Source organism: Oncorhynchus nerka, linkage group LG27, assembly GCF_034236695.1.
Source record: "Oncorhynchus nerka isolate Pitt River linkage group LG27, Oner_Uvic_2.0, whole genome shotgun sequence".
In the NCBI taxonomy this organism is placed as follows: domain Eukaryota; kingdom Metazoa; phylum Chordata; class Actinopteri; order Salmoniformes; family Salmonidae; genus Oncorhynchus; species Oncorhynchus nerka.
In genome coordinates, this window is record NC_088422.1 from 30,595,203 (window position 1) to 30,647,292 (window position 52,090).

Consider the following 52,090-nt stretch of genomic DNA (forward strand, 5'->3'; position numbering starts at 1 on the left):
CAAAGGAAGAATTGGCTTTGGGGGTGACTAAGTGAGATATACCTGCTGGAGCGCGTGCTACAGGTGGGTGCTGCTAGATGCTTTAATTTTGTTGTGTATATACTGTATACTAGCCTCCTGAAAAACAGCTTCAGACCATATATTTTCAGTGTCTGCTGCCAAAATATGTGTGTTTATTTTTTTCAATGTTTTTATGTGAAATGGGAAGCACATTGTGTCTGAAATGTGCTGTATAAATAAAGCTTGATTTTATTTTATTACGGTGTCTCAAGATGGACAAACTATTGCCACTTTTTCTCGTTTTTCAAGCTGTCTTTTAAAGGAGTATAGGCTTTGCGGTCTTGTTCGGTTCTCCTTGCAGAGATCAGCTAGGCGCCAGCCGAACCAAACCTGTTGGAAGGCTTATGTGCACAATTTTACATCTAGCTAACTGGGTGCAGTATTTCTCAAGTGAAAGAATGTGCATGCAAACTAGTCATCTATTGTTGAATGACGTCAAACACCTCATTGAAGAATCCAGTATATATGCCGCGTTCATGTGCTAGTCGGAACTAGGAAACTCAGGAATTCCCAATTTGATAATTTGTTCGGCTCCGGAGTGGCCCAGCGGTCAATGGCTCTGTATCACAACCGGCCGAGATTGGGAATCCCATACTGTAGTGCGGCGCACAATTGGCCCAGCGTCATCCAGTTTAGGATTTAGCCAGGGTAGGCGGTCATTGTAAATACGAATTTGTTCTTAACTGGTATCCCTAGTTCAATAAAAACACGGCAGATGTATAAATACAACCAATTAGCAAGTCGTACATTTCCGAGTTCTGACTAGCACATGAAACTAGCAATAGTTTCACTTCTACTAGAAGTACTGTTGAGCAATCATCGAGAGGGAAGCATGCTCCAGGCTTTATGCTTGTGGGACATTTTCGATTGTAGTTAATCAAGCTGCCTCATTCAACGATTTAGCAAATCAAAAAAGTCAGAGTTTTCTAGTTCCGACTACTATTTGAACGCAGCAATAGACTTCGGCTGCTGAACTTTGACTGGCTTCAAGAAGAAAACGAACAAAAACGTCACAAAATGTTGTTATATGCCCGAACTGTTTCGAGAGGGAAGCATGCTACAGGTTTTATGCTTGATGACGACAAGCCACCTCCTACCTCCCTGTGCATGCTTGATAAAATCTCTTCTGTGGAGATTTGGTTCCAAATATTGATTCCTCCAGCAGACCTGACCTTTAGTGTGAAGTTCGGAAAAGGGTGAGAAAATAACGGCAAACGTAGAATATAGGCAATGAATTATACATTTATTTTCATAGCATTGTAATTGTGTAATAATGAATAATTAAACGAAGGGATGGGCAAAGTAAGGGACCTTTAATTGGGGATTCAGATGGTATTCTCCAGCTGTGGGCAGCAGATGTGTAGTTGAAGGAATAAGCGCATTTATCATGGGATAGGCTACGCTAGCTATTATAGGCTATATGATGTTGAAGCCCTTTGTTGCATTTAATTGGTTGCTAAATTAGGCAATAGCCCATTTATTTTTCCCCTATTCAGATTCCACTTGAATTGGTATGATGATTTATTATACTGTCACAATGTTTGTGGCTTCAATGTTCAAAACGGGAACTTGTTGATCTCAATAAGTTGTGGCTTAATAATTAATTTAATGACCGGAGTAGGCTACTAGAGAGGAAACGTTGTTTTAGCCTCATTACTCATGTGGTTGTTCGCTTGAACGGAAGACCTGTATGACCACCGCGGCTCGAACTACCGGCGGGAGCTCTCATCGTTTCAGGCGGGGGAAGAGCGTTCCTCGTGCGTCTGCATCATTTGGTAGATGAGACGGAACCTTAGCTCTCGAATAGTCAATGGAAATGTAGTGAAATGTAGAAAAACGTTGAGCGAAGCGGGTAAGAATCCATCTTTTATTTTATTCTCACATTCGGTCTAATTTTTAGGTATAATTAAAAAATCATCTGCTTAGGCTATACAGACAGGATTTTTTTGTTTGTTTTTGTTGCCATAATACCATTTAGAATATAGCCTATTATATTTGTTGGGCTATATTACATTAGGAAACATTGTGACAACGATCATTAATTTCTGAACTACTGCTTTTTAACTAATGCTTCAAAAACAATATTCACTATTGATGTTCAATGAGAAGATAAACTCTGTATATTTATGCTAACTCACTCTGCATACATGTTAAGATAAACTTAATTTGTATCATGACGCCCCTCATTACCCCTTGTCTATATTTGCTTTAGTTCAATGAGATCTCTTTGGGTACCTATAGCCAGGATATAATAACAGAGTTGAGAGAATGCCAATTTCAATCTTCAACACACATTTAAGGGACTGTATGTATGGCTTCATGTGGTGGCAAATTCAATACATTGTTGCTGGAAGTGTCTCAATATGTCCATATAATACATTTTATAGTGTCTTAACTGTCTTGAATATTGCCAATTGCTTAACGTTTTGGAAGCCTTGTGTTTCACATACTAAAGAGGACTAAGTAGGCTAATAAGTAGTTAATGATGTAGATAAACATGTGTGAAACAGTTCAGTTGTTTTGTACAGTATAGGCCTAATGGGTTTAAATCTGATTCTGGGGCATTAACAGCATGCTATGTTATAGTCTAGCACATCATTGAATTGATTCCAGTCATATTGATTCTTGTAGCACATTTTGTGACCAGATGTACTGTATGCCTAACTTTTATTAGCCCATTCAATTGCATTGTTTGTTTATTTGATAAACTGTTCCCTCTAGATCACAAGCTCTACATTAGATCATCTGTACCATTGATGTAATGAGCCTTGGGGTTTTGTACATAAAGTTCAGACACATAAAGAATCCGACATTAACCACCATCCATTTGGTAATTATGTTTTGATTAGGGCTATATCATCACAGAATCTGCAGTGTGACTGTCAACATAATCATTAGAAACAACCCTGGTTAAGCCCCAGGCAGAAGTGGTTTATTCAAGTTTGATTAGACAGAGACCTGTCTCTATCTAGCTTATAATCACATAGGGCCTTGAACTAAGTGATAATAATCATCCCAAGAACCTGGAGGCTACTTCATTTAGAAGAAAATATCACTTCATTACTCACTGAATATAAATATGTTGTGGTCCATCAAAGGTAGATGCAAAAATAACATGAGAAATATTGAATTTATCATCTCAAAGGTGCATTTATGCACAATGGGTGAATGGGAAATTACACCCTATAACAATAGTGTCAATGATGATGGGGATAATAATAATGACCATGTGTTATTTCATCTCAACTCAAGAGTTTGCTGTGCTTTGACTGTGATTGATATTGGTGCAGTTAAAGAACATGGGTTGTCTTTGGAATGGAATGCTGATCTTATCCTGAATTGCTAGTTCCCAAGACATTAATTTAATCCTATCCAATTGCTCTCAGGAGCGATGTTGTAGCCTTGGGCTAAACATCCTAGTAATCAGTGCTGCTTCCTTCTCTTGACGTCCGCTCCCCCTTTCCCCCTTCCTATTTCCTGCACCTCAAGTCTTTCTTCATCCTTGGAATTGGAGTCCAGTCGTATTGCACATCACATATTAGTCAGGTGGTGGCAGTGGGTTAAATACATATGTCAATGGATACTGTACTAGTACCTATGCGGCAGGGTAGCCTAGTGGTTAGAGCGTTGGACTAGTAACCGAAAGGTTGCAAGTTCAAATTCCCGACCTGACAAGGTACACATCTGTCGTTCTGCCCCTGAACAGGCAGTTAACCCACTGTTCCTAGGCCGTCATTGAAAATAAGAAATTGTTCTTAACTTGCCTAGTAAAATCAAGGTAAAATAAATAAAATAAAAATATGCTGTAGGACAGCTGACCCTTTGACAGATGACTCCTCAAGCTATCACAATCTTTGTGGTACGCTTGAGGTCATAGTCAGACACAGAGTAAAGAAGGGGAGTAATTTTCCTCACAGGAGACATCTAGCTCTTGGATTGTGAGAGAGGAAGAAATATATCCATTGTGTATGCTACCCAGTTGAGGCGGCCCAGCAGGATTCTGTCCTTGACATTAAGTACCTTCTCATGTTTCATTCGGATGGCATGTCATTGTCATGGAAATGTGCTGGAACGGGTTGTCTTTGGTATGGGGAGTCAAAATGATATCACGAGGCCTTTTGATGGTAACACATTTCATGGTTCATCCATGCTGTTTGCTTGATGATATGGTGTTAATACATCGTTAGTTATGAATGCTAGTACTCAAGTAGACAGGCGGATACATTTGCATGTTTTTCAGTCACCGCCTCTTGAAGCTCTCTCATCATTCATTCTCCTCTGGTTTGCAATAGTCTACTCTAATAAATCGAATTTCAGTGCTTACACAAGCGTCTCAAGATCCTAAACAAAGATTAATGAATACTGCAGTGATAGCCAAGGCTAAGTTTTGTTTTGACCAATTTAAAATGTATAGGCATATCTAGTCACTTACTATCTTATTTTTAAATTTATTTCAGAGTATATTGTGTGTGCACCAAAGTGGAACCCATTGAACCTATGTTATAGAAAGCAAGGATTAAATTACATTTCAAGATTGTTTTACATCAAAAAACACATTGATGGTTTTATTTCAAAAACACACTACCTAAAGTAGAGTATTTTCCTGCTTCCAGCTATTTTCAGAGCAGGAGTTAACATGGTTGCAAAGACGAGTCCTTTATTTATCCTGGGTTTATTAAATAACTGCATTCACATTTGGGAAATCAGCTCCGTGAAAGATGTCATCTTATAAGTGTTGTTTTCTCTTTCAGACAGCAAACAAAGACTGCAATCAATGTTCCAGCCTTTAATATGAATACTGGTATGATGAAAACCCCAGCAAACTCAAACATACAATAAAGACACATTAGATAGTATATCATATTGAAGTGGAAGGAAACACCATACTAATACTTCTGGATCCCAGTCTACAAAATAAGTTCTGACTTCTATCATGGAGGTGTCCCATATGAACAATAGTAGTCATCACGCCTGGTGGAAAGAGATGCCATGGGGCGACACAGACGAGTGCCCCACCTCCATGAGTGGCACAACCTTCCTGATAGTTGCCTACAGCGCACTGATTGGGGTGGGCCTTATCGGTAACATCTGCCTGGTGTTTGTCATCACACGGCAGAAGGAGATGAGGAATGTCACCAACATATTCATCGCCAACCTGTCAATTTCTGACATCCTCATGTGCATCGTGTGCCTGCCGGTCACCATCATCTACACCCTAATGGATCGCTGGATCTTGGGGGAGGCACTCTGTAAGGTCACACCCTTTGTCCAGTGCATCTCTGTCACAGTCTCTGTCTTCTCCCTGGTCCTCATAGCCATGGAGCGCCACCAACTCATCATCCACCCCACTGGATGGAAGCCTGTTGTGGGCCACTCCTACCTGGCTGTAGCCATCACCTGGATGGTGGCCTGCTTCATCTCTCTGCCTTTCCTCTCCTTCAACGTTCTCACCAACAGTCCTTTCCAGAACATTAGCCTCCCCTTCAATCCCTTCACTGACCACTTCATCTGTATGGAGCGGTGGCCCTCAGAGCACAAACGACTGGCCTACACCACCTCCCTGCTGCTCTTCCAGTACTGCCTTCCCCTCATCCTCATCCTGGTCTGCTACTTGCGCATCTTCCTGCGTCTCAGACGGAGAAAATACATGGTGGAGCGAACCAGGGACAACCGCCAGAAGAAGGCCAAGGGGTCAAAGAGGATCAATGCCATGTTGGCCTCCATCGTGGCAGTGTTTGCCCTCTGCTGGCTCCCGCTCAACATCTTCAACACCGTGTTTGACTGGAATCACCAGGCCATCCCATCCTGCCAGCATGACATCATCTTCTCTGCCTGCCACCTCACAGCCATGGCCTCTACTTGTGTCAACCCCATCATCTATGGCTTTCTCAACAGTAACTTCCAGAAAGAGCTCAAATCTACCCTATACCGCTGCCGCTGCTGGGGGGCACCAGAGAGTTATGAGAGCTTCCCTCTTTCTATTGTCAGCACAGAAGTCACTAAGGGGTCGATCTTGAGCAAAGGATCGATCAGCATGAATGTATAGTCCCAACCCATTCAGATAGGGAGAGCGAAAGTATAGAACTTGTCATTGTCTTGACCATGCATTGAAGGTTGTCTTGTTGAGATTTTTGCTGGAGCAAGGGTTGACAGGGGTTGTTCAAATGATTCACATGTCAATGTTTTTTGTTTCTTAGCAATCAATGGTTGACCTCTTCAGTGGGAATGGAGAGAAACGTGAAAGTAAGAACACTGTGCCCCAACAGTCATTTTACAGTGTTTTCAATTAGGTATGTGTTTTTACACCTTAGAGGAAGTCGATGATTTTATGACGGTGCAAAGGTCTTCTTCACTGCAAGCACTGGAGTAAAAGGTGTGCTTAACACCAACATAATATTGCAATGTATTATTTGGGTCTCTACAGAGCAGTAATATTCAAAGTTGGGGTGGGGTCGCGGGATTAAAAAAAAAAATGCAACAAATGTACAATTAATTTATAGGACAAAATGTATGCACGCATGAATGTAAGTCGCTTTGGATAAAAGCACCTGCTAAATGGAATATATAATAATATATATTTTTATTTTTTGAGAAAGATAATTTGAAAAATAATATTGAATTGAGTTAATGTATTTATTGATTCTCTTAATTTTGATAAGAGAGATGGAAGTTAATTTAAAGTTATTTGTTGATGTAAAAATAGAAATTAACCGATTTAAAGGCTGTCATTAGATATGAGGTGTGGGGTCGCAGAAATTCTGGCCAAAAAAAAGAGTGTTCCTGCTTGAAATGTTTGAGTACCACTGCTATAGAGTGTAGCCAAATGTGTTGTCATGATAGTCAAACTTGCATGGCAGCACAAAAGTCTTTAAAATTGACTATAATTGAAGGACTTTTAAATTGACCTTCAACTCCTCTTGGGTTCCACTCACAAAGTCATGTTTGAATAATGTGAGATTTTCAGATGGTCCTTTTCTCACATTTTACTCCTGTTAATCCTGGATCATGGATAGCTACTGCTATAATTGTGTTTTTATAGAATTCGCTATCCTTTCAACACTCCTTTGTGCAATTCCTTCCCTCATGCAGAGACTCATGGAATATGCATGTTAAGGGATGCCAAGTGCTAACCACTTCCAATGGTTCATTCATGATATTGATGTGGGTTTAAAGGGATAGTTCTCCAAAAGCATGTGTTAATGATTTCCTTCATAGATAGGAATCATGTGATCTTTACACCGGCAAATGACTTGGCTAAGATCACACCATGTCAATAAAATCCTCATAACTGGTTTGTTTGTAAACAGACCCATGACCGAATAACGTTATGGAATTTGTATTGAAACAAAACTTTGACAAGGACTGACATTGAAAACTAGTGATTTAAGGCACAGTACCTGTCACAGACATGTTTTGTACCCACCAATGTTTACTGCCAAATATATTACTGTGCTAGTGGCTGACTTTGATAATAAAATGTGCCATGCAGCAGCTATACATCTAGGGCCATATAACAAAAGAAAAGGGGCAGTAAATGAATACACTCTGTACTCTGACAGCAGCACATGGAATAATATCCTACTGTATATCCTTGCTCTCTCACTGGGGTCCACTGAGTCTTTGTATGTACAGTAATAGATCTGGTGTGTAGTTTAGCCCTGTGTGGTGTGTATGGTACCTGATATGCCTCTTGTATTGCAATGTGGGATAATTGGTTTATAATATAAATGGGAATAAATCATTCCATCTGTTTACCCTCTAATCTACTCTTGTAAACACATTTTCAGCCATTCCATTTGGCAGTTACAAGAATGATTATCCAATATGACCAAACTGTAACTCATTCATGAATGTGTGCAATATTTCCTTTTGCGGGTAAAATAAAGTTCAGTATGCCATATACAGTAAGTATTTGCAAATATCATGCCATGTTTTCTCTAAACATTTGTAAGCTGGCTGCCTTTTCTTAAAAATATATAATTCTCAGAACATTTCTAGGATGTTTTAATAATTTGAGGTCATAAATTTGGACAATTCAAATTTTGTCAGATACATATATTTAAATGTATGGCTCTGCTTAATTTTTATCCAATGTCTGAAGAACGTTCTCTGTTTACTGGGTAGTTAGCGATGAGCTTTTATAAGCCAGATAAAGTTTTGTACATTCTATGTATTCCTTTCTGCAGGGTTAATCTTTATCAACAAAAAAGTTAGAATGCCAAAAGATGTTACAGTAGCTTTACAGAAGATAAATAAAAAAGTTGTATTTTATTGCATTTCATGTTTTTCTTTCTTCTTTTCTGTAGGTGCCCTTAGATATATCAAAGCAATGTCTGTCAGCATTTTCTCCTTTTCCCCAATCTATTTCATTATGATTTAGAGTGAATCTTTCACAAAATAATACATTTGATTTTGTAGTGCACTCACATTTTCTACTACCTTAAATGCTATCCACACCCCAAAGGGAAAGTGTTTATGTTCTTAAACATGAGCAGACAATGTTGATGTAAGACTGTGTGACCCATACCTGTAAATCAATATCACTACCAATGGGAAATGGTTGAGATCTGTATGTGGAAATATTTATGTTAAAGGTTGACTCTAATGAAACTGAAAGATCCACCCAAACTTATTGTTTTCACTTTTTGCAGGGTGATATAGATATGTGTCTTCCAAATAGATGAAAATAAACATGTATAGTGTGTTAATGACCATTTGTAGCCAAGCAGTAAAACTGTCACAACTATACTGTATCCATTTCTAATTTGTTTATCGATTCTTATTTGGTATCTTTTTCTATTCTGTTTCCACTCCGTCACTCACTCACTCACCAAATACAGTCAAGAATAAAAATGTCAGATTCTCAAGCATTCTATTCCTCCCCCTTACTCCTCTCACTATCAATCCCTCACTTATACAATACTTATGAGACAACATATGCTGTAAAAAAGCTAATAAGTTGTTCATTATTCACAGATGAGAAAGCGGTCACATTATGTGTTCTTCAGCGAGATATGATTACAGGGTTGAGTTTGACATTGTTTTTCAAGAGTCACATATTTTCTCCCAGAAACAGAAGTCTGTATCAATTCATGGGTTTACTTTTCTTATCACTTATCCTGTTGGGGCCAATATAGGTACTTCCAAATAAGCCAAATCTGCATTTGCCCTGTAAACAGTTTGCTCAGATGATGATGTTTTCTGTGGACTGTCAAGAATAGTTATGGCAAGTGTGTGTATGTTAAATTATAGGGTTATGTGGGTATTTTGAACCCAAGTAAAGTGATGAAACAAAACCACACTGTCCCTTTTCCTTATTGGAGCAGGTACACAACACATGAGGAATGGGATGTAGGAAGTCTGCACTAGTCCACCCATCCTTAGTCTGAAACAGCAGGGATCACCCAGTCAAATGCCATTGGTTCAAATGTTAATGAATTCCCACCAATAGCTCCTGTGGTCACAGAACAAAGTCACATTGGCCTGTGTGTAACCTCACTTCTGTGGAAGAAAAATAGAGGGATTTGTAGTGGATTCTTTTTTTGTTCTTGGCAGTTGAATAGGTCATATAAAGCAGCTCTGCCTCTTGAATTCTAACCCAGGTATTAGACATGCAAGAACGTGTACCTGCATTGAAACAGTCACCTGGGGCCATACTCACATATTGGCTCAGTCCATATTTACCAGTTCCTCCATGTTGCTTTTGAATTGTCCTTAATGCCATATTTTTTATTAGGCATTTCCTGATGCCCTTATGCCCTGGTTGCTCTGATAGCTTTAGTTGCTTGGGGAAAAGTGTGGCCAATAGATCTGCATTGTCAATGTTTGCCTTTATATTTAATCTGTGGCCTCTCCATCTGACCTTTCCCTCTTTAATCATGAGAGTAGGACTGAGAGGTAGACCTTGAAATGCTGCTGTGGTTGCCTATTTATTGCTTCCACACGGCTTCCAGTGGGTTGCCTTTTTGCTGAAGAGCACTGTCTATCTCCTCTCTCATTGGACCCTCTCTGACAGAGAAGCCAGTCCAAGCTGCTGCACTTTTAAGATCAACTGGCTCCAGTGATGATAGTGATCTTCATACCTCTACTGTTCTTCCACATATCTCTCTGTTGAGCTTGAAGACTTGACAAAGGTATCAGAGGGCAGAAGATCATCCTCCTGTAATGTTATCAATTTGTAGGATAAAACATTTAGAAGATAGCATGTTTTACTAGTGATTAATTGAAAGTTGTTAGATCTGGCCACCGGTACCCTTTCATAAATCATTAGGGGCATGCCATCTCTAACGGTGGGTGGTAAGTCAAATTGTGGTTGGTAAGTCAAATTGTTACAAAGCGTTCTGGGGGAAAACAATTATCTCTAGGCCAAGGTTAATTTACACATTGTTGGTAGTGTCATCGAGACGAGGTTACATTCACCCACTGTAGATGGTGTTAAAACACCATAACATGAAGAAAGAAGTTTCAGACAAGGACATTTCTGTCTGTGTGAAAGTCTTGAGCTTGGTTTAGCAGACATCTCATTAGTGATAGGGTGCCCACCAAAGGATACAGATACTCTCTCTTACTGTACTAACTGCTCTGGTGGCTGGCTGTATAATCACAGAGAAAATTAGATCCATCTCATTACTTTTTACATTAAGTGGTTGAAAGGAAAAGCAGGTCGAGTGCATTGGTCCATGCAAAATGTGGAGAGTAGAAATAATAACTTATGTAAAGTAAATTGAATCTGTCAGTCAGACTAAAAGAGCATAACCAATGCCATTTAGACTCTTAATATAGCCTGTTTTAGCAAATGTTTCTTACAGGTCTTAATACTATCCTCTAAATTCTCAAAGTAGGCTTATATTGTTTGACAACATAGTGGCCTGAATGATACATCTGCAAGTAAGAAAAGTAAAACATCCCATTTGTAGTCTTGCTTATGTTGTCAGAAGAAAGAATGGCACTCTACAGTAACTGTGGGAAGACACTATCCTAATTGTAAAGTCCCACATTCCACGTTATTTCAGTGCCATCTGGTGGTGCTGTAGCCTAATCGAAACAGGTTTTTGCAGATTTGTATGGAGATATCAGATAAAATAAAAATGTTAGTGTCAGTCATAACTGGTAATTGCATGGTTTGAACACATTTAAATTTTGAGTTAGGCCTAACTAATCTATTAACATAAATTCTAGTAACATGATATACAAAGAGCTGACCTTCCTTTAATATTTTGAAGTGTATAATAATAAGAACGTCTGGTCACAGTCTATCTAACAGAAGTTACTCAGACCAAAATGTTTTTCAACATTGTGGCCGTACGTTCCTTTGTAGCGTCAACGTCAACGTTTTTTCACTTGCAATGGCTTGCGATTGGCTTATGGGGCTGTACGTAGTCTTCGACTGTAGGTCGATTAGCTATTATAGTTGAGAAGCTCTATACGTACATGTTCTTTCTTCAGCGTTGCATTTTTCCACCAACAGATGATATTACGTTCTAGCTAGGAAAACAGGATTCAATAGAGTGGATAGCTCGTATCACCATGGAGTCCTACGATATAATAGCAAATCAGCCTGTGGTGATTGATAATGTAAGTGGTTAACGTTAGCTAGCTCGCAAACATGATTTGTAGCTGACCTTAGTAAAAAATAAATGCATCACTCGCTAACGTTAGTCTGCGGTTCAATGTGGTTGCTGTCTTGTTTATACCCGTTAACTAGCTAGCTAACACTAGGTTGCTAGCAAGCTGTTTAACGTACACTAGCTAACGTTACATTGACATTTTAGTAATTTAGCAGATGCTCTTATCAAATGGCTAGTTATATTATCCGTACTCTTAATCCCGAACGATGTAGCCATCGCTACAATTAGTCCACTAATTAGATAACTAAAGCTAGCCAGGTGGGTTTCAGTGGATGGGTGGGACAACCACATATTTCAGTCATATAGCTATTGTAGTACTATAATTTAGCTAAGTAGCTACATTTACCTCAATAAACTTGCGAGCTAACGTTAGTATCAGCCAAGTCAGTGTTAGTAGGGGAAAACACGGTTATCATTTGCAAACAATTTCATTTGCTAGTTACATAAATATAAACGTAACATGCAACAATTTCAAAGATTTTACTGAGTTAGTTCATATAAGAAAATCAGTCAATTGAAATAAACTCATTAGACCCTAATCTATGGATTTCACATGACTTGGAATACAGATTTGCATCTGTTAGTCACAGATACCTTAATTAAACAAAAAAAAAAATAGGGGTGTGGATTAGAATACCTGTCAGTATCTGGTGTGACCACCGTTTGCCTAAGCAACACATCTCCTTCGCAGAGTTGATCAGGCTGATTGTGGCCTGTGGAATGTTGTCCCACTCCTCTACAATGGCTGAATGAAGTTTCTGGATATTGGCGGGAACTGGAGCAAGCTGTTGTATATATCGATCCAGAGCATGCCAAACTTGCTCAATGGGTGACATGTTTGGTGAGTATGCAGGCCATGGAAGAACTGGGACATTTTCAGCTTCCAGCAATTGTGTACAGATCCTTGCGACATGGGACCAAGCATTATCAGGCTGAAACATGAGGTAATGGCGGCAGATGAATGGCACAACAATGGGCCTCAGGATCTCGTCACGGTATATTGCTGTCGAGAAAATGCAATAGTGTTCATTGTCCGTAGTTTATGTCTGCCCATACCATAACCCCAACGCCACCACGGGGCACTCTGTTCACAACGTTGACATCCGCAAACCGCTCGCCCACACGATGCCATACACTCTGCCATCTGCCCGGTACAGTTGAAACCACGATTAATCCGCAAAGCGCACACTTCTCCAGCATACCAGTGACAGTCGAAGGTGAGCATTTGCCCACCGAAGTGAGTCACAACGACAAACTGCATTCAGGACAAGACCCTTGTGAGGACGATGAGCTTCCCTTAGGTTGTGCAAACCCACAGTTTCATCGGGTGGCTGGTCTCAGACGATCTCGCAGTTTAAGAAGCTGGATGTGGAGGCCCTGGGTTGGCGTGGTTACACGTGGTTGTGAGGCCGGTTGGACATACGGAAAAATTCTCTAAAATTATGTTAGAGGAAGCTTGTGGTAAAGAAATTAACGTTAAATTATCTGGCAACCGCTCTGGTGGACATTCCTGCAGTCAGCATGCCAATTGCATCCTCACTCAAACCTTGAAACATTTGTAACATTGTGTTGTGTGACTACTCTACATTTTAGTGGCCTTTTATTGTCCCCAGCACAAGGTGCACCCACATATGCAATGCTCATTCTGTTTAATCAGCTTCTTGATAGGCCACACATGTCAGGTGGATGAATTATCTTGGCAAATGAGAAAATCTCACTGACAGGGATGTAAACAAATTTGTTGCAATTGTAAGCAAAATTATTTTTTTGTGCTTATGGAACATTTCTGGGGTCTTTTATTTCAGCTCATGAAACATGGGACCAACAATTGTTGCGTTTATATTTTTGTTCTGTGTAGATGAGGTAAATTAGCTAAAGCCAGTGCGAGAAATATTTGCTGAAGCCTCAGACTAGTTTTGCTCATCAGTCAGTAATTTAGTCTCACTAGCTAAAATCTACTATAGCAGTTGGGAATGTGGGTGGTAACCAAGCTAACCTATAACTGTTAAATAACGGACGGTTGCATCCCCGACCCGGTTGCATCCCTATGCTAACTAGGGAAAGCTCACAGTCAAACATTAGCTATTATCTTGCTTGTCAGGGTGAGCTAGCTAGCTATCTAGCCAGCTATAATTAAGACGTGAGCAATGAAAGAGAGGACATGAATGAGGAAATTAGTTAATCTTGGGTGGATAATTAGCTCATCTAGGTAAGATGATCAGTTTCCGCTTCAGGCTACTTGAAATCAGCATCATTGGGAAATTAAAGAACGCTTAATTTACTTGTGCATCATTGTGTTACTGACTGTAGTCAAGCATTAGAGTACAATAATTGTGAAGAACAACAATGGAAATTATATTTTTTACTTCTGATACAGTAGTTTATAGGATTCCTGCGTGCTGGTGTTTCCCCCTCAGCACTGTCTCATGACATCACTATACAAACAAGATGAACAGATGGTGTCAGAGCCACCCTCGGCCTCTATAATAAATTAGTTAATTTATGTAGCTAGCTTGCAAGGGGCCACATTTGGATTTTCTTACTTTCTCTTTCAGGGCTCTGGTGTTGTTAAAGCTGGTTTTGCAGGAGACCAGATCCCCAAATACTGCTTTCCAAACTAGTAAGATCACACACCTTCAGCCATCTCAACGCTATAATATTAAATACCTACAGTGCCTTCAGAAAGTATTCACATCTGACTTTTTCCACATTTTGTTACAGCCTGAATTTGAAATGGATTAAATTTAGATTTTTTTGTCTTTTGGGCTTACCTACAATAAATTCACCCTAATGTCAAATTGGAATGATGTTTTTAGACATTTTTACAAATTAATTTTAAAATGAAAGCTGAAATATCTTGAGTCAAGTATTCAACCCCTTTGTTATGTCAAGCCTAAGTAAGTTCAGGGGTAAAATTGTTTTAACAAGTCCCATAATACACGAAGTTGCATGGACTCTGTGTGCAATAATAGTGTTTAACATGATTTTTGAATGACTACCTCATCTCTGTACCACACATACAATTATCTGTAATGTCCCCCAGTCGAGTAGTGAATTTCAAACACAGATTCAACCACAGGGAGGTTTCCCTGTGCCTTGCAAAGAAGGCCACCTATTGGTAAAATTTAAATAAAACGGACGTTGAATGTCTTTGAAGCATGGTGAAGTTATAAATTACACTTTAGATGGTGTATCAATACACCCAGTCACCGACAAAGATACAGGCGTCCTTCCCAACTCAGTTGCCAGACATCTCACCATGAGGCCAATGGTGACTTTTTAAAACAGTAAATTTCATAGCTGTGGTAGAACTGAAGATGGCTCAACAACATTGTAGTTACTCCACAAAACTAACCTAATTGGAAGAAAAGGAAGCCTGTACAGAATAAAAATAATTAAAAACATGCATCCTGTTTGCAACAAGACACTAAAGTTTTACTGCAAAGAATGTGGCAGTGTTATGTTTGGGGCAAATCCAATACAACATTTTCAAGCATAGTGATGGCTGCCTCATATTATGGTTATGCTTGTAATCGTTAAAGACTGGGGAGTTTTTCAGGATAAAAAACGGAATGCCAAAATCCTAGAGGAAAACCTGGTCTGCTTTCCACCAGACACTAGGACATGAATCACCATACAGCAGCACAATAACCTCAAACACAAGGCCACATCCCCACTGGAGTTGCTTACCAAGAAGACAGTGAATTAAATCTGATTGAAAATCTATGGCAAGACTTGAGAATAAGTCAAGGGGTTTTCATATTTTCTCAAGGCCCTGTAATGTATTTTACTGAAATGCTTTGATTAAATTAAAGTATGTAATATAATCCATGTCTTTACCTTTTAGTGTGGGTCGTCCAAAGCATGTTCGGGTGATGGCAGGTGCGCTGGAGGGAGATCTCTTCATTGGCCCAAAAGCAGAGGTATGTACAGTGTTTTCTAAGACCGATGCCCATGGCCCTATTGTGTAACTCATAATATAGGCTAATGGGCTTCATGGTGTATGCTTATATTTAGGCTGTTATGACACTGAAGCGGTATTTTTAAACAATAATATAGTTATGGCCATTATTCCCAACACCTGTTGATCTCCATGTGGTTGTAGGAACACAGGGGACTTCTGTCTGTGCGGTACCCTATGGAGCATGGTATTGTTAAGGACTGGAATGACATGGAGCGCATCTGGCAATATGTGTACTCTAAGGAGCAACTACAGACCTTCTCTGAAGAGGTATTTTTCGCTGGTTTCTGTGACACACATTCTGGGTACTTTTAATTAGATCATGAGATGTAAGTAAGCATTTCACTGTATGGTCTACACCTGTTGTATTTGGCGTACGTAACAAATAACATTTGATTTTAGATGATTTTTTCTCTCAGGGTTTCTTGAAAGGTGAATATGAATGTGGGGTTTTGTTTTTAACTGTTTAACTGCATTGACTTTCTTTTCCATCTCTCCTAATGTTCTTTAGCATCCTGTGCTTTTAACAGAGGCCCCCTTAAACCCAAGTAAAAACCGTGAGCGTGCAGCAGAGGTGTTCTTTGAGACCTTCAATGTACCAGCGCTCTTCATCTCCATGCAGGCAGTATTAAGCTTGTAAGTTTGTCTGTCCTCTGTAGCTAGCTATCTTGCCTCTTGTTTGCCAGGGTAATGTTGGACATACCAGAACATTACAGAATGAATTCTCCAGAGGTTGAAAATCCAGGCTAATATGGCATGTATAATGCATTAATAACTGTAGAGAAATGAAAATTATGTAATAATCATTAGCATAAAAAGTGGAACAGTTTTGAATATCTCTTTGGATATTGCAGATATGCCACAGGGCGGACAACAGGAGTGGTGCTGGATGCTGGTGATGGGGTAACCCATGCTGTGCCTATCTATGAAGGCTTTGCCATCCCTCACTCTATCATGCGGGTGGACATTGCTGGGCGGGATGTCTCACGCTACCTACGCCTGCTACTGCGCAAGGAAGGCTATGACTTCCACACTTCAGCTGAGTTTGAGGTTGTGCGGACTATCAAAGAGGTATGGATGGGGAGATTGTGTTAAGTTTTTGATGGGGTAAAATGTGACAATTCTAGTCAAATAGTTTTCATCTTCTGGGCTGTCAAAGTGGATGTGTTAATAACGCGTGACATGTTTTATCGGCGTATATTTTTTTATTCCATTCATTGCGAGTCCATTTCGTTTACCACGCTAGAAGTTAAGTGCATCTGTTTCCACACAGATCTTTTTAAGGGGAAACACGGCTACAGCAAAGATGGTACAGTTGATGCTTGCTCCTTTATGTTGCTATGCCTCTAACCAAAATCTTGTAAAAGTTACTCCCAATATTACCGGAGCTATTTTATTTATTTTTTCTGCCCCAGATTCATGTGCATATCATGGGCCGTTTTAAACTACTCCTGAGCTGCTATTTTTTTGGTTTGATAACAGACATTGTTTAGCTAGCTAGTCATGTTACCTTGCTAGCTAGCAACCTGATAACTTGACCAATGCACATATGTGGATGGCACAGGAAGAACTGAAGAGGAATATGCTACTCAAAAAGATGCTTCAAAGGTAGGCTGCATATGCAAGAGTGGTGTGAGTGAGAGGGCTGAATCTCAAACCGAACACTTGGCCCTTAACCCCTTTATCGAGAACCACTTGCTGTTGTGTTCGATAGTCAACACTTGAGTCTGCAAGTGTTTTGGCCAAAATGAGCATGTTGACAATGCGCACTCAACGTCCCAACTGCCACTTGTCAATATTTAAAATCCATTTCCGAGCATTGTCTCCCACGACCTGTCTTGTAGTATGACTCGCTATGAAACACAGACCTGGGGCAGACACACTCCCTCCTGTTCTCCCTGTTCACCCATGTCTGCGTGGCAACACTTGTCTCATACTGAATGATCAACTCAACGACACAACCGTGGTAGGCTTGATTACCAACAATGACGAGACAGCCTACAGGGAGGAGGTGAGAGCCGTGGTGGAGTTGTGCCAGGAAATAACCTCTCCCTCAACGTCAATGAAATGAAGGAACTGATTGTGGATGACAGGAAACAGCAGAGAGAGCACGTCCCCTTCCACATTGACTGGGCCGCAATGGAGAAGGTCAAAAGCTTAAAAGTTTTTCGGTGTGCACACAACCTCGAATGGTCCCTTGAGTTCAGCACCTTTTCAATATCAGGAGGCTGAAGAAATTTGGCCTGACCTTTAAGACCCTCAAACCTCTACAGCTGCACCATTGAGGGCATCCTGTCGGGCTGTATCACGGCCTGGTACTGCAATTGCACCGTCCTCAACCACAGGGCTCTCCAGAGGGTGGTGAGGTCAGCCCAACTCATCACTGGGGGCACACTGCCTGCCCTACAGGACATCTACAGCTCCCGGTGTCACAGGAAGATCAAGGAACTTAACCACCTAAGCCACGGCCTGTTCACCCCGCTACAATCTAGAATAGGGTTCCCTAACTGCTGGCCGAATTTGGCCCTTGGGTGGTTTTATTTGGATCCTCAAGTTTTCTGAGCAAATCATATATACTACATACACTACCGGTCAAATGTTTTAGTACACCTACTCATTCCAGGGTTTTTCACTATTATTCTACAATGTAGACCATAGTGAAAATAAAGAAAAACCCTTGAATGCATAGGTGTATACCAACTTTTGACTGGTACTCTACATGTAGGTTGAGGTAAAGAGACTATGCATAGATATTAAACAGAGTAGCAGCTGTAAAAAGTGGGGGGGGAGGGGGTCAATTCAAATAATCCGGGTAGCCATTTGATTTACTGTTCAGGAGTCTTATGGCTTGGGGGTAGAAGCTGTTAAGAAGCCTTTTGGATCTAGACTTGACGCTCCGGTACCGCTTGTCGTGCGGTAGCAGAGAATGATCGGCTATGACTAGGGTGGCTAGAGTCTTTGGCAATTGTTTTGGGCCTTCCTCTGACACCAAATCAAATGGACTTATATAGCCCTTCGTACATCAGCTGATATCTCAAAGTGCTGTTCAGAAACGCAGCCTAAAACCCCACATTTTTGGACAAAGTTTTGGATTTTTGTTACGTAGATTTAAAAAAAAGCTGTCCTTGAAACAGTCTTGATATGTTTGTCAAATGAGAGATCAGGGTCCAGAGTAACGCCGAGGTCCTTCAGTTTTATTTGAGATGACTGTACAACCATTAAGATTAATTGTCAAATTCAACAGAAGATCTCTTTGTTTCTTGGGACCTAGAACAAGCATCTCTGTTTTGTCCGAGTTTAAAAGTAGAAAGTTTGCAGCCATCCACTTCCTTGTGTCTGAAACACCGGCTTCTAGCGAGGGCAATTTTGGGGCTTCACCATGTTTCATTGAAATGTACAGCTGTGTGTCATCCGCATAGCAGTGAAAGTTAACATTATGTTTTCGAATGACATCCCCAAGAGGTAAAATATATAGTAAAAACAATAGTGGTCCTAAAACGGAACCTTGAGGAACACCGAAATTTACAGTTGATTTGTCAGAGGACAAGCAATTCACAGAGACAAATTGATATCTTTCCGACAGATACGATCTAAACCAGGCCAGAACTTGTCCGTGTAGACCAATTTGGGTTTCCAATCTCTCCAAAAGAATGTGGTGATTGATGGTATCAAAAGCAGCACTAAGGTCTACAGATGCAAACCTGATATATAGGTTCTGGATGGCAGGAAGCTTGGCCCCAGTGATGTACAAGGACGTACGCACTACCCTCTAGTGCCTTGTGGTCGGAGGCCGAGCAGTTACCATACCAGACAGTGATGCAACCATTCAGGATGCTCTCAATGGTGCAGCTGTAAAACTTTTTGAGGATCTGAGGACCCATGCCAAATCTCCTGATGGGAAATAGGTTTTGTCGTACCCTCTTCATGACTGTCTTGGTATGTTTGGACCATGCTAGTTCATTGGTGATGTGGACTCCAAGGATCTTGAAGCTCTCAACCTGTTCGACAAAGGCCCCGTCGATGAGACGGGGCCTTTTCCTGTAGTCCACGATCATCTCCTTTGCCTTGATCACGTTGAGGGAGAGGTTGTTTTCCTGACACCACACTGCCAGGTCTCTGACTTCCTCCCTATAGGCTGTCTCATCGTTGTCGGTGATCAGGCCTACCACTGTTGTCATCGGCAAACTTAATGATGGTGTTGTAGTTGTGCTTGGCCAGGCAGTTATAGGTGAACAGAGCGTACCGGAGGGGACTGAGCAAGCACCCCTGAGGGGCCCCTGTGTCGAGGATCAGTGTGCGGATGTGTTGTTACCTACCCTTACCACCTGGGTGCGACCTGTCAGGAATTCCAGGATCCAGTTGCAGAGGGAGATGCTTAGTCCCAGGGTCCCTAGGTTAGTGATGAGCTTTGAGGGCACTATGGTGTTGAACGCTAAGCTGTAGTCAATGAATAGCATTCTCATGTAGGTGTTCCTTTTGTCCAGGTGTGGAGTGCAATAGAGATTGCGTCATCTCAGGATCTGTTGTGGTGGTATGCAAATTGGAGAGGGTCTAGCGTTACTGGGATAATGGTGTTGTGAGCCATGACAAGTCTTTCAAAGCACTTCATGGCTACAGAAGTGAGTGCTACGGGTCGGTAGTCATTTAGGCAGGTTACCTTAGTGTTCTTGGGCACAGGGACTATGGTGGTCTGCTTTAAACATTTTGGTGTCACAGACTCTGATAGGGAGAGGTTGAAAATGTCAGTGAAGACACTAGCCAGTTGGTCTGCGCATGCTCGGAGTACACATCCTGGTAATCCGTCTGACCATGTGGCCTTGTGGATGTCGACCTGTTTTAAAGGTCTTACTCACGTTGGCTACGGAGAGCGTGATCACACTGTCGTCCGGAACATCTGGTGCTCGCATGCGTGGTTCAGTGTTACTTGCTTCGAAGCGAGAGTTGAAATTATTTAGCTCGTCTGGTTGGCTCGTGTCACTGGGCAGCTCATGGCTATGGTTTCCTTTTGTAGTCCGTAATAGTTTGCAAGCCCTGCCACATCCGACCTACGTCTGAGCCGGTGTAGTACGATTCAATCTTAGTCCTGTTGTCGTGTCTTTGGCTATGCCGGATTAAGTGATATGACATGCTATTCTATAAAATCCTTTCTCCGTAATTAATATGACCTTATTGATCTAATCATGTAAATGTATTTAACTAGTGTCGGGGCACCACAAAATAATATTTATAAAGCTGTTATCTTCAGAATAAACTCTTAAAGACCTAGTAATATTTTACATCAATAGCAGTCTATTAATCGTCACCTTAATTCGGTCTCATCTGAAAGTTGTAAATTCTTGGTTGTCTTCACGAACTCTGGCTAACAAGTTGAATCAGCAATACAAAATTGGGTTTAATTATTTATTTACTAAATACCTAACTAATCACACATACACAGAATGAATTATACCTTGATTACAAATTACGTCATAAAGGAAAACGTCCCTAGCGGGCGGAACAGATATTACAGCTGGTTACACAAAAGAAAATGGGCTGGGTTTGAGTGAAAGAGCGGGAAGACTAAGGGACAAAGGGAGAAGCTGTGCTATCGTAAATACAGTATCTTATGCATTCTAAATGACCGCCCATTTGGAAAAGGAAAATGCAATAAATATTTCCTCTGAGCTGCGCTTTGGTAGGTTGGTGGTAGATGGAAGGCCATGTTGCCAAACCGAGTTCTTTGTCCTTTGAAGAATGGTGGTCAATTGCATACGTTGTAGTAACGTCGTTGTGTGGTAGACGGGATACTGTGTCTGTTCTTTCCTAGCCCGCGTTTGCAGCTGCTGTTACTAACTCAACGGCTAGGAGGTATCACTTCTGCAGTGAATAAGAGTTCAAAGTTCATACCATTCGCAACCAAAGCTCACGCTGAGGTTGGCTTAGTTCTGTAGTTGACATGTTAGTCCTTTTAACGCAGAGGCTGCAGACCTCACATACTTGGAACAGGAGGTTACATTTTCGTCAAGGCTTTATATAGTGGAGCGAGAAGGGTGTGTCTGAAAAGTTTTAGAACCCATGTCTCTTCACAGGAGCGGGCCACTGATTGAACAGAGCCCTAACCTTATGAAAACCCAAATCTCTCATTTGGAAGCTAAAATTACATTTCATCTCTTCACCAATCATTTTATATTCAAACATTTAAATTGAACAACAATTCCATGTGAATCCGATAACTCTGTGTAGACTTTCCACTGTAGAGTTTGTCATCCTATCATCGATGAGAATGTCTCAGATGACAACCGAACTGACATATTCATTAAGTACCACCACATATGTTCAATTGGTCGGATTACCAGATTACCCCCCCCCACCCACCGGGTTTTCAAATGTCACATCAGTAGGGTAGAGAGAGGAAAAAGGGGGGAAGAGGTATTTATGACTGTCATAAACCTACCCCCAGGCCAACGTCATGACACTGTATTGACGCTTTGCCTGTTTTGATGGTTCGTCAGAGGGCATAGCGGGATTTCTTATAAACGTCCGGGTTAGAGTCCCGCTCCTTGAAAGTGGCAGCTCTACCCTTTAGCTCAGTGCAGATGTTGCCTGTGATCCATGGTTTCTGGTTGGGGTATGGTCACTGGGGACGACGTCATCGATGCACTTATTGATGTGGTGTGCTCCTCAATGCCTTCGGAAGAATGCACAAGGTACTCCTTTGTAACGATCATGCTGTTTACTCAGCTTGTTGATATGCCACACCTGTCAGGTGGATGGATTGTCTTGGCAAAAGAGAAATTATCACTAAAAGAGAAGTTAACATATTTGTGCACAATATTTTAGAGAAATAAGCTTTTTGTGTGTTGAACATTTCTGGGATCTTTAGTTTCAGATCATGAAACATGGGACCAACACTTTCCATGTTCCACTTATATTTTTGTTCCGTGTATATTTATATTCCTCACTCTATTTTATCATTTATTTATATTTTGGATTGTTTTGTATTGCTTGGTACAAAACAATTACTGCACTTTGAGCTAGAAACAAAAGTATTTCGCTGCACCTGTCATAACATCGGCATATCTGTGTATGTGACCAATAAACTTGATTTTATTTGATTGAGAATACCTGAAGTTTTAACAGTACTTAAAGGTGTGTGTGTGTGAGGCGGTTTGTGCAGTTTAAGATGCAGTTAATTATTATTTTTTCTCGTAACCATGGCCTTATTTCTATTACAGCATATTGGATGATTGTCATTCATATTCCATTTACCCGTTCAATTTAACATTTATAGGTTTAGTCTACTACATGATACTGTCATTTTTCCTATACCCATCATGAGAGTTTCTACAATCTAGCCTATGAATTAAAGTTTACAACTTAATTGCACACAGGTCGAGAGAAATTTGAGGTGACACATGGACAGACAGTGACACATTCAATACCGCCTTCTACACTTTTGCCTGCATCTAGCTGATCTAGGGTGTAATGATTAGTCCAACATTTGCAAACAAGTTACTATTGGAGAAATCCAGGTATGTTTATCTTGATTTTGTTTAGTTTGCATCACTCTTTTTGAGACTGGTGTTTTAGTAGGGAAAACCAGCTAGCTAGCTACATTTGCTAGCTAAGTAAGTGGGGGAAAAATACGAAACAGTTCTCTCTCTCTTTTGCTTTATTTTTTAATAAATTAATTTGTTCAAAACTGTTCAGCTATTATCTATCTCTCTTTGAGTCAACTCCTCACCACATTTTATGTTCTGCAGTGCTAGCTGCAGCTTATGTTTTCAGTACTTTCATTGGGTGGACATGTCAGTTCATACTGCAAGAGCTCTGATAGGTTGGAGGACGTTCTGCCGGAAATTGTCAATATTACTGTGGAAGTCTGTGGAAGGTGGTGAGAACCATCAGCCTCCTGTGTTTTGTATTGAAGTCCATGTACCCAGAGGAGGACGGAAGCTAGCTGTCCTTTGGCTACACGATAGTGCTACTCTACAGAGTGCTGTTGTGGCTACTGTAGACATTCAATACAAAACAGTAAGCTTAAATCAGTTAATTGGTAGCGTGTGTGTATGTACAGTGGGGCAAAAAAGTATTTAGTCAGCCACCAATTGTGCAAGTTCTCCCACTTAAAAAGATGAGAGGCCTGTAATTTATCATAGGTACACTTCAACTATGACAGATAAAATGAGAAGAAAAATCCAGAAAATCACATCGTAGGATTTTTAATGAATTAATTTGCAAATTATGGTGGAAAATAAGTATTTGGTCAATAACAAAAGTTTCTCTACTTTGTTATATACCCTTTGTTGGCAATGACGGAGGTCAAACGTTTTCTGTAAGTCTTCACAAGGTTTTCACACACTGTTGCTGGTATTTTGGCCCATTCCTCTATGCAGATCTCCTCTAGAGCAGTGATGTTTTGGGGCTGTTGCTGGGCAACACGGACATTCAACTCCCTCCAAAGATTTTCTATGGGGTTGAGATCTGGAGACTGGCTAGGCCACTCCAGGACCTTGAAATGCTTCTTACAAAGCCACTCCTTCTTTGCCCAGGCGGTGTGTTTGGGATCATTGTCATGCTGAAAGACCCAGCCACGTTTAATCTTCAATGCCCTTGCTGGTAGAAGGAGGTTTCACTCAAAATCTCACGATACATGGCCCCATTCATTCTTTACTTTACACGGATCAGTCGTCCTGGTCCCTTTGTAGAAAAACAGCCCAAAAGCATGATGTTTCCACCCCCATGCTTTACAGTAGGTATGGTGTTCTTTGGATGCAACTCAGCACTCTTTGTCCTCCAAACACTGGCTTAAGCAGGGGGACACGTCTGGCACTGCAGGATTTGAGTCCCTGGCGGCGTAGTGTTACTGATGGTAGGCTTTGTTACTTTGGTCCCAGCTCTCTGCAGGTCATTCACTAGGTCCCCCCGTGTGGTTCTGGGATTTTTGCTCACCGTTCTTGTGATCATTTTGACCCCACGGGGTGAGATCTTGTGTGGAGCCCCAGATCAAGGGAGATTATCAGTGGTCTTGTATGTCTTCCATTTCCTAATAACTGCTCCCACAGTTGATTTGCAGGTCTACAATTTTGTTTCTGGTGTCCTTTGACAGCTCTTTGGTCTTGGCCATAGTGGAGTTTGGAGTGTGACTGTTTGAGGTTGTGGACAGGTGTCTTTTATACTGATAAGTTCAAACAGGTGCCATTGATACAGGTAACGAGTGGAGGACAGAGGAGCCTCTTAAAGAAGAAGTTACAGGTCTGTGAGAGCCAGAAATCTTGCTTGTTTGTAGGTGACCAAATATTTATTTTCCACCATAATTTGCAAATAAATTCATTAAAAATCCTACAATGTGATTTTCTGGATTTTTTTTCTCATTTTGTCTGTCATAGTTGAAGTGTACCTATTATGAAAATTACAGGCCTCATCTTTTTAAGTGGGAGAACTTGCCCAATTGGTGGCTGACTAAATACTTTTTTGCCCCACGTATGTATGTATGTATGCATGCATGTATGCAAGTGAGTACACCCCCAAATTTGGAAAATGTCCAAATTGGGCCCAATTAGCCATTTTCCCTCCCCGGTGTCATGTGACTCAGGTGTGAATGGGGAGCAGGTGTGTTACATTTGGTGTCATCGCTCTCACACTCCCTCATACTGACTGGTCACTGGAAGTTCAGCATGGCACCTCATGGCAAAGAACTCTCTGAAGATCTGAAAAAAATAATTGTTGCTCTACATAAAGATGGCCTGGGCTATAAGAAAATTGCCAAGACGTTAAAACTGAGCTGCAATACGTTGGCCAAGACCATACAGCGGTTTAACTGGACAGGTTCCACTCAGAACAGGCCTCGCCATATTCAACCAAAGAAGTTGAGTCCACGTGTTCAGCATCATATCCAGAGGTTGTCTTTGGGAAATAGACGTTTGAGTGCTGCCAGCATTGCTGTGGAGATTGAAGGGGTGGGGGGTCAGCCTGACAGTGCTCAGACCATACGCCGTACACTGCATCAAATTGGTCTGCATGGCCGTCGTCCCAGAAGGAAGCCTTTTCTAATGCACAAGAAAGCCCGCAAACAGTTTGCTAAAGACAAGCAGACTAAGGACATGGATTACTGGAACCATGTCCTGTGGTCTGATGAGACCAAGATAAACGTATTTGGTTCAGATGGTGTCAAGCGTGTGTGGCGGCAACCAGGTGAGGAGTACAGACAAGTGTGTCTTGCCTACAGTCATGATTGGTGGTAGGAGTGTCATGGTCTGGCGCTGCATGAGTGCTGCCGGCACTCTGCACACATCAACAACTGACACCCACGAAGCATCGTTACCCATCGCTCCACAAAAGCCGCGGCCCTTGCAGAGCAAGGGGAACAACTTCTTCAGGTCTCAGAGCGAGTGAAACACTATTAGCGCGCACCACCGCTAACTAGCTAGCCATTTCACATCGGTTACACTCACCCCCCTTTTGACCTCCTTTTCCGCAGCAACCAGTGATCCGGGTCACGGCATCAATGTAACAGTATAACTTTCGTCCGTCCCCTCGCCCCGACCCGAGCTCGAACCAGGGACCCTCAGCACACATCAACAACAGCCACCCCCGAAGCATCATTACCCATCGCGCCACACGCAGAGCAAGGGCAACAACTACTTCAGGTCTTCAGGTCCCACCGCTAACTAGGTAGCCATTTCACATCGGTTACATGTATATCTGTATTATATATGTGTGTGTATCTCTTATTAATTTAACTTAATATTATTATTATTTTAACTTAATATAATACACAATCTATTTAGTCTCAAATAAATATTGAAACATGTTAAATTTGGTTTAAATAATGCAAAAACACAGTGTTGGAGAAGAAAGTAAAAGTGCAGTATGTGCCATCTAAAAAAAAAGCTAACATTTTAAGTTCCTGGCTCAGAACATGAGAACATATGAAAGCTGGTGGTTCAATATTCCCAGTTAACCATACGGTTAACATACGGTGATCGCTACATAAATAGTCATATTAAACATTCATGAAAATACAAGTGTCTCACATGGGTCGAAAGCCTAGAATCTTGCTAATCCAACTGCGTTGTCAGATTTAAAAAAGGATTTACTGCGAAAGAATACGATGCGATTATCTGAGAACAAAGCCCCATTAAAAAAAGCTATTTCAACCAGCACAGGCGTAACATCACAAATTGCAATAAAATAAATTCTTTATCTTTGATCTTCCTCTGTTTGCAATCCCAATGCTTATTGTTACACAATGAATGGTCTTTTGTTTGATAAAATCCATTTTTATAGCCCAACACGAAACATTTTGTGAACCGCTTGTCGTGAATTCCGTCTCATTCCATTTTCGACGACACATTCGATGTAAATACACACACTAAACGTGACTTTTCCAGTCATGTTTGGTTTCATTGCAATCAACTGGTTTGTTTGTAACACAACCAAACCTGATGGGTCATTTCGCGGGATGTATTGACTGAAAGAAACCGATTTGAAGACAAGTAATGACATCATTGTGCACCAATGATATGACCGCTGTTTCGTTGATTGACTGTATTTTAACCCAATGACTACTGATCGTCTTGAAATCTAGCTGGGTAGATAGCCAATGAGCTGAGGTAAACAGAAATATGTAATGTTTATGTGTTGGAAAACCAACCCATGTAGTAAACTCCGGCGTAAGGAGGTTCATTCGCCATTGAAGATTCATACCGGAAGGAGCCACATGTTACGTACAACGTTGTTTTGGTAAAGCGCATCTTCAGCTGTTTATATATCAATCAGTATGGCGACTAAGTCAGGGAAAGCTAAATCTAAGTCTAGATATACAGATGTACACACAATTTTGGAAGAAATTGATCAGGTAAGTGAGACAGATTGTTGGAGGACGATTCATTTAGCGATTCCCAAATGGAGGAATATTTTTTGAACAGAAAGGACATTGTTTTGGACTGGTAAGTTTTTCTCATGCCAATGCCATTGTTTGAAATTAATAATAGAAAATATTATTTGTGAAATGAAATAGCCTATTTGAGGCTGTTGAGGGGAGGGCAGGCCCACAACAATGGCCAAAGTGAAATGGAGACAGTAGATACAGCTGGTCTGTTGTAATATAATAAAGACAGATCTAGCTGGTCTGTCATAATATAAATGAGACAGATCTAGCAGGTCTATAATAATATATTCAACCTTATGTTCCCTGTACTATATATAATGTGTGTTTATTATACCTGTTGATACAGGGCTCATATGTGAAACTATTTTGAACATCTTGGCCATGTTCTGTTATCTCCACCCGGCACAGCCAGAAGAGGACTGGCCACCCCACATATGCTCTCTCTAATTCTCTCTTTCTTTCTCTCTCTCGGAGGACCTGAGCCCTAGGACCGTGCCCCAGGACTACCTGACATGATGACTCCTTGCTGTCCCCAGTCCACCTGACTGTGCTGCTGCTCCAGTTTAAACTGTTCTGCCTTATTATTATTCGACCATGCTGGTCATTTATGAACATTTGAATATCTTGGCCATGTTCTGTTACAATCTCCACCCGGCACAGCCAGAAGAGGACTGGCCACCCCACATAGCCTGGTTCCTCTCTAGGTTTTGGCCTTTCTAGGGAGTTTTTCCTAGCCACCGTGCTTTTACACCTGCATTGCTTGCTGTTTGGGGTTTTAGGCTGGGTTTCTGTACAGCACTTTGAGATATCAGCTGATGTACGAAGGGCTATATAAATAAATTTGATTTAACTGAACATTTTCTCTCACAGTAACACTGACTCCGAATGGGAGCCCCCAGTGCCAAGGTGTCCATCCCCCACTGAAGCTGGTTCATCCAGCTCCTGCCACAAGTGGTGTTCATCTGCCCAAATGTATTTCTGCAGGCATGGATGTGCCTCAGGGTCTAAAGGGCACAGCATGGAGGCGTCGCTGTGTTCTTTGCAAAATGAAGTCCCCCATCACCTGCACCACCTGGCATCAGCAGCACAATATTGTGTAGAGGACTGAAGGTCTTCCAAATATTGAAAGTGTTATTTTGTAAATGTGGGGGGGTGGTGTTAAAATACCATTTTGGTATTTTGTGTATAGTTATTCCATTCAAAATGTATAACTTCACCAATTTGGCCACTTGGGTACATTTGGTCTACTTGTGTGGGACACCTGGGTGACTTCATGATACATTTTATGTAGCACACTCATTTTGGAAGTTATCATTCTGAAACTTTGCACAAGTACTGTTGCCCTCTTATGTTTTTCACTGAAATGGTCCCCATCATCCTATCTGAATGTTTGTTTTGTCTTGTTCATTTTAGGAGGACAAAAACATATGTTTTTTTCATTGTATTATCTAAACCAGATCTATTGTGTTATTCTCCTACATTCAATTCACATTTACACAAACTTCAGAGTGTTTTCTTTCAAATGAAACCAAGAATATGCATATCCTTGGTCCTGGGCCTGCGCTACAGGCGGAAATTGAAAAAAGTAGGGGTGTAGCTGGAAGCGGTTAAGAAGTTTTAGGTTGTAGTTATAGGAATTATGACATGTCAACTATTTCTCTCTACCATTTGTATTTCCTATTCCTTTGACTATTGGATGTTCTTATAGGCACTTTAGTATTGCCAGCCTAATCTCTGGAGTTGATAGGCTTGAAGTCATCAACAGCGATGTGCCTCAAGCATTGCTAAGAGCTGCTGGCAAAGTCAGTAAAGTGCTGTTTGAATTAATACTTACGAGCCTGCTGCTGCCTACCACCGCTCAGTCAGACTGCTCTATCAAATATCAAATCATAGACTTAATTATAATATAGACACAGAAATACGAGCCATTAATATGGTCAAGTCCGGAAACTATCATTTCGAAAACAAAACGTTTAATCTTTCAGTGAAATACAGAGCCGTTCCTTTTTTATCGAACGGGTGACAACCCTAAGTCTAAATAGTGGTTACATTGCACAACCTTCAATGTTATGTCATAATTATGTAAAATTCTGGCAAATTAGTTCACAGTTCGCAATGAGCCAGGCGGCCCAAACTGTTGCACATACCCTGACTCTGCTTGCACTGAACGCAAGAGAACAAGCTAGTTAACCTAGTAATATCATCAACCATGTGTAGTTAACTAGTGATTTTGTGAAGATTTGTTTTTTATAAGTTTAATGCTAGCTAGCAACTTACCTTGGCTCCTTGCAGCCACAAGGTCCTTTTGACACTGCACTCGCATAACATGTGGTCAGCTTGCCACGCAGTTTCCTCGTGGATTGCAATGTAATCAGGTCCAAAAAAGCTGATTACCGATTGTTATGAAAACTTGAAATCGGACATGTCAATTAATTAATCGGTCGACCTCTAGAAGAAATCTTCCATTAGGGCCAAATTCAAAAATTGTGATTAACTTGTTTGACAACCCCTACAATCTTCACAAGACACTCTGTCAGTCCTGTTATTTAGATTTTTGATTCAACCTTTGTCCTTGACATCTGTCACTTTTATCTTGTTTACCTCTGCAGAGAGCATGCTACCTATCTCTGAACCCACAGAAAGATGAAACCTTGGAGACGGAGAAGGCACAGTACACTCTTCCTGATGGCAGCACATTGGATGTGAGTCATTTTAGATGCATTCGCAACATGTATTGTTCTGAAAGTTGTTCAATATTGCTATTTTGACATGGCACGTAAACTTTTGTATTTATACCAAAGTATTGACAGCTTGTTATACCCTGTGTAGATTGGCCCTGCTCGATTCCGAGCCCCAGAGCTTCTCTTCCGTCCAGACTTGATAGGGGACGAGAGTGAAGGAATCCACGAGGTTCTGGCTTTTGCCATTCAGAAGTCAGACATGGACCTGCGACGTACACTCTTTTCCAACATTGTCCTCTCTGGGGGCTCCACTCTCCTCAAAGGTATTCATTAGAATTCTTTCCCACCAATTACATATTGAGGACTGGCAAACAACAAATGTTTCACTCCACTCCTTAAGCATTGGCTAATTGTCTTCATCTGTCCTTGTTTTACATGTTTTCTTTCCCTAAGGTTTTGGTGATCGATTGTTAAGTGAAGTGAAAAAGTTGGCACCCAAAGATGTGAAAATAAAGGTATTTGCTGCCCTAACCTTGGGGACTCGCAGCAATTTCAATGTATTAAATGTTTAATGTTGGTTCAACAATTATCATCCATTTCTGAACTAGTTGTGCTGTGTCACAGTCCATTTATTTCCCCGTGTTACTCTTTGTTAGATCTCTGCACCCCAAGAACGACTCTACTCCACGTGGATAGGGTAAGTAACATCATGTGATCAGCCACAGACTAAACAGATTAGTCTCTGTTTCCAGAGTTATGATCCTCTCTTGTTGCATGCTTGAAGGGGCTCCATCCTTGCGTCACTGGACACCTTCAAGAAGATGTGGGTGTCAAAGAAGGAGTATGAGGAAGACCGAGCACGTGCCATCCATCGGAAGACCTTCTGAAGAGGTGGGCGGTGCTCCTATTATGCCCAAAAACCTCTGGTTCAAGTCCACCAACTACTCAACTACACCCCCTTCCCCATTACCCCTATGATAAGGAGAGTTCATGGCTCCCTATGGCATGCCTTCTACAGACTCCCCTCCACACGCCAAATGACGGGGACACTGGCCAGGACTGGCAAAGTGTTGGGCAGCCATTACCAGACAGACCCAGAACCTGTACCAATGACAAGGCTTTAAGTTGCATCTCTTGATATTGTGGACTTTCCTTATTTTTAACATTTAAGCAAATTCTGTATTTATTCTACGATTTGTTATGCCCCATATGAAATGGATCATAAAATCCTTAACTTAAATGGCAATGAAGGGGAACGTTCTGCTTTACTTTGATGTATAGATTCAATTAAGATATGTGTTTTTACCTTTTGGGTTTTGTTACTGTGGCACATTAAACATAGTGTGCAAAGACACCTTAAGAACTTCTTGTTATAAAGTTATTTATTTATTTATTTCCCACTGTCTGAATATCCAGTGTCTTTCAACTGTCCATCAGTGTCTTTTCAACTTTCAAACCCAAGTTGATGTAAATTGTATTGAAAATATTTGATTGGTTTATCACCTGGTGCCATTTAATCAATGTTGTTAGGGAATTAAACATTACATCTTGAGTGGACCACATGAGTTAAAAGCACTTTCAGTGTTGTGCTGATGGAGAATATTCTGACTGAATTCATGTTCCAAACCTGCATGGTTTGCTAAACTTTTAAACTGGATCGAAGGTGACATGACAATGGGTCGGTTGTCATGCTTTTTCTGGCAGATGTTTGCAAGCTAAACAGAATTGGTATTAGTGACTTCATTTTAGACCAAAATATGTATTGTGTTAGTTTCAAGGGTAACAGTTTTACCATATCCTGCTGGCATAACTCTTAGAGGCAAATACAAACACTAATAACAGTATTGCTGAAATATTATTTTTTAATTGAGTTGTACATTGGAGTGTTGCTTGCACTTTAATTTAGTCAATTTAGTTACAATAAATGAGTGCACTCTGCTGGGATGTGATTATGTTTATTATGCTGAATACATTAGCAATGCAAGATTTAGATTAAAATGGCAAAATAATATACATTTGCACTACCTTTGATTATTTTATCAGTTTCTTTGGTGTGGAAAAGGGGATCCTTGGGGTGTCCAACTCTGACATTGCGCCATTGAGGTTGAAATTTAAAATGGGTTTAAAAGGGTTAAATTAGGGGTAGGGTTAAGTGTAATGACGTCCCAAGGATTCCAATTATCACCTAACATGGGTGTGTTCCACCAAAGATTATGAATATACTGACAAGCCACGTCTCTCCGCCCTAACAATTGGAGTCATCCATCCTCTGGATTGGTGGATACATCTCATTATTGTAATCCTTTTTTAAACACAAACTATATTTATATCGCAACTAGTTCTATAGCAGATTAGTAAAAATTGCCTTTTTCCCTTCAGATTACCTTACTTTCAGTTATTTGAAAATGAAATCCTCTCTAAAATATCACTATTTTTTAAACAAGCCATAGAAAGTTGTTTGCAATTTCAGTTTTATTCACCAGAAAAGACTAAACAAATATTAAAACAACTATTTTGGTTAAACTCAAATATACTAATTGATTTTTTTTTTTAAAGTTATTTTTAGATGATTTTTAAAATGTATAATCTTTGTAAATAATATAAATAAAACTAGTGGAGTTGTCACACATGCAGTTAACAAAATTACATGAAAATGTCTGCTCTAGAGATCGTATGGAACTTGTCTGTCAGCCCTGCATTAAATACCAAAATTGGCAAAAGAAAATTGTGCTAAATAAAAATATATGCTAGTTTAATTTCAGGACCAAAAAATGGACAGCTTCACAATAGAGGTTTCAAAATAGTTGGAAGGAGATTTTCGATGAACAAAACAACGCCAGAAATGTTTTTATTCAATTTAAATTATACTAAATTCTTGCAACCAATAGAATGTTATACACTGCTCAAAAAAATAAAGGGAACAGTAAAACAACATCCTAGATCTGAATGAAATATTCTTATTAAATACTTTTTTCTTTACATAGTTGAATGTGCTGACAACAAAATCACACAAAAATTATCAATGGAAATCAAATTTATCAACCCATGGCGGTTTGGATTTGGAGTCACACTCAAAATTGAAGTGGAAAACCACACTACAGGCTGATCCAACTTTGATGTAATGTCCTTAAAACAAGTCCAAATGAGGCGCAGTAGTGTGTGTGGCCTCCATGTGCCTGTATGACCTCCCTACAACGCCTGGGCATGCTCCTGATGCGTGGAGGATGGTCTCCTGAGGGATCTCCTCCCAGACCTGGACTAAAGCATCCGCCAACTCCTGGACAGTCTGTGGTGCAACGTGGCGTTGGTGGATGGAGCGAGACATGATGTCTCAGATGTGCTCAATTGGATTCAGGTCTGGGGAACGGGCGGGCCAGTCCATAGCATCAATGCCTTCCTCTTGCAGGAACTGCTGACACACTCCAGCCACATGAGGTCTAGCATTGTCTTGCATTAGGAGGAACCCAGGGCCAACCGCACCAGCATCACAAGGGGTCTGAGGATCTCATCTCGGTACCTAATGGCAGTCATGCTACCTCTGGCGAGCACATGGAGGGCTGTGCGTCCCCCCAAAGAAATGCCACCCCACACCATGACTGACCCACCGCCAAACCGGTCATGCTGGAGGATGTTGCAGGCAGCAGAACGTTCTCCACGGCATCTCCAGACTGTCACGTCTGTCACATGTTCTCAGTGTGAACCTGCTTTCATCTGTGAAGAGCACAGGGCGCCAGTGGCTAATTTGCCAATCTTGGTGTTCTCTGGCAAATGAAAAACATCCTGCACGGTGTTGGGCTGTAAGCACAATCCCCACCTGTGGACGTCGGGCCCTCATACCACCCTCATGGGGTCCGTTTCTGAACGTTTGAGCAGACACATGCACATTTGTGGCCTGCTGGAGGTCATTTTGCAGGGCTCTGGCAGTGCTCCTCCTGCTCCTCCTTGCACAAAGGCGGAGGTAGCAGTCCTGCTACTGGGTTGTTGCCCTCCTACGGCCTCCTCCACGTCTCCTGATGTACTGGCCTGTCTCCTGGTAGCGCCTCCATGCTCTGGACACTACGCTGACAGACACAGCAAACCTCTTTGCCGCAGCTCGCATTGATGAGCTGCACTACCTGAGCCACTTGTGTGGGTTGTAGACTCTGTCTCATGCTACCGCTAGAATGAAAGCACCGCCAGCATTCAAAAGTGACCAAAACATCAGCCAGGAAGCATAGGAACTGAGATGTGGTCTGTAGTCCCCACCTGCAGAACCACTCCTTTATTGGGGATGTCTTGCTAATTGCCTATAATTTCCTATTCCATTTGCACAACAGCACGTGAAATGTATTGTCAATCAGTGTTATTTCCTAAGTGGACAGTTTGATTTCACAGAAGTGTGATTGACTTGGAGTTACATTGTGTTGTTTAAGTGTTCCCTTAATTTTTTTGAGCAGTGTATATAAAAGAGATACAACCATCCCAGCTCTGCAGATTTTCCTACGAAGAGAGAGAATCATTAGATCACTAAAAACATCATTTTTAAAATATTCGATGAGGGCTGTATCCAATGGGGATGCTATGCTACTAGCATAAATGTATGAATATGCATAGCCATCTTGTGACAACTCCGATATAAAATGTTTTATGTCAAACTCCAGGGATGTCATGTGTCCTTACTTGTGTCCTACACTCTTAACAACTTAAGCATTACGAAAGTTCTATTTGATCAAATAAATCTCACATCGCAAATAATTAATACATTTTTGTTGTTGACCAAATTCGACACTAATTGACCTCCATACAAAAACTCCTTGCTTCCTTTACGTCTCTGGTACGATTGAGCGGGTGTGGATCGGGCTTTACAAGAACGGTGTGACATAAATACTTAACCATATTCAAGAATGATGGCACGCACTGGCTTGTTAAAACGAGTACACCCAATGTTGGCCCTTGATTGGCTCACCTACTTTCTGTTTCAAAATTTGATTGGTTTGATTGTGAACCCCTAAGAAATATGTCCATTCCATTGGTAGGCTGGAGTTTTCTTCTTGCGTTTCTTCCCACTGTCAAATCTGCTAGCGGGCTGCTCTGGAACGTCTTGCTGTGGCTCATTGTTCTGGGATTGGTATTTAAACGTGTTACAAAGAATGAGAAGAGTTACTCTTTTTGTGAACGGGACGTCCAAAAATGGCAAGGTGCGTACAGTTAGCTTAGCTGTTGGGCTAACGATAGCTAACTGTATGGTAAGAATGTCTATGTAATGTAACGTTAATGCGGCCCTAAGCTTCGATTCAACTAAGCGAGTTTGTAACAGCCAAATGTCCCAACAAACTCGCTTAGTTGCATCGAAGCTACGCGGCCCATAAATTTGTGTAGATAGTTAATCTGAGGTCGTTCGGCATTGGGAACACGAACAAACGTAGCTATCGACTAACTAATTTCCTAGCTAGCTATCTGGCTACATAACCGGTAGACTTAGCAATATGACATCATTCAAAATGGGGCCATTTCCTTCTTACAGAAGTCAAGTGTTTTCAAACAACATTTAAACCTGCCACACACCATTGCCTCGTCACAATATTGGTATGTTTTAAGGGAGGGGCACATTTGGAAGAACTGGTGCCAGTCTTGGAAGATTTTAACTTTGTTGTAGACATCTGTATATAAGCAGTCGTCCAGCTGTGTATCGTCATGTTATATTGCTGAGTCTACCTTTTAGTTTGCTAGCAAGATAGAATTGGTTTGCCCAAATAAGTATGTTTTGTGACAATAACTCTTGTTTTCCTTCATTAGGTTGTAGCTGTGTATGGGACCTTGGCCGACCTGTTATCTGTAGCAAGCAATAAATTGGGAATCAAAGCCTGTAATTTATACAATGGAAAAGGTGGTCTTATAGATGACATAGCGCTCATCAGGTAGTGCACATTTCCTTCAACACTTTGTAGCTTTATGTCTTTGGAATGTCCTTACTCCAGCCAATATTACATATTCATTTCTCTACTATTCCTTTATTATAGGGATGATGATGTTTTGTATGTCTCAGAGGGAGACTCCTTTGTTGGTGGGTTTGTCCTCTAATTCTTTCCTAGTCTTTTCAAACCATTTGGTTCTGAAGAATGTGGTGAGTTATCCCTCTGAATAATGTTATCTTAGACCCACAGAATGATGTCAGGACTACAGACGGCCTGCCTAGGGCACACACAGATTGGCTGACCCTTAATATTGGGGGGCGTCTCTTCACCACCACACGGTAAGCAATGGAGTAGTGGTTTCAATGGTCTATGAATATCAAAAGTCACATAGGAATATCTCTGTTAATATTATTGCCATCTACTTTCTTTGGTCACTTTTTTTCCTCACAAACTATGGTTCTTTTTACAGCAGTACCTTGGTCAGCAAGGAGCCAGAGAGCATGCTTGCTCACATGTTCCGGGAGAAGGGTAAACAATGAAGTTTGTCACCTCTAACACTGCTGACCTTATACATGAGACCTTTTCTGCTGGGATTTACCCATAATTATAGGCTCTTTGCTCTGCAGATGTATGGGGTAACAAGCAAGATGAACGGGGAGCTTACCTGATTGACCGCAGCCCAGAATACTTTGAGCCTATTCTTAATTACCTGCGACATGGCCAGCTCATTATCAATGAAGGTATCAATTTACTTGGTAAGTATGGCATTTACAGGTGACACTTTCATTATCTTTACGATAAAGCTCACAGATGAATGATATCACTTCAGTTGTGCATGTTGACTACAGCATGAAATCTCGACAACATATTTGCTCTGATTAGTAAATCTAATCTGTTTTCCAGGGGTTTTGGAAGAGGCTCGATTCTTTGGAATTGAGCAGCTGGCTGATCAGTTGGAAGTAACAATAAAGGTGACAAACTCATGGCCTTATGGATGACAAGCAAGCTCCATATATCAAATGATTCATTTAATTTTGTCACAGCATATTGATCCATGTCACCACATGCTTTTCTCCAGAATAACCAGCCACCTGAGGACCACTCTCCCATCTCTCGCAAGGAGTTTGTTCGGTTTCTGCTGGCTACACCCACCAAATCAGAGCTCCGTTGTCAGGTAAAACCACATTTTCCACAAGGACAATGCACTGTTGAACATTCGATGCAGTGTACCTAAAATGTGACCATGACAAATAATACCTCTCTCCATCCAAAAGGGACTTAATTTCAGTGGTGCTGATCTCTCTCGCCTCGACTTGCGCTACATCAACTTCAAGATGGCCAACCTGAGTCGCTGCAACCTGACACATGCCAACCTATGCTGTTCAAACCTGGAGCGGGCTGACCTCTCTGGGGCCAACCTCGATGTAAACCCATTAGCTCCTTCATTAGCTTATGAAACCTACCTGTTACAGCGTGTCAACATTTGAAAAATTAACAGTATTTTGAGGGGACTAATTTTGTTTCTCTGTTTTAGGGTGCTAACTTGCAGGGTGTAAAAATGCTCTGTTCAAATGCTGAGGGGGCATCTCTCAAAGGATGTAATTTTGAAGAACCATCTGGTCTAAAGGCCAACTTGGAGGGTGAACTTTAATTTATTTGTATTATAAGAAGAATGAGAAATATGGAACTGGAAACACTTGTATAACCTCTTGTGTTGAACGTCTAATGTATGTCTTATTAGGTGCCAATCTAAAAGGCGTTGACATGGAGGGAAGTCAGATGACTGGAATTAATCTGCGTGTGGCCACTCTAAAAAATGCTAAACTGAAGAATTGTAACCTACGGGGTGCCACTTTGGCAGGAACTGATCTTGAGGTAAGCAGAAGGTATTTAAGTGGATTAAACTTGAGACTAAATGATCAAGTAAATCTGAAACAAATGGAATCAGACAGCTCTTATAATAATTGTTAAAGTTTTTTCAGATTCCATAAAGTAGCATCCATCTTAAGAACAGTATTACAGTTTTATTACTGTGACATCTAAGGTTATTGCAAAGAGTACTGACTGGGTAGTACCAAGAATACTGACAGTTTTTTACTCATCACAGAATTGTGATCTGTCTGGCTGTGACCTACAAGAGGCCAACTTGAGAGGGTCCAATGTGAAGGGGGCCATTTTTGAAGAGATGCTGACTGCATTGCACATGTCTCAAAGTGTCAGATGACTCCCCTGCACATCCCACCTGGATTCAGGCTGGTTAATCTCATGAATGCCTGGCAACGATGTTATTATGCCAGCAAATCCCACCCACCCCTACTATCAAGCTTCCTGGACCCTTATGCAATACATGCATTTTATGCACATCCTTGGCATCCCACATCCCTTCCACCTGATATACTAGCTTTAAATCTCTTGCACTAGAGCACATGCAGGGTTATCCGTTTCTGTTATGTAGTGGAATATTTTAAATGTCTGACTGTCTTTCCTTATTTTATTTCCCAAAACCAAAATATTGAATGTTCTTTATGTATGTTTACTATTATATCTGGATTCAATCCTAACTTATTTTTATGATTTCTAGATGTGTATTTTCTTGATTATTTAATGTCTGTAAATCAAAGATTATCAAACTATAATTGCATGAAAGGGCCTCAATCAAGACTGTGGTAAAGCATAAATGGGAGATGCCATTGTGACTACATTCTTATCAATGTACTTAAAGTGCCAGATATGCTTTATGATTAGGATGTTTATTTTCTAAGTCAAAGCCATACCGTAGCATGGTGAAAATGGCAAATAATTTGCTGTTATTGCACCACACAATTATGCCGTGGAATTCATTTTTCATAGAAGACTGTGTGTTGAACTGTATTCAACAGAATTTCAAGTATGCAATGTACTCTTCTTTTTCTTTTTTTTTGCCTGTCGTTTTTTGGTGTTCTCTGTGAATCTACCTCCTTATTTTCTACCCCTGTCTGATATCTAGTTGCATGCATTTCACTGTAGTTTTTGGCTCTTGTTGTATGAACTTCATATCCAAATATGATAAGTTATCAAAGTGACTGTGTGTTTTAATTGTGTTACTGTCATGTTCAAGCTTGTGTAGCACTTAGTTGTATAACACTCCCCTCAAGGAGACAACAACCAATGAACAGTTAATCTCATTCAGTCATGTCTTGAAATTTTGCTTTGCACAAATGTCTAAATAGTATGTTTTGGTCAATAACTTCAGTTTTATTCACTCATAGGACACCAAGTTAAATGTGATTGTAACAAAGTATTTCAAATCTAGTGCTTCCAAAATGTTATTAGGATAGCAAAATGTTATCACTGCTGGACTGTGATTTTTACAATCTCACATCAGTTCTTTTAGAACAATGTCTGCATGTTTAAAGATGGCATTTTCTCTGGCTGAGGCTGAAAGATTTTGAGATGCAATATTCCCTCTATACTCTATTTCACTGTCAATAGGTACTGATCTGTCATGATAATGAAGGCAATCATAAAGAATATTGCACCTTGAGTGTGGCGATCCTCATTCTCAGAACCTTGAAAGAACAATGGTTATTTATTTTGATATAACATTGTATTCAAGAAATATTGGATGAAAGTTAGTTCTTTAAATAGGTGTGTTGCTCTTCTTTCCCTGTCTATAATTATTGCACTCAACCACAAAAAGGTAATTCAATAAATTACTGTTATTATATATTTTTTTTAACTATATGTGTAATTAATTACTTGTGCAAATGAAATAATGGTATCTTTTCACTAACTTTCCAAAATAAGTCTATGCCCTGTGCCTAATTAATTTAATTGGTGCTGCTGTAAAAGTGCACAATCATGCCTAAAGTATTTTAGGCTTTTAAAATGGCCTTTGGGTTCCTGAAGTGGAGATACTTCGTGCTGCTCTGCAATATATTTTTGAGTGGATCCTTTATTCTTTAATTCCACTTTTTTTGTGACCTCTGATGTGATGGGACTAAGGAGCCAATAAAACCTCAGACACATTACCTGCTCAGATAGAGTAAGGTTGACTATTTGAATAGAAGACAAACATGTCCTGTTGTTACTGCTGCTCTTGGTGGTGGAACTACTGTCACAGGGTTGCTGTCAGCTTTGGTCCTATGACATGAGCCCAGGGGGGAAGAGACAGTCTGTCTGAAACCATGGGAAATGTAAGTATTTTACCTATTCATAATGTGGAAGTAGGTCTATTCACTAAAGGTTGTGATGGTGCTTATCCAATGGTGGGAGGGATGTTCCTATAGTTGCATAGTAAATTCTAGCTAAATGACAATTCTGAAGATGGAGTTTGTTTGGCTGTGATGTCTCACCTCATGCCAAAATGTACAGGCTAAGGGAATTTGTGAGTGACATTTACAATTTTGCAAATAGGGCAGTTTCCCTTCAAGAAGCTACCCCATAAGTTGAAAATAAATGGAAATTGACACATTTATACACTGTGATACATTGGCGGCTAAAGAAATAAGAGCAAAGGACTCAGAGATAGCCTATAGGCAAATGCAGCAGCCAATGGTGACCCATCATTCAAGGCAGATGAGCCCCACATATCAATTTGCAAACAATGTAAAACATTTTTTATCATTGAGTTAATAAAGCCACATTCAACTTGGGTCTCTTTTTTGCTTTCTTGAGTAAGGCAGCTCCAAAATTCAGGTGTTTTAGCCTAGCTCAGTGCTTTCTGTAGCAGCCAGTGGAAAATACGAAACGTAAGGGGTTGGTCATGTTCTCTAGCTGCGCCATGATTGCCTCAATGTTCTGTCACTCATTGGGAAACTATGTCACCACAAAATCTACGGGGTAGAGCTTGAAAATCCAAGCCCCTTGGGTGCTGCCATAGAGTTACACTAGAAGTGCCCATCCAACAAGGCTCAAAGTCATTGGCCACAGATCAAATGATGTCAAATCACGTTATACAGTGGGGCAAAAAAGTATTTAGTCAGCCACCAATTGTGCAAGATCTCCCACTTAAAAAGATGAGAGAGGCCTGTAATTTTCATCATAAGTACACTTCAACTATGACAGACAAAATGAGAAAAAAAATCCAGAAAATCACATTGTAGGATTTTTAATGAATTTATTTGCAAATTATGGTGAAAAATAAGTATTTGGTCACCTACAAACAAGCAAGATTTCTGGCTCTCACAGACCTGTAACTTCTTCTTTAAGAGGCTCCTTTGTCCTCCACTCGTTACCTGTATTAATGGCACCTGTTTGAACTTGTTATTAGTATAAAAGACACCTGTCCACAACCTCAAACAGTCACACTCCAAACTCCACTATGGCCAAGACCAAAGAGCTGTCAAAGGACACCAGAAACAAAATTGTAGACCTGCACCAGGCTGGGAAGACTGAATCTGCAATAGGTAAGCAGCTTGGTTTGAAGAAATCAACTGTGGGAGCAATTATTAGGAAATGGAAGACATACAAGACCACTGATAATCTCCCTCGATCTGGGGATCCACGCAAGATCTCACCCTGAGGGTTCAAAATGATCACAAGAATGGTGAGCAAAAATCCCAGAACCACACGGGGGACCTAGTGAATGACCTGCAGAGAGCTGGGACCAAAGTAACAAAGCCTACCATCAGTAACACACTACGCCGCCAGGGACTCAAATCCTGCAATGCCAGACGTGTCCCCCTGCTTAAGCCAGTACATGTCCAGGCCCGTCTGAAGTTTGCTAGAGAGCATTTGGATGATCCAGAAGAAGATTGGGAGAATGTCATATGGTCAGATGAAACCAAAATATAACTTTTTGGTAAAAACTCAACTTGTCGTGTTTGGAAGACAAAGAATGCTGAGTTGCATCCAAAGAACACCATACCTACTGTGAAGCATGGGGGTGGAAACATCATGCTTTGGGGCTGTTTTTCTGAAAAGGGACCAGGATGACTGATCCATGTAAAGGAAAGAATGAATGGGGCCATGTATCGTGAGATTTTGAGTGAAAACCTCCTTCCATCAGCAAGGGCATTGAAGATGAAACGTGGCTGGGTCTTTCAGCATGACAATGATCCCAAACACACCGCCCGTGCAACGAAGGAGTGGCTTTGTAAGAAGCATTTCAAGGTCTTGGAGTGGCCTAGCCAGTCTCCAGATCTCAACCCCATAGAAAATCTTTGGAGGGAGTTGAAAGTCAGTGTTGCCCAGCAACAGCCCCAAAACATCACTGCTCTAGAGGAGATCTGCATGGATGAATGGGCCAAAATACCAGCAACAGTGTGATTTTCTGGATTTTTCTTTCTCATTTTGTCTGTCATAGTTGAAGTGTACCTATGATGAAAATTACAGGCCTCTCTCATATTTTTAAGTGGGAGAACTTGCACAATTGGTGGCTGACTAAATACTTCTTTGCCCCACTGTATATACAGTAGCTTTGATTGGATTGATCATGTTAACATTATACTTTCATCATGAATCAAGTCGACAATACACTGGCAAATCCTTTTCAATTTTTGTCATATGAAGATAAATAATGAAGAGAAATGATAGATAAAACTTACCAGTGCTCATTGGCCATTGGACATAAATATTACACTACCCGTTGGAAATCGCAAATTCAACAATGAGTGGTTTGGAAAGAAACAGTGGCTAACTGCAAGTATTGCAAAGCAATCACCAGCATGCTATTTGGTGGAGCGGGTGTGTTGTCCAAGTCTGGGTTTAAGGGTCTATTTTCCAAGCTTAAAAGGATAAACATTCAACATTGGCCATGCTGTCAAACCAGCATGACTTCTGCTGCGCTCAAAACAACTCGAAAGTCGTAACTGGGAAATCTCAGACTTCAGGTAGTTCAAGACAACTGGGAACTTGGAAAAAACATGCTCCAACTGAGAAAATATGTTTTGAACGGTCATCCAACTCGGAATTGCAAGTCGGGAACCTGGGCCTCTTACTAGAGCTCCGACCTGAAGATTGTCCCTGCTGTAGTGACTGAAATGTGAGTGATTTTACAGGTAACTGGTCTGCTGCAATGGATGGAGACTTGGAGCGGGTCAAATCACTTCTCCAGAAGGGTACAGAACCTAACCTAAGAGATTCAGCTAATTACACTGCTCTGGTGAGGATGTGGCTTCCTAGGCTCATGATCAATGATCATGATCATTGTAACCTATGATATTTTTATAACACAGGAATGAGTTGAACTGATCCTCCTAACTATCAGTGGTATGGTATTGTATTGTGATTTTATTTCAGCACTATGCCAGTCACAGTCGGCATGAGTCTGTATGTAAGTTCCTTCTGTGGGGTGGGGCATGTACCAACCCTCAGACGCCAGGTGGGGCCACTCCTCTTCACCGATCGGCCTACTGTGGACATCCAGCTGTTGCGTCACCATGGGGCAGATCCCCAGCTATGTGATTATGATGGATCCTCTCCATTACATAAGGTTCATTACTAGTCCAAAAAATAATAATAATACATTTGAGTCCTTTAGCAACTTACAGTAGTGAGTGCATGCATTTCTGTACTGGTCACCCATGGGAATCAAACTCTCAACCCTGGTGTTGCAAGCACTGTGCTCTACCAACTGAGCCACACAGGACCACAATCATGCAACACAAAAACTGCAATTCAAAAACAATAAGTGCAACATTTGTTGTAAGGCAATACTGTAATTATATTACACACAATGGTGTGTCTTTTGTGTGTTGACAAATGGAGCAGGCTGCAGAGTAGGGCCATGAAGAGGTATGTAGACTGCTTTTCCAGTGCTGTCCCTCCCTCTGGAGCCATGCAAACAAGTCCTAGGTACCTTACCAGCTAGCACCAGATGGACTTCTGAAAGAGCTTCTGGAACACCCACAATAACACTGGGACATCGAGCTCAACACATTAGCCATCTGGTTTACTAGCAGCTTATCTGTGAGACGTTCATTTTTGTGCAGCTGTTCTGTATTTGTTTTCTTGAGGTCCCCACCTAAACTGCCTGGCATGAGATTGATTTTATCAGGTGTAGTTTTTTGTCAACCAGCAGGGGAAGCAAGTCTACCAGCAATTGGTTTACTTTATGAACTAGCTATTTTTGAATGTTCACAGAGTGCTATGGCATCAGTGTTGGAAAAAGTACTCAATTGCCATACTTGAGTAAAAGTATAGATACCTTAATAGAAAATGACTCAAATAAAAGTGAAAGTCACCCAGTAAAATACTGCTTGAGTAAAAATCCACAAGTATTTGGTTTTAAATATACTTAAGTATCAAAAGTAAACGGAATTGCTAAAATGTACTTAAGTATCAAAAGTAAAAGTATAAATACTTTCAAATTCCTTATATTGAGCAAACCAGACGGCACAATTTTCTAGTTTTTTTTATTGACGGATAGCCAGGGGCACACTCCAACACATAATTTACAAACAAAGCATTTGTGTTTAGCGAGTACGCCAAATCAGAGGCAGTGGGATGTTCTCTGACCAGGGATGTTCTCTTGATAAGTGTGTGAATTGGGCCATTTTCCTATCAAAATGTAACAAGTACTTTTGAGTGTCAGGAAAAATCTATGGAGTAAAATGTACATGATTTACTTTAGGGATGTAGTAAAGTAAAAGTTGCCAAAAATATAAATAGTAAAGTAAAATAATGATACCCCAAACATGTACTTAAGTAGTAATTTAAAGTATTTTTACTTAAGTACTTTACATCACTACGTGGCATGCTGATTCTGACAACCTGGCCCTGAATTTACGAGGTCTGGATGGCTCATGGATAACTGCAGTAGCAGACGCCTGTTTGTCTGTATTAGCTGCTTTGAGCCATAGAGCAATTTCACGTCTGTGAAAAAGATGTACTGGAAAACTGATGATGGGATCAAGAATAAATCTGGCAGTAGTTTGCTTCTTGTTCTTCTGTTTTTCATAGAACTTTGTGAAACTGAAAAGAGGCTTTCCATATGGTGTGAGCACATTTACCATGGTGTGAGACTGAAAGGGGAATGCCTAGTCAGTTGTACAACTGAATCAGAGAGGTGCGGGGGGCTGCCTTATTCAACATCCACATCTTTGGCGCTCGGGGAACAATGGGTTAACTTCCTTGCTCAGGGGCAGAACAACAGATTTTTACCTTGTCAGCTCGGGGATTCGATCCAGCAACCTTTGTGTATGATCGTGTTGTGAGGAAGAACTAATTCTTCAGCTGCATTAAAAAAGACAGCCTAGGATTTTCCATGGACAAAGGAAGTAGTGTCAGCCTCAACAAAAAGAGGATTAATCAAGAAAATGATTTGGCTTTAGTTTGACAACAAACATTTGAAAGAAAAATGTCTGTTCAATTTTGCTGTATAAAACTTAATAATAATAATAATAATGTGAAAATTAATGGATTTATTATCTTGACAATAGATCTTTTATTGGATCAAGTCTATAGCTTTTTTGGTTACGCACACCAGAGTAAAAAATACCATCTTATATGTTCTGGACAGTAGCTACTTGGCCAACACCCTTTCCTATGAATAATTAGCCAAATAAATGGTTTAGAGTATCAGCTGTGAAGTGTGGGAGGCTAAACATTATGCCTCTGCTCTGTCTGCTGTCTGTTCAGGCTGATTAGATCTCAGCTCATGACTTTCCTTATGTGAACCTCACTTTCTCTCTCACTCTGGAACACCACCTTCACCATCCCCGATCTCTAGTCTCACCCTTCATGCCCTTCCTCTCTGCTTCATGTATAGTCTACTTTTAGTTTTGTTTTTGGCTCTTATTCCTGCCTCCCTTTTCTTTCCTTTTATCCTGACCCTACCTATTGGTCTTCTGTCATTCTCTTCCCTGCTCCGCTTTTCTCTCCCAACAGGCTCAGTGTAAATATGGATACATGAAAGAAACCACACACTGGAGTCTGAGGAACTTTCATTGGGCCCGGCTGGTGGGCGGTGTTTCCATTGCGGCCCTCAAACTACATCCAGTGGCGTGACTGGAGGGGTGCCAGGCCACATCTGGAGCTCATTGCAGCTGATGCCACACTCCACTAGGGGGGAGAGGTGAGGGGGGGGTGAATGTCATCCTGGTTAACCAGGCCAAATGAGCCGTTAACCCTCAGTGACAAGAATGTCCTTTCACGTTGTGTTGTGTTTGTGTGACTTACAACAACATATATGCGAGAACACCTCATGTTCTTGTGGTCCTTTGGCCATTGGACGATATGGGCAGATATTCAGGGCAAAAGGCAATGTTCCAATTGCAATGTTTTGTGGGTGCCATGGAAAATAAAGAATAATTTGTCTGAAGTGAGCTGATACATTACAGATGGCACACAGATTATCATAGCTAATCATGGCGGCCTATATATGATTGTTTCTTTGCCAGATTTTGTGAGACTTAAATAATCAATCTAAAAAGTTTATGCTGTCTCAGGTTTGCCAGTGAGTGAGCTAATGAAAACCCTATGTGGCATTGGGGGAACTGGAGGAATGTTAAAAGTCTTTCTCATTCCTTTTGGATATGCTTTAATGTGTCAGCTTGAATGGGAGAATAGCTCGCTCTTTGATGTGGGAAACAAGTTCATGGAAACTGGCTTGTAATGGGTACAAATCTACTCTTGAACTGAGAATAATCAACATATTGCTGAACAACAATACAACTTTGCTACCTATGTCATATGAACTTAAAAAACAGAGATCAAAAGGTAATGTTTGCACTACATTTGAATTTACATTAGATTACATGTATTTTTGTCATGATTTCAAAGCCTTTTACAGATAGGGTCAACTCATCTCATTCACAATATTACTATTTTCACAATTCCCACATTTTGATTATTTGTGTATACATCTGTTTGCCTGAAAGTGTAAACAATATGGATGATTCACTGAAAAGAGCATGTGTAATTTCCCGCAAAGTATGTCTCTCTCTCTCTTTACAACTATCTTCTCCTTATCTGAAAACTAAAGGAGGACTCCACAAGACCAGGAATTTGGATACTCTATTTAGTGAGATTTATTTGGAAGCAATGAAACTTCGCTTGGGCCTAGAACTCACTTCCTCAAGGAGACTAAGTTAAACCAGAACTGGATGTTACTCCGGCTGGCAGATGGCGATATTGAGTTGTTCTCATCTTACTGTCCAAACGCATTGTATGCAGCCGGCAATACAGTCGTATCCCCTGTGGACCAATTCTCACCTAAAACATTCTCCATTCAGGCTGCAAATGTTTCGATTTCCTCAACTTTATGTAATGGCGAGAGTGCAAAAAAAAATTGTGTTCCATAAAGAAAGTATGGATAATTTCAATTTCACCTTCTTGCCATTAAAGCAAAGCATTTGCAGCCTGAATGGAGAATGTTTTAGGTGAGAACTGGTCCACGGGGGATATGACTAAGATGAAATGACTCAATGTCGCCATCTGCCAGCCTTTGAGCTAACATGCTCCACAAAAACACACAATCAAGCCTTTCTGCTCCTCTGGCCCCAGTAGGCCCTCTTTAAAATGGACGACTGCACTAACTCAAGTTATCCAAAACTAGTGTTTTCAGACCATCTTCTATTTCTGAGGGGAATAACATCCAGTTACAAGGGATACGAGTGTATTGCAGGCTGCATATAAAGTGTTTGGACGATAAGATGAAACGACTCAATATCGCCATCTGCCAGCCTTTGGGCTACAGTGCATGTATGCTCCCTCCTGCCTTCTGTCAACTTTGACAAACAGAGAAGGACATGAATGGAACTGAAGGATTTACACTGGTTCTATTCAATCAAAACTGGGTCAAAATTAATGTTATTGCACTGCAATAATGTATGTTTTGATTAATTAACTGAACTACATTTACCATGTTAAATAAAATGTTTCTCACGGAAATAGACAGGGCCTCTAGTTTTCCTGGATTTTATAGTCTGTGACAGCATATACTGTAACTAATTGAATGAGAAGATCATATGCATTTCATTGATGTGGTAAAGTCATTTGACCAATATACAGTAACATTAAATGGATTTATGAGTCTCACAAATGCATTTGATGTTTCCTTTTGGGAAACTGTATCTGAGAGGTCCTTTTGTGTTTTTTAACTACACAGGCCTGGTCACTGTCATCTTGGCTGCGGGAAAAGCTCTCCATCCACCTGTTCTCTACACATGAACCATTCCCTGGTTTCCCAGCTGCAGGACCAGAGAAGGGCCTGGCTGTGTGAGCCTAAAGTAATCAGGTAAATGACTGGCAGATGATCACACATCTAAAAGAGTGTGGACTCCCAGATGCTGGCATAAAAGACTGCCCCATATTATCTAATGTACCTTGTACGGCTGATGAGGTTTGAGATGAGGTAGGGGGATCATAATTAAATCTCAAAGATCCAATTTAATCTAATTAAACTCCTCTCCCGCTTCTAAGCAGCATGTTGTCTGATGATTGAAATGATGTTGGAGATCTTACTCCCACTGTCCAGGTTAGATGATGATGGAAGGCTGCATAGGCTCGGCTCCAGGGGCCCCTGCCCCTCTCAATCATCAGTATCATTATATCTGGAGTGTTAAAACAGAGGTGTCACATGCACCTCAACATTTTTATTTTTTTATTGAACCTTTATTTAACTGGGCAAGTCAGTTAAGAACAAATTCTTATTTACAATGACGGCCTACACTGACCAAACCCGGGTGACAATTGTGCGCCGCCCTATGGGACATCTGGCCCTAAACAAAGCTAAAGTACTTCACGTCCTCAGACCTTGCCATAAATATTTTAATTAGGAACACTTGACCATAGGACACTAGCATACTCCAAGTATACTGAACAAAAATATAAATGCAACATGTAAAGTGTCCCAGGTCCCATGTTTCATGCGTTGAATTGATAATTTTCCATACGCACAGAAAGCTTATTACTCTCCAATTTTGTGCACAAATTTGTTTACATCCCTGTTCGTGAGCATTTCTCATTTGCCAAGATAATCCATCCAGCTGACAGGTGGTATATCAAGAAGCTGATTAAACAGCATGATCATTACACAGGTGCACCTTGTGCTGTGAACAATAAAAGGCCACTCTAAAATGTGCATTTTTGTCACACAACACAATGCCACAGATGTCTTAAGTTTGGAGGGAGCGTGCAGTTTTGAGGGATGCTGAATGCAGGAATGTCAACCAGAGCTGTTGCCAGTTATTTAATTGCTATTTCTCTACCATAAGCCGCCACAAATGTTGTTTTAGAGAATTTGGCAGTACGTCCAATCAGACTCACAACCAAAGACCACGTGTAACCACACCAGCCCAGGACCTCCACATCTGGCTTCTTCACCTGGGGGATCGTCTTGAGACCAGCCACCTGGATAGCTGATCAAACTGAGGAGTATTTCTGTCTGTAACAAAGCCCTTTTGTGGGGGAAAAACTCATTCTGATTATCTGGGCCTGGCCTATGCCCTCCCAGGCCCACCCATTGCTGCACCCCTGCCCAGTCATGTGAAATCCATCGATTAATACATTTCTTTCAATTGACTGATTTCGTTATATGAACTGTAACGCAGTAAAACTGTTGAAATGGTTGCATTTATATTTTTGTTCAGTATATTTCAGTAGGGAGTGTCTTCAGTTTAGGAGCATTTTTAGCCAGCCCTATGTACAGTATTGAGAATAACCTAAATTCCTGTCAGTCATCTAAAAGGTGGTTTTCACTCAGACTAATGTAGGGTGACATGTCAGTGAGATGTGTGCAATATGAAAATGTGAGTCTTATTAAGACATCGTGTTTCTGTGGAGCTTGTTCCTACATGCCTGGAATTAGACTGAGTGACATGCAATCATAGACTGCAGTGCACCTCCAGCATGCTTCCCTCTGATGTAACCAGATAATGCACTTGTGCTCAGTTGCAAAAAAAATCATATTTAGGGTTTTAAATGTTTGTATGTGCAGTTTGAGGTATCGTAAAGACAATGGAACAGAGCTTGCATATGCATTTCATAATGCAGCCTTGTCTCATAGACTAGACGTAACATAATAAGCATAAATCCGGGACAATCAAATTAGTATATGTTAGGTTTGGTATGGTTACATGAGACCGGTTACTTAACTTAAGGAAAAAAATTACCCTTAACACCTAACTTAGCTAACGTTAGCCACCTAGCTATCGTTAGCATTAGCCACAACATAGTGGAATTTGTAACATATCAAACGTTTTGGTAATACGTAACAATTTGTAACATATCATACAAAATGGATGATGGACATCCACAAATTACTACATACCACACGAAACGTAACATATTATACTTAATGGAGGGAGACAGACCTAATTTGTGGCAGAGTGACATTGCAAGCAATTAGTTACTGTTCCATGCTTTCCATCAATTACATTTTGTTAAGAACTTTGCCATATCATAGTCTATATTACATATTACATATATTACATCTATAACCAAAGATGACATCATAGTTGTGACTCATCACAACAAAGACTCATCATAGTCTCTTCTCCAGACCATTTCCGGAGACCTCCTCCCTTACCTCACCTCGCTCATCAACTCATCCCTGACCGCTGGCTACGTCCCTTCCGTCTTCAAGAGAGCGAGAGTTGCACCCCTTCTGAAAAAACCTACACTCGATCCCTCCGATGTCAACAACTACAGACCAGTATCCCTTCTTTCTTTTCTCTCCAAAACTCTTGAACGTGCCGTCCTTGGCCAGCTCTCCCGCTATCTCTCTCAGAATGACCTTCTTGATCCAAATCAGTCAGGTTTCAAGACTAGTCATTCAACTGAGACTGCTCTTCTCTGTATCACGGAGGCGCTCCGCACTGCTAAAGCTAACTCTCTCTCCTCTGCTCTCATCCTTCTAGACCTATCGGCTGCCTTCGATACTGTGAACCATCAGATCCTCCTCTCCACCCTCTCCGAGTTGGGCATCTCCGGCGCGGCCCACGCTTGGATTGCGTCCTACCTGACAGGTCGCTCCTACCAGGTGGCGTGGCGAGAATCCGTCTCCACACCACGTGCTCTCACCACTGGTGTCCCCCAGGGCTCTGTTCTAGGCCCTCTCCTATTCTCGCTATACACCAAGTCACTTGGCTCTGTCATAACCTCACATGGTCTCTCCTATCATTGCTATGCAGACGACACACAATTAATCTTCTCCTTTCCCCCTTCTGATGACCAGGTGGCGAATCGCATCTCTGCATGTCTGGCAGACATATCCGTGTGGATGACGGATCACCACCTCAAGCTGAACCTCGGCAAGACGGAGCTGCTCTTCCTCCCGGGAAGGACTGCCCGTTCCATGATCTCGCCATCACGGTTGACAACTCCATTGTGTCCTCCTCCCAGAGCGCTAAGAACCTTGGCGTGATCCTGGACAACACCCTGTCGTTCTCAACTAACATCAAGGCGGTGGCCCGTTCCTGTAGGTTCATGCTCTACAACATCCGCAGAGTACGACCCTGCCTCACACAGGAAGCGGCGCAGGTCCTAATCCAGGCACTTGTCATCTCCCGTCTGGATTACTGCAACTCGCTGTTGGCTGGGCTCCCTGCCTGTGCCATTAAACCCCTACAACTCATCCAGAACGCCGCAGCCCGTCTGGTGTTCAACCTTCCCAAGTTCTCTCACGTCACCCCGCTCCTCCGCTCCCTCCACTGGCTTCCAGTTGAAGCTCGCATCCGCTACAAGACCATGGTGCTTGCCTACGGAGCTGTGAGGGGAACGGCACCTCAGTACCTCCAGGCTCTGATCAGGCCCTACACCCAAACAAGGGCACTGCGTTCATCCACCTCTGGCCTGCTCGCCTCCCTACCACTGAGGAAGTACAGTTCCCGCTCAGCCCAGTCAAAACTGTTCGCTGCTCTGGCCCCCCAATGGTGGAACAAACTCCCTCACGACGCCAGGACAGCGGAGTCAATCACCACCTTCCGGAGACACCTGAAACCCCACCTCTTTAAGGAATACCTAGGATAGGATAAAGTAATCCCTCTCACCCCCCCTCCCCCTGAAAAGATTTAGATGCACTACTGTTCCACTGGAGGTCATAAGGTGAATGCACCAATTTGTAAGTCGCT

The 52,090-nt window shown here is 41.2% G+C and overlaps 3 protein-coding genes and 1 pseudogene across 5 annotated transcripts; all 4 read left to right on the forward strand.

The window, feature by feature from the left end:
- The first annotated feature begins 1,002 nt into the window (after window positions 1–1,002).
- Window positions 1,003–8,764, forward strand: LOC115111568 (neuropeptide Y receptor type 1-like). Of its 2 annotated transcripts, none has more exons than XM_029637736.2 (2): window positions 1,003–1,256; window positions 4,812–8,764. In XM_029637736.2, the coding sequence occupies exon 2, from the start codon at window positions 4,994–4,996 to the stop codon at window positions 6,104–6,106; it is 1,113 nt and encodes a 370-aa protein (XP_029493596.1). In that variant the 5' UTR covers window positions 1,003–1,256; window positions 4,812–4,993; the 3' UTR covers window positions 6,107–8,764. The 2 variants fall into 2 exon arrangements, with proteins under 2 accessions (XP_029493596.1, XP_029493595.1); XM_029637735.2 differs by lacking the exon at window positions 1,003–1,256 and adding an exon at window positions 1,276–1,912.
- Window positions 8,765–11,459: 2,695 nt separating this feature from the next.
- LOC115111569 (beta-centractin-like) lies at window positions 11,460–32,139 on the forward strand. 2 transcript variants are annotated; one of them, XM_065011546.1, is made up of 12 exons: window positions 11,461–11,634; window positions 12,379–12,528; window positions 14,243–14,307; window positions 15,535–15,610; window positions 15,793–15,918; window positions 16,160–16,284; window positions 16,503–16,719; window positions 30,130–30,222; window positions 30,350–30,524; window positions 30,655–30,716; window positions 30,858–30,898; window positions 30,986–32,139. In XM_065011546.1, the coding sequence occupies exons 4-12, from the start codon at window positions 15,563–15,565 to the stop codon at window positions 31,086–31,088; spliced, it is 990 nt and encodes a 329-aa protein (XP_064867618.1). In that variant the 5' UTR covers window positions 11,461–11,634; window positions 12,379–12,528; window positions 14,243–14,307; window positions 15,535–15,562; the 3' UTR covers window positions 31,089–32,139. The 2 variants fall into 2 exon arrangements, with proteins under 2 accessions (XP_029493597.1, XP_064867618.1); XM_029637737.2 differs by lacking the exon at window positions 12,379–12,528 and having other exon boundaries at window positions 11,460–11,634.
- Window positions 32,140–35,029: 2,890 nt separating this feature from the next.
- On the forward strand, window positions 35,030–39,618 carry LOC115111571 (BTB/POZ domain-containing protein KCTD9). The gene is made up of 12 exons (XM_029637739.2): window positions 35,030–35,378; window positions 35,977–36,098; window positions 36,201–36,244; window positions 36,337–36,433; window positions 36,565–36,623; window positions 36,722–36,850; window positions 36,999–37,066; window positions 37,174–37,269; window positions 37,370–37,519; window positions 37,630–37,735; window positions 37,837–37,970; window positions 38,203–39,618. The coding sequence occupies exons 1-12, from the start codon at window positions 35,331–35,333 to the stop codon at window positions 38,317–38,319; spliced, it is 1,170 nt and encodes a 389-aa protein (XP_029493599.1). The 5' UTR covers window positions 35,030–35,330; the 3' UTR covers window positions 38,320–39,618.
- Window positions 39,619–42,831: 3,213 nt separating this feature from the next.
- On the forward strand, window positions 42,832–43,931 carry LOC135565108 (ankyrin repeat domain-containing protein 39-like; annotated as a pseudogene).
- The last annotated feature ends 8,159 nt before the right edge of the window (window positions 43,932–52,090 follow it).

Bases quoted from the DNA above. Each gene is read 5' to 3' on its own strand.
- LOC115111571 (XM_029637739.2), top strand. From the start codon at position 35,331: ATGAGAAGAGTTACTCTTTTTGTGAACGGGACGTCCAAAAATGGCAAG. The intron at 36,245-36,336 runs GTGGGTTTGTCC...ATGTTATCTTAG, and splicing joins AGAGGGAGACTCCTTTGTTG to ACCCACAGAATGATGTCAGG. The intron at 36,434-36,564 runs GTAAGCAATGGA...TTCTTTTTACAG, and splicing joins CGTCTCTTCACCACCACACG to CAGTACCTTGGTCAGCAAGG.
- LOC115111569 (XM_029637737.2), top strand. From the start codon at position 11,587: ATGGAGTCCTACGATATAATAGCAAATCAGCCTGTGGTGATTGATAAT. The intron at 11,635-14,242 runs GTAAGTGGTTAA...TTTCTCTTTCAG, and splicing joins AGCCTGTGGTGATTGATAAT to GGCTCTGGTGTTGTTAAAGC. The intron at 15,919-16,159 runs GTATTTTTCGCT...AATGTTCTTTAG, and splicing joins TACAGACCTTCTCTGAAGAG to CATCCTGTGCTTTTAACAGA.
- LOC115111568 (XM_029637736.2), top strand. From the start codon at position 4,994: ATGGAGGTGTCCCATATGAACAATAGTAGTCATCACGCCTGGTGGAAA.